This window comes from Carya illinoinensis, chromosome 1 (genome assembly GCF_018687715.1).
Source record: "Carya illinoinensis cultivar Pawnee chromosome 1, C.illinoinensisPawnee_v1, whole genome shotgun sequence".
Lineage (NCBI taxonomy): Eukaryota > Viridiplantae > Streptophyta > Magnoliopsida > Fagales > Juglandaceae > Carya > Carya illinoinensis.
The window spans coordinates 32,891,738-32,963,509 of NC_056752.1; the positions used below are offsets into that span (position 1 = coordinate 32,891,738).

Genomic DNA, 71,772 nt, shown 5'->3' on the forward strand with positions numbered 1-71,772 from the left:
CATATTCTCTGCTTATAAATGGGAGTTTCCACAGCAAGTTTAAACCATCTAGAGGTATTAGATAGGGTGATCCTCCCTCACCCTATCTTTTCATTCTTTCTTTTGAAACTCTTAGTAATTTGCTTAACAAAGATGAAGATGCAAGGCACATTACTGGTATTCCTTTAGCTTAAGGGCAGCTCCACATCAATTACCTCTTTTTTGCAGATGATAACTTGGTCTTCTGTAAAACCAACTCATTGGAGTAGAGCAGATTGCTAAGAATATTGGAGAACTATTAATTGGCCTCTAGCCAGAAATTGAACAAGGAGAAAACCTCCATTTTCTTCAGCAAAAACACCAAGGCAACTACAAAGGATATCATCATTAGTATTATTAGAGTCAAAACTACACAGTCCTATGAAAAATATATTGGGCTTCCACCAATAGTGGGTAGATCTCGAGTTGGCTCTTTCAGTAGCATTTTGGACAGTGTCAAAGCTCGAATAAATAACTGGAAGCTAAAATTCTTTTTCCATTCTAGCAAGGAAGTTTTGCTCAAGTATGTGATCCAAGCCATTCCTAATTATCATATGGGAGTGTTTAAAATTCCCAAATCTATTTTGTTGTAGATAAATAGGCTTATTCAAAGATATTGGTGGGGACAAAAAGAAATGAGGATCCACTAGATTTCATGGGGTCAGATAGGCAAAAGGAAGGAAGTTTGGGGTCTTGCTTTTAGAGACTTTGAGCATTTTAATCTTGCCATGCTTGCCAAACAACTCTAGAGATTGCTACAAAATCCCACATCTATTGTTGCAAAAGTTTTGGCCTTAAAATACTTTGCAGGTGGGGATGCTTTGCACGCAAAGCTAGGCAGGAAACCATTTTATTTATGGAGAAGTTTCTTGGAAGCTAGACCTCTGTTAGAAGAATGACTAATCTGGAGAGTTGGCAATGGAAAGTCTATTAAGCTCTGGTCTGACAAGTGGGTTCCTAAACCTACTTCTTTCAAAATCAAAGTCAAATCTCTACATTGTCAGCAACTGCCAAGGTAGTTGACCTTATAGATCCTAAAAACAGATAGTGGAATATGCAGTTGGTAAATGCTATTTTCTAGAGTGAAGAGGCTGATATTATTTGCAAATTACCAATAAGTCCTTGTGGAAGTGATGACAAACAAATTTGGAGAGGTACAAGGAATGGGTTGTTTACTGTTAAATATGCCTACCATATACAAGTGCAACTAGCAAAAATGGAGAAAGGCCAATTTTTTGATGTGTTTTTGAAAGAGAAGAAATGGGTTGTGTTGTGGGGTCTGGAAGTGCCTAATGTTGAAAAGCTTTTTATCTAGAAAGCTTGTCATGATGGACTACCTACAAAACTTAAGCTATTTAAGAGGAAGGTGATTGAAAACCCAATGTGCCCAATCTGTGAGCAATCAGAAGAGACTATTGAGCATGCATTATGGTCTTGTTTGTCAGTAAGGGATGTATGGTCCTAATGTTCAAAGAGATTACAGAAATGTAGAGTGGTTAACCAGAACCTTAAGGACACAATCATGTTTTTCCTTGACAACTTTGGCAACGATGAATTGATGGAAGTTGTAGTGGTTCTTTGGAGGTTATAGAAGAGGAGAAATGAAGTTATTTTCCAAAATGTATTCACTCTCACTTTCTCTCTGCTTAAATAGATTTCTACAAGACTACAAGATCTTAAATCCCTTCAACTCAAGTCATCAACCCCTACTGCCACTTCTCATGCAGACAGATTTCAGTGGGAGGCTCCCCCTATGGATGTGATCAAAATTAACTGGGATGCTTCTGTCAACAAATAAAGGTGGCATGATTGGCATTGGAGTAATATCAAGGGACTATGAAGGACAAGTGCTAGCTCCCATGAGGATGAACAAACCCCTTTATCCAGACCCCTAGTTAGCAGAATCATACGCTGCTTTCCAAGCAGCTCAATTGGGTCTTGATTTGGATTTCCAGAAGATCATATTGGAAAGAGATACATGAATTGTTGTCAAGGCCATAAGGGATACCAATCATGGATGGGATAGCAAAGGCATGCTCATTTCAGATGTGCACAAAATTCTTCATCATTTTTCTAGTTGGTTTGTTAGGCATGCTAAAAGAGAGATCAATGGTATTGCTCATGCTCTAGGGAAACATGCTTTATCTATTTAAGATGTCCTTGTTGGCATTGAAGAGGTTCCAGATTGTATTAAAACTCTATTATAGAGTTTCTTAATAAGATTATTCTTCCCTTAAAAAAAAAATAGACGGGTAAAAGGATGGATAATCTATGAGTCAACACAAACCTAAATGACAAAACTTGACTAGCATGAGTTTTATTATTCGGGTAAAGTTAGGTTTGACCAATTGATGACTCATACTCAAATAAAGTTTGTGATGGTAGATCCATTAAGTACCCCCATTAAATTTATGATAGTAGATCCATAATGAAAAAGAAGTGTGCAATTATTCTTGAATAAATTAAACATAAAAAAGGTAGAGTGACATAGTTATTGTATAAGATATATACTCAATACTATATGTAGAGACATATAATAAACCAATATGAACATCAGAGCATTGGCAATGGGCTAGCCATTTGTCAATACAAGTCCAAGATAAAACTAAAAATGAGAAAAACCATCCACATTGACCTAGCTAAACCTGTGAAGTTTGAGATTTACGCTATAGTAAATTTTAGCTCCTCTCAATTTGTTTTTACTGTCGTATCTCTGCAAATTTCTTAAACACCTTATAGCAGTTGGTATTTTGGATATTATCTTTTTTCAAAACTTATGCACCCATGTATTGCTTTTTATTCAACTGTGTCTAATTTCAACTTGCCAAATTGAGGTTGGGCTTGACATATCTAAATCATAGGCTGTGTGCACGATACGACACATAGTAATGCGCATATACACTTGTACACATGTGGAAGATTGTATGCACGTACACGATTAGTTTAAATGTTGCAGGATCAGTAATAATTTATTGGTCATAAGTATTTCTTTTGGTTGTCTATAGTTGGGTATGGGGGATGAGTTGTGGTTGGTTTTGATGAAGAAGGAAAGACGAAAAAGGGAGAGGGAATGGCTTGAAATCTAGATGTGGAAGATTTCCTGGTTGAGAAAAAGTTTGGGAGTGATGCATTTAGATAGTATACTTGATGAGTTAATGAATTGCCATAGAAGAAATTGTTGTTATAAGGATGGTTTATGGTAGCAAGGGAAAAGCCGTGCATGTTCTATGACTGTGAGGACTAGATATCAGAATGGGCAGCATAGCTATGGATAGTGTAAGAGTGTGGTACCAGGTAAATAGGAATGAGGAAGTTATTCTTGGTTTGTTATGTTGTTGGTTTGTTAAGAACACAAGGGTTATGAGTGCTCTTGGCTTTGGTTTGTGGATCTGTTCTAATGGTCTAGCATGATTTCGTGAGCTAACTATGAACTTTTATTTGGTTGATTTGACCAAAAACAGCCTAATATTACCAAAAACATTTCTTTAAAATTGAAACAGAGTGTGAGAAACATCCCAAATTGTTTAAATTCAATGTTTTTGGTAGTGCATTTTTCATGGGTGCTCTTGCTACTTGCTTATTATTATGCATATATAATTTAGGTTATCCACTTTGTAGCTCATGATCTGATTATTAAAAATGCCAAAAGCTTGTTTTTTATCACCTTGTAATTTGCTGCTTCTATTGCAAGCAGGGTCTGTGTGAGTTTTCATTCATGTTGTCTTAAATTTTTAAATGCTTTTTTCAATCTAGAAAAGTTATTTCCCTAATGCTTGTTTCAATGTTGATTCCCTAATGATTTGGGTAGTCTTCTGAATGTGGATCACCCTTTTCCTTGCAGGTGAATTGTCGTCCAAAAGGTTGTGCTATTTCTTCAAAGAATTTGCCACAAGAAATCATGATTTGGGTAAATGATTTGGTATTTATTGTTTATAAATTGGTAGAATTGTGGCTGGACTCTCCTGAATGTCTATTTTTGCATTGTTTGTGTGTTTCTATCGAGATGTTTTAGGGTGTGAAACTTTGTGAAATTGTAGAGTCATTTGTGAAATTCCAGTTTTCTAGTTTAAGAAATTGTAGAGTTATATATTTATTGTGAAAACCTGGATATTCCTTGAACTAGAAAGAAATTCAATGTCATAGCTTTGCTTCCATGAAAAAATAGTTGAAAAGTAATAATTTTATTTTTTAATAAAGTTATTAATTAATATATGAAGTGTATTTGTAAAATATTAAAAAAATCAAATATTATTAAAATATATAATACTATATTATTATTTAGAGTTTAAGATAGGTAGTTCAATGTGGACTAATCTAGTTAGAAATCCATATTATTGTCAAAAGACCACATTGGAGTTCCATTTTAGACTTGGCAATGCCATTGCCAATGCTCTCATGAGTTGTCCACTGATAACGTTAATTACAATTCCTTTGTGGGATGATAATGCCGAAGTTTTAAGTTTAAAGGTATGCAATGCCATGTTGACACATCAGACTCCTCATAGAAAACTCCTGCACTACATCACATCATACAAAAGCCAAACTCCCACTTTCCCCTTGTACGTGTTTTCCTCCTTTGAAGAGAGACCCACTTCGACACCTTCACACTTTGCACCCACCCTACTACTGCACGTAGTACGATTGTCACACCGGTGGAAGAGCTCCAAACCAGACCAGCACACCCCTTCAAACCGTCGTGTCAGGACATTCATGATCCATTGAAATTGGTGGATTCGAATAGGGCCTAAGCAGTCATCTCTCTCCCAAACTTCCAAATGTAGTGCAATTTGAAGGCCCTGTGGGAAGATATTCTTAATTAATTATTATCATCATTTTATTCTTGATTTATTCTCTTTCTTGTAAAACCTTAGTTTAGAGAATAAATAGATAAGAGAGCCCATGGAAAATGGAAACGCATAATAAGTCTAACCACAACGATCAATTTGATTTTCTTCATATATATATATATATATATATATATATATATATATACACACTCTAATTGCCTAGTAAAATAAAAATTAAAAAGCATTACAAACGCCTCATTTTGTTTTTATTGTAAGGTTTGGATTATTATATGGTCATGTTTAGATCTATGATAGATGGACAAGTAACAACATCTCTTATCTTAATGACATCAAATGAATATAAATTATAAAATATAAGGAAATAGAGTTTCTTTGCGATTTCATATGAAATGAGGCATGAATATAGTCATTTCGAAACTGTTCTTGGAGTTACTAAGGAAACTTTGAGCTTAAGGTGGGGTTTGTATAGTGAGATGAAATAACATAATTTTAAATGAAAGTTAAATAAAATGTTATTAGAATATTTTTTTAATAATATTATTATTTTGAGATTTGAAAAAATTGAATTGTTTATTATATTTTGTATGAAAATTTATAAAAATTATAATAATAAGATGAGATGAAATGAAATGAGAGAAGATGAGTTGAGATGATTTTGTTATCCAAATTGGTGGTGATTGAAAATATAAATTAAACTCTATGAGCTTTTATCTCCTATTATTGCTTGATACCTTAGTGGTAGAGCGGTAGACTATTTTAGTTAATTGGTTATGGGTTTAAATCAATATTTCAAATTTCGTACCGTATCACCCAGTATTTCTCATACCGGAATAGTGATAAGTACATGAAATGCATTTGTTTTGTGTCGGGTCAAATATCGGTCATATTGGTACATTTCGGTCAATACTAGTTGGTTTTCAGTATACCGACCAAAATTAGTGAATTTTTGTAATTAATGTAAAAATTCTATTTTTTCATAATTTTTACTCAAATTCTCACATTTGAAGCCTACTTTCTTAATTTTTTTAATCTCATTTTCTCGAGGACTAAGAATCAAATCTCTACTCCCATTTTCGTGATGAATATGAGTGATTATTTTTTTAAATAGTTGGATTAAGAACTTAGAAGTATTATTGAGTTTTATAAATATGTGCTTTAATTTTTTAAGACTTGCATTGATATTATTTTGAAATATAATTTATACATATATAATTAATTTATTATATATAGACTATCCCAAAACGATATCAATATCTAAATATTTTATTCTAGTGTTTTAGCCGAAACGACCACTAAAACCGTATTAAAAACTTTGGTTCAAATTCTGTACACTGAGGTTTAGGGGAACATTTCATAATTATGTAAATAGTGATGAAATAATTTGATTGGAAATGTTTTATTAAATTTTGAGAAATGAGAGAGAGAAAATTGAATAGAAATAATATATAAAGTTAAAAAATTATTTGAATATAATTGTTTAATATAATTTTTGTTTTAGAGTTTGTAAAAATTGTATTGATACTTGTGTTTTGTTTTGTAGTTTATAAAAGTTGTATTGATTTTTTTGTATGGATTATAATTGAGTAATGATTATATAAAGAATTTAAATTTGAAATTGAAAAATGTTTTGTATTTGAATTATATTTAAGAATAAAATTTTGAGAATTCTATATCTCATTTCTATATCTAAACATCTCCTTAGCACATGTTTGGACATTATGGAAATTTTTAAAATTCTCATAATTTCATTCACAACCATCACTTAAATACAAAACATTTTCCAATTTCAAACATTTAACTTTTTCATATAATTATTATTTAATCATTATTCAAATACAAAAACTAATACAATTTTTACAAACTTCATGGTAAAACACAAAAATCAACATAGCTTTTATAAACTTTAAAAAAATTATGCTGAAATAATTTTTTTAACTTTATAATATTTTTATTAAACTTTTTATATCTCTTTTCTCAAAATCAAAAAAAAATATTTTTACTTGAACTATTTAACTACTATTTACAAAATTCTAAAATATTTCAAATATTCAAACATGCACTAAATCAATGAGAAACTGTTATGCAATGGCTTAAAACTGGAATGTTTTGCCTTTTTACTTTGAGGTATTGCTAAAGATCTCTATGGCGGGCTATGTTAGTACTCTCTCATTTAAGTTAGGTACCGTTTGGATATAAGAAGCATTTTATCTTATTATTATAATTTTTTTAAATTTTTATATAAAATATAATAAACAATTCAATTTTTTTCAAATCTTAAAACAATAATATTATTAAAAAATAATATTATAATTATATTTTATTCAATTTTCATATCAACTCATTATCCAAACAACACCTTAGTTAGCTTAGCCATATACCAAATTATAAATAAATGTGATTTTATAACATATTATATTACTTATATTATATCTTATAGTTTTGGCTAAATATATTTATATTATTGTATACAAAAATTTTATATGCAGTCATTTTTATATATTTTTTTACAGATTCCATTGATGTGATTGATTGCATATTAAAAAGAAATTGATTAAGTTAATCATATTAATAAAATACGTAAAGAATATATAAAAGTAACTATATATAACATTACTTATTTGTATATTCATACATAAACTTACATCATAATTTTTTAAAGTTGCCAATGTATTGGACCTATTGGGATGTACTTAGCGATGGAGTAAATGAGCAAATGTTTGATTGAGAATCATGTAATGATAGTGTGATTCAACAATTACATTAGAAATATATTCTACCGCGTAACTAATGAAAAATATTTTGTTGAAAACCACCAAAAATAATACCAATTGAAATAAATCCAATAACAAATATTTCTACCAAATCGATTGACAATTCATTCTTTTATGATCAATAGCAAGATCGATATACGAGTTTTCAAGTTTTTGCAATTCATTACCTTAGTTTCCAATTTTTAGAAAATTGATCATGAATTTTAAAATACTCACAATTATGTACATATTTCAAATTTTTATTAAAAAACAAACGTTGTTGCACATGTCAATTTTTAATTGGCTGACATGTGACACCAAATCCAATATCCATATTAGCCAATCAAATGCGATTGTGCCTTGTGCTAATTAGGACTTAGGTTTTGACCTGAGTATCCATTATACCCGAGCCGAAACCTTGGTTTTAAACCTAGTTATTAACTCAGGTGAAACTAGATTTTTTGAAATTCGAACATCTGAATTTCAGGCTGCACCTAATTTTTTTTTTAACAAAAGCCTATATATTATTAATTTCTTTTCATAAAAAAATAATGTTGAAAAGCTTATCTAAAAGCCTATCTTTTATTATAATTTTTTTACAAAAAAAGCATAATTTTTTATTATATAAAAATCTATATTTTATTAAATTTTTAAGAAATCATGTTGAAAACCATTATACCAATCAATTGAACATTGTCCCAAAAAAAAACCCAATAATTATTTTATTTAAGGTTGAAGTTTTGTTTTAATTATTTATAAATAAATAAATCATCACTAGATTTTAAACCTGAAATCTAAGTTTCATATTTGGACTAGATTGGATAGATCAGAATTTTAAAAAGCGAGTTTTCAGTCAAAATTTGATCTGACAAAAAATTATAATCTAGTTTTGGATCGGACCGGGTAAGGAAAAAACCATATAAGTAGTCTTAGTGCTAAACTTGTTATTAATCGTGAACGAGATTTATTTTTAATCAAAAGGGGAGATGATGGTGACTAGCGTAGTTATCATCTTTAGGAGTGACCATAAGAGCTTATCCCCACTGTAGAATATCCGGTTTAAGCCATACCTATTACCCAATAGACGATCCCATCACCACAACACTACTAAGTTATCAACTAGTCCAAAACTCATCCCATAGACTTTGAGAAATGATATTTGTAGTCGTGATTGTGCAAGCGGCATGCAGTTGCTTTGAAAAAAATGAATTAATATGGGACTCACATGAAAAAACTAACTTTTTAATCGTGGACCCCACTCTTTTTTCAAAACGATTGCGCGGCATTTGCAATTTCACGACTGTATGTAGCATTGCTCCATAGACTTTTGGTTAGACACTACTTCTATAAGCAATTTCAACTTACGCCCAACTCGAATTCCAGACCTTGAGACTATAGAATATCAACTTATACCAACTAAATTAATAACCTTGGTGGTGAACAGGAAATTAATAGAGTTACAAAAACACATACTCATTTATTAATTTTATACAATTAAGCCTAATTTTCTTTTAATTATATTAGAGATTAAATAAATAAAATCAGTTAACCCTCCAGTCCCCCACCCACCTACGACTGGTTCTGTTGGCGTTACTGTACAAGAAGAAAGGTAGGAGCTGCTCATCTCTACACGAATGGAAAATACCATTTGCCATCGTCACAACCTCAATTTAGCATTTCCCCGCACAGACTCATAGAATCACAATTTCTCCTTCAAACCCGAGAATTCCCTTACGCCCCCCCTCTCGATCGATTGACTCTCCGTCGTGGCCCCTTTATCTCTCATCTCTCAAGGGGTTGCCTCTCTCCCTAGAGAACACAAAAATCTCGAATCAATTTCGAATCCTATTTCCAATTTCCTCTAGATTCCGCGGAGTTCGAATCCTTTAGAGAAAGAGAGATGTCGGAGATGGCCAACACAGATCCGGAGGGTCTCGATGGAGTGCGGATGAGTTGGAACGTCTGGCCTCGCACCAAGGTGGAGGCAAGCAAGTGCGTGATCCCACTCGCGGCCTCCTTCGCCCCGATCCGCCCGCACCCGGACATCATCACGCTCCCTTACGTGCCCCTCAGATGCAAGACCTGCTCCGCCGTCCTCAATCCCTTTTCGCGCGTGGATTTTGCCGCCAAGATCTGGATCTGCCCCTTCTGCTACCAGCGGAATCACTTCCCTCCTCATTACTCCATGATCTCTGAGACCAACCTCCCTGGCGAGCTCTATGCCCAGTACACCACCGTCCAATACTCCCTATCTCAAAACCCTAACCCTAACCCTAATCTCACTCCTACCCTTCCGCCCGTGTTTTTGTTCATGCTTGATACATGCATGATTGAGGAGGAGATGGGGTTCGTGAAATCGGCGCTAAGGCGCGCCATCGGGTTGTTGCCGGAGAACGCGCTGGTTGGGTTCGTTTCGTTTGGGACCCAGGTTCAGGTGCATGAATTGGGGTTCTCCGACATGTCCAAAGTTTACGTGTTTAGGGGGAACAAGGAGATTTCCAAGGAGCATGTTTTGGAGCAATTGGGGCTCGGCATTTCAGTCAGGCGAACTGGTGGACCGGGGTACCAGAAAGGCTTGCCGAATGGGTTTCCTAATTCAGGTGTCACGAGGTTTTTGTTACCCGCTGGGGATTGCGAGTACACTCTTAACGCGGTGGGTTTTTGGACCGTTTGGTGCGATTTGGTTATGTAGGGATGGTCTTTGATTTTGTTTTTTGAGTTCAGCTGTGAATTTTTTGTGCGTTTCAGCTGTTGGATGAGTTGCAAACGGATCAATGGCCTGTTCCGCCTGGGAGTCGGGCATCGCGGTGCACGGGAGTGGCTTTAAGTGTTGCCACGGGATTGCTTGGAGCTTGTTCCACTGGCACTGGTGCTAGAATTATAGCTTTGGTTGGTGGTCCTTGCACGGAAGGGCCCGGCACGGTAAAAAGGAAACAAAAAAAAAAAAAAAAAAAAAAAGCTATTTTGGACTCCTGTTTATTTTGCTATCTCTACTTTAACATGTGTTTGATATTATTTTGGACTTGAATTGATCTGCAGTTTTTTGACTCTTATAGTTTTTCGTCCTTACCTTATTCTGTCGAAGTTATGCTTGTTCATATATTTTTGTGTAGCACTAGGAATGCATGATATTATGAAACCAAGTCTTTGGTAGCGAGTGGTAACTGGTAAGGACCTGTACATTATTTTGCATATGGCTGAATTCAGCTGATATTATTAGGGTTTTATCTAGGCGATGCCTCACACCATAAGAATGGGACCAAATAGTTCAGGCAAAATAAATATGCGACTTCCTTGCTTGATTGCTAAGTCGTCAGATGAAGTGTTGTTTGTTGGGTCTCGCATTATAATTAATGTTCTTATTTCCAGTCCCATTTCCAATTGTGTTGGTCGCATGTTGACTTTATTTTCTAAGTTCATATATTGACATATATTTTTCCATATTTTCAGTGACCATTGATCTATTTATTGAAGCCTAATACCATGCCAAACCTAGACCCATGCATTTATGTTTGGGTTTGTAATTTTTCTGTTGCCTTTGTGTTTTGTCTCCACATGTCACCACAATCCACGCATCACCACAATCTGCATGAAATCACAATTCAAGTTCACTACCTCTGTGAATAGTGCATAGTCACCTATGCAGCATGATTAATATTAGGGAAGGAAAAAAGTTGGGGGCAAGAAGCTCCTTTTTAGTTATTTCTCTTAAACTGATAAATTTCTAAGGCGTTATTTTCTGTTTAGTTCACGGCGGTAAAGATATTGATTTGAATAAAGTCTTGCAGATTGTATCGAAAGATCTCTCAGATCCAGTACGATCACATAAAGATCTGGACAAGGATGCAGCACCTTATTTTAAGAAAGCTGTTAAATTCTATGAAAATCTCGCAAATCAGCTGGTCAGCCAGGGTCATGTTTTAGACCTTTTTGCTTCTGCACTTGATCAGGTTTGTGTCATTTGGATTTTTTTATTTCTGTTACAAGTTATGAGAAATTTTTATGTGCGCTTTCAAACAAATCAGTGATTGTTTATTTAGTTATTGTCTTTTACAGTTTCCTTTTATTTTTTCCATTTAGTCAAGAAATCTAAAAAACCCTTCCTTTATAAGTTCTTGTTATAAGGTGAAAATTTGGGTCCTTGCTCCTTTTCATTAGTGTAACGCGGTATTAATAGCTTACATGTGGTATTATCAGGGAAGGAAAAAGAGAATTGGGGGGGGGGGGGGGGATTGGGGTTCCTGTTTAAACATTGTAATAGGCCTGTTCTGGCTTCAAAGAAGTCATTTGATGCTTGTAGGAAAAAATATTTATTATTAATTTGAAATAATTGATGTCTTATGAAAACCTAATTCTAGTACTCATAAAAAATGAAAGCCTAATGGTAGAGATTTTTATAGTTCATTTTTCTGGTGCAAAGCGTTTTTGCATATTTTTTAATATACTCTTTATTTTTTTCTCATGTTTGAAGTAAAACATAATGTATTGTATGAGAATTCCATGTGTTCGTGCTGCCTTTGATTATTTTTTTGGGTGTTTTTGCGGTGACTATGGCATATTTATGGCCTCTATCAAGAATGCTTATGGTGACAACCAACTAGTACATTAGAGTCATGAATATTTACTTGATAAATGAAAATTTCTTTCTTTCTTTTTTTGCTTGATTGGCACTGAATGTCCGAGAAGAAAGTCCCAACTAATCCCAAGAGTGCACAGGCCCTTAGAAAATCAAAAATTTCCTTCTTTGATACATAACTTATCAATCACAATTTCCATGCACTGTAGATGTACTTATGCTTTGACTCTTGGCATTTTAAATATATAGGTTGGGGTTGCAGAAATGAAAGTTGCAGTCGAAAAAACTGGTGGCCTTGTTGTTCTAGCTGAGAGTTTTGGTCATTCTGTGTTTAAAGATTCTTTCAAGCGAGTCTTTGAAGAAGGGGAACAGTCTCTCGGCCTTTGTTTTAAGTGAGTTCATCATTGTGGAACACTTGAGGTTTCCTCTTCTTCTACAATGTCTTGTGACCTAATTATTTTCTTAAATTTGCGCTTTGAATATCCTTTTATTTAAAAGTGAAATTGTTCCCGCGATTTTGAATTTCTGTTTTCTTGTAACTTGTTACTTTCTCTAGTACCACTTGAACTTGGTTATAAATACATTTCATACTGTTGATGTTGCAGCACCAGGAACACTGTCCTTCGAATTTTTTTTGATCAGTAAATAAGAGCTTTATTAAAAATATGCATAGCCAAGTACATGGGACATACAAGAGCAACACCTATGCATTAGTGTCTAATGATACAATACGGTTCTTTGATTTTGACTTCACTGGTTGTAGATGTAGCTGTTTTCTTGCGTAGGCCTCTCTTGTACTTGGGCTTTGCCTTTTTCATTTTAAAAGTAAAATCTTCAATTACTTATTGGAAAAAAAATGGAGCCATTTTCTGGCTTGGAACTAGTGGCTTTTTTTTTTTTTTTTTAATAGGAAACTGTTAAGATAACTAAACGAGGAAAAACTCAATTGGAAGAATGAAGCGTCTCATAAGAGAGAACTTAAAAAAGGAGATGCAAAACATGAGAGAAATTACTTCTATGCAACAGAGAAAGGAATGCAAAGAAAACATTTGTGCCAAAGCTTGTAATAGTGCATTTACTATAAAAAAGAAGCTTCTCACCGTGCGTCTCCTCATGGAGAAATGGCTATTAAACTGCTCCCAGAAAAGGAGTGAACTCTTTCATTTTCTAATTTAGATGTATGTTGATATTGGTCTGATCCATCTATTTGTGGATTTTCTAAATCGAGTGGATATCCGTGTTGGTTTATCTGGAACGCAATGTTTGGAGAGATAGTGGTAAGAGTCAAAGAGAATTGTGTTTGCGAGAGTAGGAGCTAACTTTCGCATCTCTGAAAGAGGTTGGAAGGAAAAATATGAGGTGGTTGTGTGCCGTAACACGGTGCTATGGCTCGTCCATGTTCTGGAGGAATGTCTGCGAGGGGGGAGAAAGGAGGTGTATTCCGTGGTAAGGGAGGGTTTTAGGAGTTTCATTGCACAACGCTGCACAAATCACCGTGGGCGTTATCTCTCGGTTGCAGAGTACGGACGTGAGGGAAGAGTTTCCCTTCTCTGTTTTCAAGAAGGTTCAGGTGGACGGGGTTGGAGGAGTCTAAAGGAACTAGCTCAGGAGATGACCAGGTTGAAGGAACAGGTAGTGAAGGTTGCTGGGGCTCAGGCGTATAGAACGAATGTGAGACAATCCAACCTGACGTATGCAGAAGCTCTCACGGTGGCGAGACCAGTGCACGGCGAGAAGAAACCAGGTGACTACGGGCGGGATGGGGTTGAGTCTCGAGCCATCCAAGCTGTACGGGGTGCAGGTTATGGTAGGCCTAAGGTTGGGCAGGAGACGTGGGTGAGTAGTAGGCGACTGTTAGACCTGCAGGGGCAGTTGAGAAAAATGCAGCGGGAATTGCAGGAGGTACGTGAATATGTCGGGATGAGAAAGGATGTTAAAGGGAAGGGGAAGATGCAGTTTGCTGAGGGTGTAGTGGACTCGGGGCCGTTTCTAGGGCCAGACGGGCCCAGGTGTGGGCCTCAGCCTCTCTCGGCTAAGGAAGGGGACCTAGGGCCTGGGCTTGGGCTGACCCAGCCCACTCACATCCCGAGCCCTGAGACCGGCTCACCCTTTATTTCGCGTGACCCAGGGCCTGGGCTTGGGCTGGCCCAGCCCACTCGCATCCAGAGCCCTGACCCGTTGTCCCTTTCGCGTGACCCGGAGCATCTTTCACTTGACCCGTTAGCCATCAACGTAGTCTCGGCTACGCCCGAGCTCGTGTTGTGCTCGCCGGCGAATGACTTGCCAACGGCGACTCCACAGAACGTGCCGACGGGAGCAAGGGGAAATTCCGGCAAGGTGCCGGCAGCGAGGGGTGTACAATACCCTAGGCAAATCCTTAGCGTTTCAATTCCGGCAACGGCAGAAATTTTTTCCCCACTCCGAGATGGCCAGACGATGCCGATTTATGCAGGGGATCAAGAGGGAGGTGGATTGGAACTCTCAATCCTTTCAGAAAGTGATTCGGAGATGGAAGTTTTGGAGGGGGAGGGGCCCGACAACTGTAACCTTTCGGTGGAGGGGGTTTTTGAGGTTCCTTTTGATGGTGAACAGATGGGGCTGGAAAACATAACTCTAGATGGAGTTTTTCAAGGAAACCAGTTAAATAGAATGGAGGAACCCACTCCATTGAATTTCTGTTTTCCAGCTCAACCAAACGTATCGGATTGGGTATTTCACAAGGTGAAAGAAATACAGAAAATAGTGGGGCTTGAATGTGAGGGGTACGAGGAGCAGTTCATGGCCTTGTTTACAGCAATTGAGGCAGGGCATAAACAAAAAAATAAGGGTGAATCAAAGAAGCACCGGGAGCTCAAAAGACTGTCTTGGTCTATGAACGTGGAGGGCAGCTCTAGTAGGAGTAGAGTAAAGGGGAAGGGGCAGACTGTTCTTCCATGAAACCAAAAATAGTGTCCTGGAACGTCCGTGGGCTTAATGATGCAGATAAGCGCTTGCGGATAAGGAATATGATTAGGGAATGGAAAGTGGACATTGTCTGTCTGCAAGAAACTAAGTTGAATTATATTGATAGGGGAATTGTGCGAAGTTTATGGAGCGGGGTTCATGTAGATTGGGCTTACTTGGCATCAAATGGGGCGTCAGGAGGAATTGTGGTATTGTGGGATAGACGTGTTGTAGAAAGGGTGGAGGAGTTTGTTGGAGATTATACGGTGGCTTGCTCTTTTAAGAGTGTAGCAGATAATTATCTTTGGGCTTTTGCAGGTGTTTACGGCGCCAATTTAGACAAAGACAGAAGCTTGTTATGGGATGAACTTGTTGGGATTCACAACTGGTGGGATCTCCCTTGGTGTATAGGGGGAGATTTCAACGTTGTGAGATTCCCAAGCGAAGCATCGGGAAGTAGAAGATTACGGCCAGCAATGGAAGCTTTCTCGGAATGCATTTTCGATCTGAACTTGGTAGACCTGCCGTTAGCTGGCGGTACCGCTACATGGTCTAATAATCAGTCATGGTCACGACTGGATCGGTTTTTAATTTCACCGGAATGGGAATGTCATTATCCGGAGGTTTGGCAGAAGCGGTTGCCCCGTATTTGCTCGGATCATTGGCCGATTTTGCTCGATTGTGGAGGAATCCGTAAGGGTCGTCGGCCGTTTAAATTTGAGAATATGTGGCTGAAATCGGAAGGGTTTGTGGATAGGGTAAAACAGTGGTGGTCTTCCTACCAGTTCCAAGGTACTCCCAGTTTCATTTTTGTGGCAAAAATGAAAGCTCTCAAAAAAGATTTACAAGTATGGAACATGGAATCCTTTGGCAACGTAGGGGAAATGAAAAAAGCGAAGTTGTTAGAAATCCAGGAGATTGAGAGACTGCAAGAGGTACAACACCTCACTCAGGCGGAACAAGAGAGGAAGGGTGAGCTGGTTGCAGAAGTTGAAAGGTTGATTCTTTTAGAAGAGATGTCTTGGCGCCAAAAATCAAGGGCTCTATGGTTGAAGGAAGGGGATCGGAGTACGGGTTTCTTCCACAGAATTGCAAACTCACACAGGAGAAATAATAATATTGAGATGTTGAAGGTGGATGGAGAAGAGTGCAGAGATGTACAGGTAATCCAAAATCATGTTGTGGAATTCTATGAGAATCTACTCAAGGAGCAGGTGGGATGGCGGCCTCCACTGAATGGGCTGGATTTTAACACCATAGGCTTGAGTGATGCATTACGCCTCGAAAGGGACTTTGAAGAGAGGGAGGTTTTTGAAGTAGTGAGGAAAATGGCAAAGGACAAGGCACCAGGACCTGATGGCTTCTCTATGGGTTTCTTTCAGGGTTGTTGGGAAGTTATTAAGGAAGACCTGCTGAAGGTCTTTCATGAGTTTTTCAGCAATGGAAGATTTGAAAAAAGCCTTAATACAACGTTCCTTGCTTTGATACCTAAGAAGGTGGGGGCGTCGGAAATTAAGGATTTCAGGCCTATTAGTCTAGTGAGTGGGGTGTATAAGATAATCTCCAAGGTACTTGCGAATAGACTGAGCGAGGTGATGGGGAAGATTGTTTGTCAACCTCAAAATGCTTTTGTAAAAGGAAGACAGATCCTGGATGCGGGGTTAATAGCTAATGAATGTCTTGATAGTCGAATGAAAGCCCAGAAAATAGGGATAATGTGCAAACTTGATATGGAAAAGGCATATGATCATGTTAACTGGGATTTCCTCCTTCATTTATTAAGGAGGTGTGGTTTTGGAGAGCGATGGAGAACATGGATCCATTGGTGCATTTCATCGGCAAAATTCTCTATCTTATTGAATGGAGTCTCAGTGGGTTTTTTCCATAGCTCACGTGGATTGAGACAAGGGGACCCACTATCACCCTTGCTATTTGTCATAGTCATGGAGGCGTTAAGCAGGATGCTATCGGCTTTGGTCGCGAATGGTGATATATCAGGCTTCCCGATCGGAACCCCGAGTAGGGGTATTATCAATATCTCCCACTTATTATTTGCAGATGATACTTTGATTATGTGCGAAGCAGACCAAAGGCAGGTTCAAGCGTTAAAGGCCCTACTTTTTTGTTTTGAGGCAGTCTCAGGATTGAAGGTAAATCTGGACAAATCAGAATTGGTGCCAATCGGGCCTGTTCCTAACACTCGCCTCTTGGCAAGAACGTTGGGTTGCAAGATAGCCTCTTTCCCTCTTACTTACTTGGGGCTTCCGTTGGGGAGTGTCTCGAGGGCTTTTTCAATATGGGATACAGTGATTGAGAAAATAGAGCGGCGGTTGGCGGGGTGGAAAAGAATGTACTTGTCCAAAGGTGGGAGAATCACTTTGATAAAAAGTACATTATCTAACTTACCTACATATTTCTTATCTCTATTCCCGATACCAGCAAGTGTGGCAACCCGTATCGAGAAGCTCCAACGAGATTTTCTGTGGGGGGGTTTGGGGGATGAATTCAAGTTTCATTTGGTTAAATGGAAACAGGTATGCCGCTCTATCCCGGGGGGAGGTCTGGGAGTTAGGAACCTAAGGGTTTTTAACCGGGCACTATTAGGCAAATGGCTATGGAGATTTGCCATGGAACCAGATTCTCTATGGAAATTGGTCATTGAAAAGAAATATGGAGGCTTATGGGGAGAGTGGTGTACTAGGGAAGTTAGTGGGGCTCATGGAGTTGGATTGTGGAAACACATCAGAAGAGGCTGGGAGGTGTTCAACCGCTTTGTTAAGCTTCAGGTGGGTACAGGAACCAGGATTAAATTCTGGAATGACATATGGTGTGATAGTAGGGCTTTAAAAGACTTGTACCCCTCTCTTTTTCAAATGGCAAGTGTAAAGGATTTATCAGTGGCAGATGCTATGGAGGTGTCGGGGGGACAGATTTCTTGGAGCATTAATTTCGATAGAGCAGTTCAGGATTGGGAGATGAGTAGCATTGTTGATTTTTACAGTTTTATTTATGCTATAAGAGTTAACAGCCAGCAAGAGGATATCATGTGGTGGATTCCAGCAAGAAAAGGAACTTTCTCGGTCAAGTCTTTCTATAAGGCTCTCACCCCAGAGTCCAACTCTCATTTCCCTTGGAGAAAGATCTGGAGTCACAAGGCACCTCCAAAAGCCTCTTTCTTTGTATGGACAGCCTATTTGGGCAAGATTCTTACCACTGATAATCTAAGGAAAAGAAGGATCATTATCGCAGACTGGTGTTGCATGTGCAAAGGAGAGGGAGAATCGGTAAATCATCTTCTGTTACATTGCGAGGTAGCAAGGACTCTATGGAATGAAGTGTTCGTTCGTTTGGAAATGGTTTGGGTGATGCCAAAAACGGTGGAGGCAACGTTGGCTAGTTGGCCTAGCATAAGAGGCAGACAACCGATCAGAGCTATGTGGAAGATGATCCCTATTTGCATCTTGTGGAGTTTGTGGAGGGAGCGCAACGAGCGGACTTTCGAGGACAAGGAAAGATCTATAGAGGAGCTTAAATTCCTATTTTTTAGAACTCTTTGTAGTTGGGCCATTGCTGTAGATTTTAATGGCATGGCCCTTCGAGATTTTCTTGCCTCTAATGTATCCACTTAGGTGGGGTATCAGAGTTGTAATTCAGGCTTTTTGCCATTCTTTGATCAATATAATTATTTATTTATCAAAAAAAGTATCCTCTTTCTTTAAGAGCAGGAAGGTGTATGATCTATTAAGGAAAATGGTGCATTTTTTCTAGAATGCATGTGTATATCTTTAGTGCCTCCAGACAAGGGCTTCACACTGGGGACGGGTGGGAGAAGAAATAAATACTTTTGAAGCACATTTCTCTAGAAAGAAGGAGAATAATAAGAGGGAAGAAAGAGGAATGGAAGGGAAGATGAAGCGGTTTTTGGGGGGGGGGGGGGAAGAGGATTTTGCAGGTTCTAGTATTTGTGCCTTGCACAATTGCTTCACTGATGCAGAATCTTTTAAACTTTTTTATTCTTTTACTTTGGCCTTATGCTGCTGTTTGCACCATTCATGGTCTATATTTTTGCTGTACTTAATTGTCAAGCTCATTTGTGACTACTTTGTTTCAGTGGTACACTTGAGATCAATTGTTCAAAGGACATCAAAATTCAGGGGATAGTTGGACCTTGTACATCATTGGAAAAGGTTGGACCATTTAGTACTAAAAGCCATATTTTATTCAGAGGCCTCATATTTGGGGTTTGTTTAAGGTCCATTGAAATAAGACTGAACCAAACTTTTGAATGGTGGTCTTGGCACTGGTATGTTGCAGAAAGGACCTGCTGTTGCTGATACGGTCATTGGGGAAGGTGGTACAACAGCATGGAAAATGTGTGGTCTTGATAATAGTACTTGCTTGACAGTGTTTTTTGATCTTTCCTCAAGTGATCGGTCAAATGCTCCGGGAACTGTAAATCCAATGTTGTACTTGCAGTTTCTCACAAGGTACGTCTGTGGATTGCATCAATGTGGGACTACCATATGTTCATGTGTTTTCATGAACTTACAGGCCTTTTTTTCCCTTCATATGGAATATAATCAAATTTTGATGGTCTTATATGTAATTGCAGTTATCAAAACCCTGAAGGTCAATTAATGCTTCGAGTGACAACTATTAGTAGAGCATGGATAGATAGTGCAGTTAGCTCAGAGGTTTGCTACTTCAATTTCTGTGTCTTCTTTTTTATTATGTGAAGGTCATTTGTCTGCTACTGTTCAAAAGATGACCTAACCCTTTGTCCCCTTTTTGCATGTACACACATGTTTATTTGTTTATTTTAAGTCCCGATTCTTCTAAAACTATAAATTTATGTGGGATTCAGTGGGTTCAGTTTACTGGCTAAGATCAACCACCAATGTCAATTCATGTGAGACTCACTGTGTCAAAATTGAATGCTGGGTATGTCGTTCGGTTAAATGATTGCTGGCACCCCCCCCCCCCCCCCCCCCCCCTTTTACATTTTTCCAGTTGTCATATAATAGTTTATTTAATTGTGGCTGGAGGATGCACTTTTTGATATCTCATGTGGACTCTGATAAAACAAACTAATTTTTGGCAAGGAAGATTGGTTGATGGTGGAGTTCCTTCTGGATATCTATTGGGCATGTATATACAGATAAGCATGGTGTAAAGCTTGTAACAAAGAGTGTCTGTTGTTGCTGAACTTTTTTTTTTTCCTTTTTTTCTCAAGTAGAGCATAACTTAAAAGAAAGTCTTGTAGTTGGAATGAAACTATGAACAAGCTTTATACCTCCTATGGCATTTCTGTTTTTGTCCTAATAAGGTGAGTTAAGGTTTTATTTATGGCTGTGATTGCCACTTTGGACACACCTCCTGTGCATGGGCATGCACACACGCTAGCACCCTACACATGCATTTTGTACACGTGTGGACATGTTTGTGCAATCTTATAGTTACTTTTAACCGTTGTTTTAAATAAAATGTTTTTTTTTGGGGGGGGGGGGGGGGGGGGGGTGTTGGAATGTGCACTGCCATAGCCAGGTTGAATATTTCTAAAGCATGCGCATATTAGATGTGTTTGACATGTGTGTTCCATGGTGCCGCCATTTTGGTTGGAATTTTATTTTGAAGCCTTGTGTTTTCAATAACAATGTGGAAGCTTGAGCAGAATGGATGCTTCTAAACATGGCTATGTCTTATTAGATTTCAGGTTGCACATTTTAAGTTTAGATTCATGGCTGTCATGTGCTTGGTATGAGCTAGTGACATAATGGTCATATTGGGATTTTTTTAGATAGAAATTAATATGAAGTGAAAAGTATGTTAGGGGCTAATGTAAACATTTATAGACTTGTATAATGGAGTAGGGCTCAATATCTCATCTTTTGTTTATAGATGATACTTCAGTATTTTGTGAGGCAATTGAAGATCACCTCTGTTACTTGAGCTGCTTATAAGCCTTCTCTGGTTTAGAATTTAATTTGGCTAAGTTGGAATTGCTTCCAGTTAGTAGGGTTAAAAACATACATATGGTGCAATTCAAGTATCTCAAATTATGTATAGAAAAGTTTGAAATATGAATTTGTTGACCACCTTCAATAAGAATGTGATATGAATCTAAATAGTTTCGATAGGCCTGCAATTCATGTATTTGACCTCAAATGTTCTGTGTTAGTAATGGTGGATAATTTTCAGAATCTGTTTTAGTTTTCTGGTGTTAGTTTTCTTTTTGTTTCTGGAAGTTGTTGGTATTTCCTTTGTATACGTCCTGTGTACTTGGGCTTATGCCTATTTCTTTGAATAAATTATTACTTATAAAAAAACAATGTTCTCATTTTTTTATAAGTAAAATTTTCTCAATTTTTTTTTTTTTTTACCTCAAATATTCTCGTCTATGAAAAAGATAAATACCCTCAAGTTATAAGGTCATGACAGTGGTGGTGTTTTGTGCAGAGTCGCAATTTTTTTTTTTTTTATAAGTAACAGAGTCACAAATTTAATACAAAATACTCGTTGCTCTCTTATTTATTTCCATTCAACTGAATAAAGTAAAGAACTCATATGTTTATCTTTCAACTTTTGTATTCTTCTTACAGAGCACAAAGATGAGAAAGTCAATATATGATTAGATTTATCATATTTTGAGACGAAAAAAAGGACTCTTTTATCTAACAACCCAAAAAAGAAATATAATTTTGAATAAGTTGGAAACGACACAAATCGGTTAGAATCGGTTTGATGGGCTGATTGAATTGGTTCTGTGAACTATTCAAAAAATGCACTAAAATCAGTATGTTTTCAAGAAAAAAAGGACTCTTTTTCGAGCCATGTTTGAGGTTATTTATCCATTATTACTGTATAATTAAAGAATATGTTTGAAATCCATGAAGTGGAGGTTAATGTTGACGAAAAATTATTGCCTTTATAGGAACTGGTACAAGGATTCGATCAGGAGACTGCTGCTGTTGTAATGGCAAGATTGACTTCCTTGAAAATGGAGACAGAGGTATTTTACAGGATTTTTCATCAGCTGTTGATTTTTCATATGTTCTTTTTGTAACAACGCAAGGAAAAGCTAAAGCTGCATTTGAGTATATACTTCCAAATAACTAGTCAATGTACTAATTGGAACCCATTATAATCATTATAAACCACAAAGACTCCTCCCAAGCAATGAGATCCCCCCATTCACTGATCTCTTACAAAACTTGGGGTACAATGGATTAACCACGAGAGGGTTGTGAATGAGATCTCATATTGCATGGTAAGGAAAAGTTATTGCAGTATATAATGATTTCATGTGGTTTGTAACATTGACTAGTTATAAATACAGAAGTGGTTTGGACTATCCTTCGGTTGTTACACTTATTAGTCAAGTATATTTCGCTATCTGTTGTATGCCTAATTTTTTGCTGGTGTTTATTTCAAGGTTCATATATTTCATTTGACACAGTTTCATTCGTGTTGGAATAGATGATAGTGGGGAGTTTAATGAGAAAAGAGAGAACAACAGATATTTGAAACTTGATTTTTCGTTGTAGAATAATGCTGCATCTGACCATTTAGTTCATAGGAGTTATAATGATCTAATTCCATTTTAATCAATTCATTTTCTTATTATCTTTTACAAGATGTTGGGCCTGAAGTTTTTGGGTAAGAACACACATTTGGATTTCTAAATTCTTGTCTCTTAAAGTATCACACCTGATGATGGATCTTGTTCTAATCAGGAAGGGTTTGATGCTACACGGTGGTTGGATCGGTCTCTTATTCGTCTTTGTTCTAAATTTGGTGACTACCGGAAGGATGATCCTGCATCTTTTACATTAAATCCTTCTTTTTCATTGTTCCCCCAGTTTATGTTTAATCTGCGACGATCACAATTTGTACAGGTTCTCTCTCTCCCTCCCTCTCTCTTGATACACGTGCATGCATGCGTGGCGCGCACACACACATGTATATTGTTCTGAGTGATCTCCCTGATATAGTAATTGATGTGTACATTTGCATCTAACATACTTTTTGGGGGTTTTGGTGGGGATGTGGCAGGTTTTTAACAACAGTCCAGATGAGACTGCCTATTTCCACATGGTGTTAAACCGGGAAAATATCACAAATGCTGCTGTTATGATTCAACCATCTTTGATATCATATTCATTCAATTCGCTGCCTGCTCCAGCATTGTTGGATGTGGCTTCCATTGCAGCTGACCGTATTCTCTTGCTGGATTCCTATTTCAGTGTTGTAATTTTCCATGGAATGCAAATAGCTCAGTGGCGTAATGCAGGATACCATAACCAGCCAGAACATCGGGTATCTATGCATAATTTGTCTAGAGGAACTGTTGCAATTTTAGAAGTTGGCTTGGAATTTATTGTCATAAGTATATGTTCTGCAGATATTTGTGTTACCAAGCTTCTTAAAATGTTCTGAGCATTTCTTTTGGATTGTTTGATCAAATCCATTATGGAAGTCTTTACAAGTTGTAAGCTTAATTTCCCTCTTTGTGAGGGTGGGATTAGCATGGGTGATGCCTAGAAAGTTTACTTCCTAGCAAATTGGAGGGGCCTACATGGCAATCCACAAATTGCAGCAATATGGAAGGTTGCTCGATTTGCCTTTTGTGGTGCCTTTGGAGGGAAAGGATCAATAGACAATAGATTAGCTTTGAGTCTCTTTCTTTAATACTTTATTTCAATGGTCAATTGCAATAGATTTTAATGGACTAAGTGTCCACAATATTCTTGTATTGGTTGTCGATCAGGCTTAGGTTGTCTCTTATATGTGTATATATATATATATATCCTGTGTATGTGGGCTATGCCTATTGTTCTCTTTAATAAAATCATTATTACTTATCAAAAAGTTGTAAGATTAATTTCAGCGATTACTTACCTGGGTTGTGCATTTGTGAAATAAGCTTTCTCCATCTAACTGAATATTTGTATATATGTGCATTTATCTTTCAGGCATTTGCACAGCTATTGCAAGCTCCTAATGATGATGTCCAGATGATCATTCGGGAACGTTTCCCTGTCCCCAGATTGGTGGTATGTGATCAGCATGGCTCCCAGGTTAGTACATTTATTCAAATCTCAGTTTTTTGAAGTTCCGCTGTTAGTGATTCTTCTTCCAGAATGAATTTCATCTAACAGTCACTGATGCTCAACATTCCTAAATCGTCTCTAGTCAATGAATGTTACTAAAAGCTAGATATGCAATTGTTTACATGATTGAAAACTGATTCTGTAGTCTGTAGAAGCTAGGTATGCACTTTTTTTTTTTTTTTAAATAAATTACAATTCCATTTAAATTGTAATTTGTTTACATGTTTGATCAAATTACAATTTAAATGGAAATGAGAGCTAACCATTGACTTCTGCCACTCTCTTCCTGAAAGGCTGGTGATTTCATTGCAGTTAATTCTGCTCCACTGTAGATTTAGGAACTCATTATTACATGTAACATATGTTGGGTCCATGGTTATTCAGTTGATGATTAACTTTTATCTTCTACAATTTTAATAATGAAGATCTTTACCTTATTTTTTCCATGATAGTACAATTTGGGATAGTTGAGGTTTTTTTTTTGGGGGAGGGGGGGTTAATTACTGGTCTATCTCAAATATTCAGTTCTAGTAATTGCTCTATTGTCGTAACTTCATTTATGCCCTCTTTCTGGCACATTTGACGTTACCCTTTTAAGGAGTCTCATGCTATTTATGCCTTTTGGCTTGGCCAAGTAAAGCTTCTGTATCCTTGGCCTCTGCTTTACATTCTACATTGTAGTTGTTTTGTCCTTTAATTACACTCAACAAATTGAACCTTGATTTAGTAATTGTAATCGAGGAATCAAACGATCTATAATATGCACATTAAGTTGGGGCTTGAATTTTGTCCATCTGTTAATAATATTTAGTTGACTAAGGTGAAATACTCCCTCCTAGCCATAATCTGTGAGTTCTATCTTGGGCTACCCAACAAATACACGGGGCTTTTAAACAATGAGTATTTATTACATTTAACTTCTTATATTGTTCCTAAAGTCGAACCTTATTCCTACATGACCTGACTGATTCAATCAGGCACACGCTATATGTTTTCATTTATGCTCTTCTGGTGGATGCTTGTCAAAACAAGACTCTGAGATTGGTTTTGGCAGTACAAGAAATCCCCTTCAGACTTGACAAACATGCAGAAACAATTGCTCTCATGCTCTTTCTCAATTCATACCAATAATAGTGCATTTTTTTTTTTCATTCCTCTTCCTTCTAAAATAAATTCCTTTTTTGAACTTCAAACTAAAAAAAGAAAAAGCTAATTTTCCGTGTTCTTTTCACTTCGTAAGTCTTCCGTCTTCCATGACTTAAAATGTCTCTTGCAATGTCCATGGGACTTCCATCATGAAAATAATTACGGTTATGAGTGCAAGTATACAAACTGTCCATATCAATCAACTCATTTTCTAGATGCACTCACTGTTGTTACCTGGACCCTTTTGCTTTACTATGGGGTACTGTGCCCTAACAAAAACCAGTAATTTTAGCATATCACTTGAAGTAGCCTGGTCTTGGCTTAGGTGGTAAAGGGGATTGAGGTGGGGGTAGGACTAGGTCTTATGTTTAGATCTCGCAGAAAGTAAAATATCAGTTTCTGATGTATGCATACTGCAGTCTTCAAATCCACGGCATGTCCAATACACTCAACTGGTCTTGTTGATGGTTGATCTTCGTCCCCAAAATTTTTCATGTGTAGTTGAAGCAGTGTGGTTGATATGATGCCTTAGCTTTTGTCTTATGTGAAGCGTGATATGGTTTGTTATCCCATGATGAACAGGCTAGATTCTTATTGGCAAAATTGAATCCATCAGCCACATACAATAATGCTCATGAGATGGCTGCTGGGTCAGATGTGATCTTCACAGATGATGTGAGCCTTCAAGTCTTCTTCGAGCATCTTCAAAGGCTGGCTGTGCAATCTTGACAGCAGAAAAGGGTTGAGAGTTATACACTTGCTCTATGGGTTTTGTTTTGAGTAGATTCCCATTCCTATATCCTTCTGTTCATTCTGTTTTTCCCCTTTCTTTCCATTGTTTTTTTAAAGATGAGAGATCAGACCCCAGATTATTTGAAAAATAAAGAAATCATGTGTTATTCTTTGGGGGGGCTTTATGGGGGAGGTGCTGCTGCTTCCTTGGAAGAATAAGGGGAGGGAGACAGATGTCGGTTGAATTTTGAGTTATAGGGAAAGAAAGGTGTGATGGTAGTGTAATTTAGGGGCTTCAATAGCGGAGTCAATCAGGAAGATATAGTCTAAAGATTTTATTTTCCATCTTCACCTTTTTGTATTAAACCAAGATCTGAGAAAGTATGCCTTGTGTATCTGAATTTTTTAAGTTATATACTTAAGAGATGGGATTGATGCTCTTAGGTTGGAAAGTTTGGAAACTCTGGTCACTCTTTGTTCATTTTCATCTCTCTTTCTCTGCAGCACCTTGCGGCGACTCAATAATTTTAATTGACACATTAATATCTGATGTGGGAATTTGTAAGTGATTTCGCGCAGTCTTATGGCTCTGAAGTTATTTTTTTCTCATAGGGCTGTAATCCTAGCTGCTTAACCCTTTTTCATGTTCACTTAATGCTGTCTTCCTTGGCATCATCATTTTGAGTAAAATCGTGTCTACGGAGGTTGGAATAATGACTTCTTTATGAGACCTTTTGATGTCTCTCGGGATTCCAGTTCCCTACCATTTTAATGGAGTTTGAGCCTCTATCTTGACCCGATCCAAAAACAGAAAAAGAAAAGAAGTATCGTATGGTAAATATTATTTGATATCTTATTTAAATAAATATAACATTTTTGAGCTTTGTAAATAAATACATATAATTAGTAGTTATATATTAATATGTGCGATTTATAATATGTTTAATACATATACATGGTGATGCCATCTAAAGTCATTCTATCTCTTTAGACACATTAAATTCGAGTTGTACAATATTAATATATAGTAGTGATAGAAAAAGTACGTGGAAGCGTAGCCTAGCCTAGGTTTTAAGGGAGAAAAAGGCCGAAGCGTGCACGGGGTACGTATTTTGGCAATGATTTTCTTTCCAAAATATAAATGAGAGAGTTGATATTGCTGGAGATCAGATTCTAGCGAGGATTTTTTTTTTATTTATGTTAATTACGTACGTCAGAATACACATAAAGTAGGGATATTGATACTTCCTTTAAGAGTTTAAAGGTTATTATATTAACTTACAATATTATAGGAAAGAAATTACATATTTGGGATTTTAAAAGTGAGTATAATCTGGGACTACATATACATACTTTTGGGTAATTGTTGCTGTTGTATATAATATCAAAAATTCTATATGTAATCACTTTTACATATTTTTTTGTATAGTAAATCATGTTACGTATGGAGCTCATGGAAGGGCTAACAAGCCATAGGCGTTAACTTTGAAGGAAATTCTACGCGTCATTGTATCATTTGCCAACAGCTAATTAAGGAATTCCAATCCCGCCATTATATATATCTCGCTCTGGCGGCCTCCTTGCTTAATTCCCCTAATGCCTGGAGTCTGGCGTCATATATGTAAGAATACAAACAGTTTGATTTGATCTTTTCTTTTTCTTTTTTCTTTTTTTTTTTCATTTTTCATGGGAAGCAGAAGATCGAATACTTCGACACGGCCTATGGGATGAGGATTCTATAGAACATATATAGGTATATATGTGCATACAGTACTCTAGTTTGTATATTTTTAGGTGATCCTTTGTTTCGTTTTTCTTTTCTTTTCTTTTTGAGTTCTCTAGGGTTGTTTGCTTTAGTAAATATATGGGATTGCGAGTTGTCTTTATTATTATTATTATTATTATTATTATTTACTTAATTTGTTTCTAAGTACAATCGAACTGGTCGTTAATTTGTTATGAGAACAAGTTGTTTGCATAAGCGTGGTACATGTAAACTTTACTATTAAAGAAGAAAAGGAACGTGACATTACATGATTGAAAACTATTTATTATATTTTACTGGTGAACTTATCATCTAATGCTACATCATAGAATATATAATCGGAAAATGATGAGAAAATGGGCGATGAATAGATTTTTGGAGATATATAAGAGAACAAAAATATCAGTACTACTTAGTTATTCTATTTTCTCTTTTGAAATCATGGGATTGTATAAAATCGCCTTTTTTATTACTTACAAATTGATTTAACTTTAGGTGATTCGTTAATTAGTTTATTTTATTATAGAAGTAATTTTACATTTTTTATATATCTTATTAAGTCACGTTTTTTTATGGGTTTGTTATTATATAATTTCTTAAATTTGTAGCTATAATATTTCTTAGAATTTGGTTACCAGTTTGATTCTATTATGGAATTTAGTTTTCGTGCGTATATGATATATGGCGAAAAGTAGCAAATTCGATTCCTTGCTCGTCAAAAAACTCAGCAACATACTGCAGTACTTCTGCTTAAATATATATATATATTAAGAACAGTGGAATATCTAAGGCTTTGATTAATTTCTTGCTGATCGATCATCTTGTAGGGGTTGAGTATCGTGAAGAATACACGTATAATTTGTATCAAATGCGGTTGGCCTTTTCCTCGTCCAAGTGCAAAACAAAGACGATCGAGCACACGTACAGAAAGGTTTGTGGAACAATTGGATTTAGGGTTCGTACGTAGGAGCTAATCATGAACTTAAATGGAAAGACGTCCAACGTGCAGATTTCTTCCACCGACTGTCGTGAAGTTTACTCTCCTCATGCAGAGACTGAGGCATATGAACCTTATGATTCTCGAAATGCTGTATCGCAAAACTTCATGCTAGAAAACTGTGTCACAAGTGATGATCATAGTTTTGCAGATCCTGAGGATGCCAAGCAGCGGGTTGTTCAAAATATGGAGATGATTGGGGGTGACAATGCTGGTGACCATGAAGATCAGGATAAAACTTCATGTGATGATGCTAGAGGCAAAATTAAGAAAGAAGCTGCTATACCACCAAACATACTGCTAGAAAATGCTACAATATTAGTCGGATATTCTGATTTTGCTCCAGCTGATCATGTTGAAGTTAATCAAACAACTGAATTGAATGCTGGTAATGATGAAAAAGACAAGATTGAAAAATGTGATATGGCTGGAAATGAATGCAAGGAAGTAGCTGATCTAGAGGCACACAAAAATCATCTATCTGAATCGGTGGCTGTTGTAGAGAATGGAACAGATAATGAATCTGCAAGAAACTTGGGAGACAGTACTCAACCAAAACATTACACAAGGTCCGTTTCTGAGATTGAGGTTGTTGTGGAAGACAGCACGAATGATTCGATTAGAAACTTGGGACAAAATGAACACAATCATCGTTGTAATTTTCCTTCCGAGATTGAGGTTGTTGCAGGGGAGGATGGAAGGGAAGAATTTATAGGAAACTTAGGAGAAACTGAACTAATACATTACGAGGCCGAGAAAGAACCGATACATTATAAAAATACTACGTGCGAAATTGGGGTTGTTGTGGTGGATCATGGAATGAATGGATCTCCGAGGAAATTGAGACAAATTGAGTCAAACCAGTACCAAAGTTCTGCTGCTGAAATTGAAGTTGCTGTGGAGGATGGAACAGATAATTCTGAGAGGATCCAGCCTGCAAAGATCGGATCAAAACCTTTGGAAAACGTAGTAGGAACTAATTCTACCAAAAACCTTCCCCAGAACAAAAATTTTCAGGAAGGAATAAAGGAAGTTGATTTCGACAACTGTGAGATACAGGAAGAGTGCTCATGTGCTGATGAAAGCGGTGTGGTGGCTCAATTAAGCCGTAGTGGTGATGTTGAGTTATCACAAAATCTCTCTCCAAAACCGACTTTGGAAGAGCTTTTGAGATTTGCAGCGGAAGAGGAATCTTCAGCTCAAAATACTGCAGTGGTCATGAATACGAGAGACTTCGATTCATGGGATCTTTGGGGCAATAGTTACAAGTCTTCAGGATATGAAGGTGAGAATAATCTCTTTAAACAGAAAATTGCTATTTACACATCGCCACATCCATAGCCCGAAAGACAACTATCTTCCCTTTTTTTATAGGCAGAGGCAACTGTCTGTTTAATACATGATTTACACCTAAATATGTTGCCTGTTGGAATGTTTGTGCAGTGTAAGCCTTTTCATATAATATCAATTGTGCAAGCTCTACAGATCAGCTACTCTGATAGTTAATTGTACGTCAATTGAGGATTAACAATGCATGCTTGTTCTTTATTTATTGAACAGGTCTCTACTCCCAAAAAAAAGGCACAGCAGTTGAGCAATATCATGGGGACATGTTGGATGATTATGAGCGTAGAACTTGTACACCGTTATTTCAAGTCAAAGACAGGAGCAACAACATAGTTAACAAGCCACAATGGAGAAAGGCTATTGATGGTATTTTGGGCAAGTTTAGAAGCTTGCGTAAGAGGCAACCAAATCCTTTGGGAGGAATTCTGGATGAGGTTGATCTCAAAAGCTTACTGAAAGCTGCAAACTCAAAGAGGTGTAAGAGAGAGAACATCAGCTCAATCATCATGCGGAAAACATTCTGGGGACGATTAGCATGTTGCTCTTCTGCCAGTACCGGATCAGCAATTAGAAGCCATAAAAGAAAAAAGCCAAAGGAATGGCAATTACAGTTGCAAAGATATGTTTCAGAATACTCCCCTGCTTGGTAATAATTAACACAAGAGACTTGGGCCCTTTTCTTTTATTCTTTTCTCTTCGGTTTAATTACTAATGTTAAGACAATTGCATCTGCTACCTCAGAAGGAAGACGTGCACCTGAGAAGAATTCCAGCAACGCCTAGAAGGCTTTAGAAAGGGAATATTCTGAATGACGTGTACCAATCATTTGTTTTTGGTTGTTATGAAAAAGTCTATAAATATAGACTCTGATTGTACTAAGGATACATGGGAAATGGAAAGAATTCTAAAGCCAGAGGGATTTCTTCATTTTGTCGAGTGCTTGTTGTGCTTTACTTTCTCTGTTTTATTATGGCATCCACAGCTTGGCAAAGGCTCACGCCTGCAACTCATCTTCCTCCTTTTTTTTCCTTCTTCTTCTTATCTTATGTTCTCATGGAGTCTACCGACCCTCCTTCTGTCAACACAGAACCTCCTCCTGTCAACACACAGTCCATTACACCATCACCTCCTCACCACCCCTCCATTGTCACTGCGGCCCCTCATTCCGTCACTATCAAGCTTTCCTTAGATAATTTCTTGCTATGGAAAGCCCAGATAGTACCTTTTCTCAAGGGACATCAGCTCATTGGCTATGTCGACGGATCTATTCCCTCTCCCGCTCCCACTCTAAATAACGCTCCCAACCCCGAATATCAGCGCTGGGTTCTTCAAGATCAGTTTCTAATTTCGATCCTCAATTCCTCTTTAACAGATACGGTCTTAGCATAGGTTCTTGAGTGCACCACATCATTTGAAATATGGTCTGCTCTTCACAATCTATACGCAGCTCGATCTTCTGAACATATAATGCAAACTCAGCTTGACCTGGCTACCTTAAAAAAAGGCCCAGAATCAATAACTGAATATTTCAACAAGGCAAAAAATCTCTCAGCCTCGTTGAGTGCAGCTGGTCATCCCCTTTCTCCATCTCAGTTCTCTGTTTTTTTGCTTGTTGGTTTGGGCTCCGAATATGAGTAAGTGGTTACCTCCATTGCTACTCGTCCGGATTAGGGGTGTGCATCCGGACCGGATTTTTTTCCGGTCCGGTCCAGAAATCCGGAATCCGGGCAGTTATCCGCCCGGATTACACCCGGGCGGTTGAAGAAAACCCGGATCCGTAACCGGATTCGGTTTTATAACCCGGTTATCCGTATAACCGGGTTATACACTTTTTTTTTTCTCTCTCTTCCGAAAGCGACACCGTACTTGCTAGGTTTAGTAACTTTAGTTCATTTTTCTCTACAGTCGCTGTCTCTGAGTCACTCTCGGTCTCTCTTGAATCCTTTTCTTCTTCTCTGTTCTTCAGACTCTCTCAAGTTCTCAACTGTGTCCATCTCTCGTTGCTCATCTCTCAAATCTCAAGTCTCTCGAATCCTCTTCTCTCAACACTCGTCTCTCGTCTCTCGCTTCTTCGCTTGGGTCTGTTTGAATTTGTGTTTGATATTCACTTGGGTTTGTGTTTGATGTTCTAGGTTTGGTATTTTATGGTTTATATTATGCTTTTTTCTACTGCTGAAGGTCATCTGCTCATTTAATTTATATTATGAATGGTATCATATTGTATAAAGGTTTAAGACTGATCCCGAGATGTTTGGATTTGTGTTTGATTTTCGCTTGGGTTTGTGTTTGATATTCTGGGTTTAGTATTTTGTGGTTTGAACCTTAGACTTGCTGAAAAGAAATTAAGGTGCAAGCACTGCTTATGGAATGATCAGTAAAACAATGTAAGAAGACAAACAGATTAGAGAGATACAAATTCTTACATAATCTAAAAAGTCCAAATTCTAACAAAACTATATAAACAACTGTATCCATTTATGTTACCAATAAATATAAACAAATAGATTGGAATACTTTTAATGATTTGCAAAGAGAGTGAGATTATTGATGTCCCCATAAAGATAACCAAAATTCATGGTGGGATAGAATGTACTTCTTTAGAGGAACCCCACAAGGTGGCTGTGAGTGGGGTCCCTCTGATGATTTCAAAGCAGCCCTGCTAAACATGCCAGTCGGTTTGCTGTTGTCTTTGGTTCTTTTTGGCTGTCAAGCAATCACTTAGGCCTCAAGAGTCACCCACAAGCTAATATTGGCAATGTCAATCTATCAAATCCGCATTGAGATTTCAAAATATAAAGTATGTATTTAATAAGAGAAGAAAGACTTGACAGATTATCCTACAATAGCCATTCTGTTGTGGTTTGCTCTCCTATAGTTTTTCAATTTAAACCCAAATGAGGAAAATGAATATTTGGGAAAGATTTGGTGTGCTAGCTGACTGTGGAAGACTGGGTCTCTGTTGTTGAAAGCCTCAAGAAGTTCGAGTAGGCCGGGCTAGACCATGGAGACAGGCCTAACTGCAACCAGAACATAGAAAACATAGAAAACATCCCTGTAGGGTGTCTTTCAACCAATTTTAAAAAACTCAGGTGTTTAAGATAGTGATTCAGCCTTACCACACAAGAATTATATATATATATATATATATATATATATATATATATATATTATGTAATTGCTCGTAGTCCAAAGTGTTGAACCCAAGGTTTCAAATTTTGTATAATTATATATCTACACATGGATTTTGATGATAACAAATGAATTCAAAGAACAAAGAAGTCTCAACTTCAAGTTGTCTACACAATGGAGTCAAGCACATCAAGGAAACAAGCATGAGCAAGAAGGGAACAAATTCACATTAAAGTGATAGAGTAATGTTGTAAATCTTTTAAAAATTTGAAATTAAGATTAAGGCTCAAAATTAATATTTTATTATAAAGCATTAAAATACATTTTTTACATGTTCATGAATATTTTGAAAATTAAATTTGAAAATTTTGAAAGATGATTAAATGTCATTTTTCACATGTGCATACCTTGACTAAAGGGTTGGACTTTGAAAATATTAAATATGATTGATTCATCTTTCACATGTGCATGTTTTATTTGAATATTTTCAAAAGTGATTGATAATTTTGTTTGAAAAATTTGAAAAATAAAGTGTGCTCCTTTTGTCATATGCAAAAAGTAAAAGATTAGGTTTGAATTTTTTGAAAAGTAAAGTGTGCTCATTTTGTCATATGCAAAAAGTAAAAAATTAGATTTGAATTTTTTGAAAAGTAAAATGTACTCCTTTTGTCATATGCAAAAAGTAAAAGATTAGGTTTGAAGTTTTTGAAAAATAAATGATGTTGTCTTTGACAATTGAAAAAGAAGAATCTTTTATTTGATTTTTTTGAAAAAGTGAATGATGTTGTCTTTGACATGTGAATCTTTTTAAATTTGAATATGAAGTCTCATATGCCTATAAATAGATCATTTGAGAGTTTCACATTAACAACATCCAAAGCATACAACATTCATTCAAAACTTTCATTCTCTCTTCTCTAAGCATTGAACCTTAATCCTTATTCATTTTGAGAGAGATATAGTTTGCGCTGTATTGTTCTTATTTCACTCATTGAGGAGTGTTTTCTGATAACCTACCCACTATCAGCTCTTGTATCAGTAAAAGGATGTGTATAACCCTTGTGCGTGTAGAAAGTGTTCTACCCAGGGAATAGTTGAATCACCACGTGTAAGGTGATTGCAAGTGTAGAGGGTGTTCTACACGAATCCTTTGTAGCGGTGTTATTCAATTGTGTAATAGGTTTCTATCTCCACCTGAAAGAGGTTAAATAGTGAATTTGGGAATCCTCAAGGGGTAGCTTGAGGCGAGAACGTAGGCAGTGGGGCCAAACCTCGTTAACATACTGAGTTTGCTTCTTTTTTACCCTTACTCTTTATATTTATTGCTATTTCGTATTTTGTTTATATTTTATATTGTATATTTGATTTATAATTATTATTTTTTTTAATACAACTCAATTCACCCCCCTCTTATGTTAGTCATTTGGGCAACAATTGATATCAGAGTTAAGAGTTCTGTTATAAGATTAATTATCTTTTGAGTTAAGATCTTATGGCTAACATTGCAGCTTCATTTGGTGAAGGTCAATCTAGCAGTCGACCTCCACTCTTTTGTGGAAACAATTATTCATTCTAGAAAGTTAGAATGAGAATATTTCTTCAGGCTCAAGGTCGAGAAATCTGGAAATGCATTGTAAATGGACCTTATATTCTAACAAAAATGGTTGATGGAGTAAAGGTCAAAAAGGAAGAAGAAGAGTTTGATCGTGAAGACGATAGACTTTATACTTTGAATTTAACTGCTATGAATTTATTATTTAATGCTCTCAATGGAAATGAGTTTAATAGAATAATGACTTGCGCTGCGGCAAAAGAAATTTAGGATAACTTAGAAGTTACTTAGGAAGGAACTTCACAAGTTAAGGAATCAAAAATTTATATTCTTACTCATGAATATGAAATGTTTAAGATAAATGATGATGAATCTATTTCTAGTATGCACACTCGTTTTACTAACATCATAAACAGCTTGACAGCTCTTGACAAAATTTATTCTAAAGTGGAAATAGTAAGAAAAATTCTCAACTCTCTACCAAAACGTTGGGAATCAAAAGTGACAGCGATTCTTGAAACTAGAGACCTCAAGAAGCTCGGAGTGAATGAACTCATCGGGTCACTTATCACCCATGAGTACACATTGAAAAGAGGAGAAGAAAAAAGAAAGCCAAAGAAGAGCTTGACACTTAAAGCTGTTCCTCATGAAAGTGAAAGTGATGAAGATGGGGAAAATGAAGACAAAGATGAAGAAGTTGCGATGATAACAAGAAGAATTCAAAGGTTCTTAAAGAAAAATAAAACTCCTCCAAGGAAATCCTTCAAAAAGTTTTCCAAGAAAGATTCAGGTAAACATTATACTTTAATTTGTTATAAATGCAATAAGCCTGGTTATATCAAGTCAGATTGTCTTCTGCTAAACAAAGATCGAAACAAGGGCAAGAAAGCAATGAAAGCTACATTGGATGATGATTCAAGTAGCTCAGATAATGAAGCAAGCAATGGAAAATCAGCAAATCTTTGTCTTATAGCTAAAGATGACATTGAGGTAACAAATCTTGATAATATTGAAGATCCTTCATATAAAGAATTACAAACTGTTTTAGAAGAGGTATATAAGGAATTTGAAAAATTGGGTATCAAGTATACTGCTTTGAAAAAGAAAAATTCTTCTTTAACAAACGAAATTGATATTTTAAGAAAAGAAAGTATCATTTTGAAAGATGAAAATCTTGAGTTGAATAAGAAGAAAACTGATTTAGAAAATATTGTTGAAAACTTTACGAATGGAAAAAGAAATTTTGAAAAACTTCTTGGTAATCAAAAATGTGTTTTTGACAAGACAGACTTGGGATATATGCCAAAACAAAAATACAAACCTTATAAAAATTTCTTTGATAATCCTTCTACATCAAAAACCAATATTCAAAATTCTTTTCATAAAAATAATTTTGTCAAAAAGAGATATTATTATAATCATTCAAGTTCTTCATATATGTCACATGCTATTTGTAATTTCTGTAATAGAAATGGCCATAATTATCATGCTCGTCCTATTAGAAGAAATCATACAATGACTATTAGGACTATATGGGTACCTAAAAATCTTGTTTCTTCTAATACTAATAAATAAAGGACCCAAAGAACTTGGGTACCAAGAAAAATCATTTTAATTATTTTTATAGGTATGCATGAAGTCATCCACAAGCAAAAATAAATGGTTTTTAGATAGTGGATGTTCAAGACACATGACGGGAGACAAGACTAAGTTCTTTGATCTTAAATCTAAAGAAGAAGGACACGTGACATTTGGAGACAACTCGAAAGGGAAGATCGTGGGAATAGGTAAAATTGGTAATGAATCTTCTCTCATAATTGAAGATGTTCCACTTGTTGAAGGTCTAAAACATAATCTTTTGAGCATAAGTCAATTATGTGATAAACGATTTATAATTACTTTCAAAATAGATAAATGCATTATTTTGAATGATTATGATTGTAATATTTGTTTTATTGCTTTTAGAAGTAACAATGTTTATACAATCGATTTTGAAGAAATTACCTCACAAGATGCTATTTGTTTTTCAGCTCAAAATGAAATTAGTTGGCTATGGCATAAAAGATTAGGTCATGCCAACATGGAACTTATTTTCAAACTTTCAAAAAATGATCTTGTAAGAGGTTTACCAAAAACAAATTTTCTTAGAGACAAAATTTGTGATGCATGCCAATTTGGTAAACAAACAAAAACTTCTTTTAAAACCAAAAAACATATTTTCACTACTAGACCATTGCAACTGATACACATGGATCTTTTTTGACCAAATAGAGTTGCAAGTCTAGGAGGAAAATATTATGCATTTGTTATTGTTGATGATTTCTCTAGATATACTTGGGTCATCTTTCTTGCTCATAAAGATGAGGCACATAATACTTTTACCAAGTTATGCAAGAGAATTCAAAATGAAAAGGGCTATACTATTTCAAGTATCCGAAGTGATAGAGGAAAAGAGTTTGTTAATAAAAATATTGAAACATTTTGTGATGAAAATAGTTTTGTGCATAATTTTTCTGATCCTCGAACTCCTCAACAAAATGGGGTAGTGGAGAGGAAAAATAGATCTCTTCAAGAGATGGCAAGAATAATGCTCAATGAGAACAACTTGCCTAGATATTTTTAGGCCAAAGTGGTAAGTAGTGCATGTTATGTTATAAATAGAGTTATGTTAAGGTCTAAGTTAGATAAAACCCCTTATGAGTTTTGGAATGAGAAAAAGCCCAACATTGGTTACTTTCATATATTTGAATGTAAATGTTTTATTTTGAATGACAGGGATAATTTAGGCAAGTTTGATGCAAAATCTGATGAAGGTATCTTTCTCGGGTATTCTACTAATAGTAAAGCTTATAGAGTATTCAATAAAAAGACTTTGACTGTACAAGAATCTATGCATGTAGTATTTGATGAATCTAATTGGAGAACCTTCACGAGGTGTAAGTATTTGATTATCTCTTAGAAATATTTGCAATCATACTGATTTTCTATCTCAGATTGAATCCAAAAATATTGATGAATCACTTCTTGATGAATCTTGGATTCTACCTATGCAAAAAGAGTTGAATCAATTTGAAAGAAATGATGTTTGAACACTTATTCCTAGACTCAAAAATCATACTATTATTGGAACAAAATGGGTTTTTAGAAACAAGAAAGATGAGTCCAGAATCATTACTAGAAATAAGGCTCGACTTGTAGCCCAAGGTTTTAATCAAGAGGAAGGAATCGATTATGATGAGACATATGCACCAGTCGCAAGATTAGAAATTATTCGAATGCTACTTGCATATGCTTGTTATAAAGATTTCAAACTTTTTCAAATGGATGTTAAAAGTGCTTTCTTAAATGGTTTTATAAATGAAGAGGTATATGTTAAGCAACCTCCAGGTTTTGAAAATCATATTTCCTCAAATCATGTTTTCAAACTCACAAAAGCACTATATGAACTCAAACAAGCTTCTAGAGTTTGGTATGTGAGACTTAGTGGTTTCTTGATTGAAAAAGGTTTTTCAAGAGGAAAAATCGACACAACTCTTTTCATTAAATATGAAAATGATGATATTCTTTTGATTCAGATTTATGTTGATGATATAATATTCGGTGCTACTAATGAAAATATGTGTCAAGTTTTTACTAAGACTATGCAGGAAGAATTTGAGATGAGCATGACAGAAGAACTTACATTCTTTCTCGGATTGCAAATTAAGCAAGTAAAAAGTAGGACATTCATCAATCCATCAAAATATATTAAGGAATTACTGAAAAAGTTTGGGATGGAAGGTGCTAAGGAAATTGGAACACTAATGAGCCCATCAACTAAACTTGATAAAGATGAATCCGGTAAGTCAGTTGACTCGAAAATATATCAAGGTATGATTGGTAGCTTATTATATTTAACAGCCAGTAGACCAGATATTATGTTTAGTGTGTGCTTATGTGCACGCTTTCAGTCATTTTCAAAAGAATCACATTTAATTGCAGTTAAGCGCATTCTTAGATATCTTAGTGGTACAATTAATCTAGAGTTATAGTACCCTAACCACATATCTTTCGATCTAATCAGCTACACAGATGCAGATTATGTTGGCTGTAAAATAGATCGAAAAAGCACTAGTGGAGCATGCCATTTCTTAGGTCATGCACTAGTTTTCTGGTTTAGTAAAAAACAAAATTCTGTTGCACTATCTACTGCTGAGGCAGAATATGTTGCTGCGGGTAGTTGTTGTGCTCAAGTTCTCTACATGAAGCAACAATTTCAAGATTTTAAACTCATGTATAATTACATTCCAATCAAATATGATAATACAAGTGCTATAAATCTTTCAAAGAACCCAGTACAACATTATAGAACTAAGCATATTGAAATAAGATATCATTTTCTTCGAGATCATATGCAGAAAGACGATATAGTACTAGAGTTCACAAACACACACGATCAGTTAGTAGATATTTTCACAAAACCTTTACCAGAAGATAGATTATGTATGATCAGAAGAGAAATATGTATGATGCATGCTATGAATATCTCTTAAAAGATAAACCAGAGTCAATAAAAATAAAGAAAGATTTTTTAAATACTTTTACATAAACTTGAGATTCTTAACCTCATGTTTGAGACGCTTATTCTCTTCATACAATATTATATCATTCTTATTCATGAGAACTGGCAAGCGGAATGAATAATCTAATAAAGATTTCAACTGTTTATTCTTCTTCCAAATGATTCATTCCCTTGTGTGAGACTCTTGAACAATTTGTTGAAGTACAACAATTTATTCTTTAAACTTTTCAACTTCATGATTTCTGACTTGTAGCCGCTGAGAAAAAACAACAATAGAGGAAGAGTAGCGAGTCCTAAGACTCACCAAGTCATAGATAGCATCAGAATCTGACTTATTAGCCAAATTATTATTTTCTTGCTGCAACATGGCACCAATAGCAGCTGTAGAAAGGACAGGAGGTTGAGGTGTAGAATGCCTCATGGATGGATTTAGAAAAATGTTAGAAGAATGAGCCATTGAGAAAAGAATGGAAGGCTTAAAACGAGAATATTGAAAGAATATAGATGAGTTATAGAGATGAGAAAAAAACTTGATGCGGATTGGATGAACTTTAAGACTGATTTTATAGAGATAGCATGAAGAACCAGACGAGCTATCATCCAAGTCAAAGAGCAATGTGATTTTTTTTCCCGATCGGTGAAAATGACATTTTTTTAGAAACTCGGAGCCTTCAATCTCGTTTGTCAACAACATCAGGCGATTTTTTTTCAAATCTCCAGCCACACTTGTCGGGTCATGGACGGATTCAATTTTTTTTCAACTATCTACAGTGTCTACTAACGCACCGTTTTCTTCAGTCCATTTACTTGTTACGGATCCTTTATAATCATGTCAAAAGGGGGAGAAGTGTTAGACTAGAACATTAACATTGTTTGAATTGCTAAACTTGTTATATATGCTTGGAATTATATTTATACTTTTGCTTGAAAATTAAATTTGAAAATTTTGAAAGATGATTGATTGTCATTTTTCACATGTGCATACCTTGATTAAAGGGTTGAACTTTGAAAATATTAAAGATGATTGATTATCATCTTTCACATGTGCATGTTTTATTTGAATATTTTCAAAAGTGATTGATATTTTTTTGACTTATGCAAAAGGTAGATGATTTTGTTTGAAAAAATTGAAAAGTAAAGTGTGCTCCTTTTGTCATATGCAAAAAGTAAAAGATTGGGTTTGAATTTTTTGAAAAGTAAAGTGTGCTCCTTTTGTCATATGCCAAAAGTAAAAGATTAGGTTTGAAGTTTTTGAAAAATAAATGATGTTGTCTTTGACAATTGAAAAAGAAGAACATTTTATTTGATTTTTTTGAAAAAGTGAATGATGTTGTCTTTGACATGTGAATATTTTTAAATTTGAATATAAAGTCTCATATGCCTATAAATAGATCATTTGAGAGCTTCACATTAACAACATCCAGAGCATACAACATTCATTCAAAACTTTCATTCTCTCTTTTTTAAGTATTGAGCTTTAATCCTTATTCATTTTGAGAGAGATATAGTTTGCGCTGTATTGTTCTTATTTCACTCATTAAGAAATGTTTTCTGATAACTTACCCACTATCAGCTCTTGTATCAGTAAAAGGGTGTGTATAACCCTTGTGCGTGTAGAAAGTGTTCTACACAGGGAATAGTTGAATCACCACGTGTAAGGTGATTACAAGTGTAGAGGGTGTTCGACACGAATCCTTTGTAGCGGTATTGTTCAAAGGGTGTAATAGGTTTCTATCTCCACCTGAAAGAGGTTGAATAGTGAATTTGAGAATCCTCAAGGGATAGCTTGAGGCGAGGACATAGGCAGTGGGGCTGAACCTCGTTAACATACTGAGTTGCTTCTCTCTTATCCTTACTCTTTATATTTATTGCTATTTCGTATTTTGTTTATATTTTATATTGTATATTTGATTTATAATTATTATTTTTTTTAAAACAACTCAATTCACCCCCCCTCTTGTGTTAGTCATCTGGGCAACACAAAGATACCCATGCTTAACCCTCTTTTTTTGTAATGAAACATAAAGTACTTCCCTGCGTCAAGTTTACATGGAAATTGGGCATGGTTTTCTCTTAGGTAGTTGCTATGAGAATGTAGGAACAGCCTGGCAGAAAGTCACCACACGTTTCAAGGCCTGGGTTTTAGCTTCTGCCTGCTAAAATATTTACATGGATGATTACTTTGCATGATGATCTATGAGGGTAATAGGTAAACAATCAAACACTTATAATATCCATGTTCATCAATGAAACACAAATTTAAGCAATTAGGAAAATATTTGCAATAAAATCTCAATAAAATCTCGGGTGCCCTCAGGACTTTGAACCAATTGATCACCAAGCCTCACCAGCTGGATCAAATTCATAATGTTACAACCTTTACACACGCCTTCTTATTCTTCCCTATGGTTGTCGTGTCATTCAGGTAATCTGCTCACTGATTGTTTGGTGGAAAGGCTCTACTAATACTTTGTTGTGGCTTGGTATTGAATTTTTTATGTTTTGATTTGTGATATAGAATTCTGGAGCATTGGACTCTGCTTAGGTTCTTGCTCAAGATCAGTATGGCAATTATATCACGCAGGTTGGTTTTGTTTACTTTCCAAAACATTCAGTAGTAGCATTATCTGGAAATATTATTGATATGGCATGTTTGAAGGTGTGTTGTAAAGAGAGGCTTTAGAAGCTGAAATTATAGAAAAAGAGCAAAGATAAGAACTTTTGATTGGTGCATTAAAATGGGTTAGTCATACTCAAATTTTAGATGCTTTCAGGTTAAACTGATTTGTTGGTCTCTAATTAAATATTAAGATGGATATAATGTCTTGCAGCATGTTTTGAATATGTGAAACCCCCTTGTGCTGGTCAATGACTCATTGTCCCTTGTGCAGCTTCCTCAATTCCAGATTCAACTTTCAAGATGTGAAGAGTAGTAGCATTGTATTTTTTTTTTTTTTGAAATAGTAGTAGCATTGTATTAGTTTAATTAGTTGTGATGTATTATTATTTATTTTGTTCTTTGTAAATTTATGTTTTGAATTGAGATGTAAACAAAAATATTATCTATTTTGCATTTTTATTTATTTTGTTCTTTAATTTACTTTTTTTTTTAAACTAATAAAAAGTGTTTAAATTATTTTTTAAAACAAATTGGGCAATTGAAACAAGATATCAGATTTTTTTTTCTTTTTAAAGTGCTATATATTTTGTTTTGGAGTTTTAAAGTCTTTAAAAAAAAAAACCCGGATTAAACCCGGTTATAACCCGGATTTCCGGGTTTTAAGGCAAAATTTGTAAAAAATCTAGATATCCGGATAGAATCCGGTTATCCGCCCGGATTGAAATCCAGATTAATCCGGGCGGATAACCGCCTGGTTTTTAAAACCCGGATCCAGATCCGGTTATGGCCGGATATCCGGATCCGGTTGAACACCCCTAGTACAAACTGTAATATAAATAATATTGAAATGTTGGTTATTGCTGGCTTAAGCTCGTTTGGATGATAAAAATGTTTTCTTTTATCTAATTTCATTATTACAGTTTTTTTAAATTTTAAAATAATAATAATATTAAAAAATAATATTTAATAATATTTTATTTAACTTTCATTTAAAATTATTTCATCTCATCTTACTATCCAAACCAAACCTAAGAATTTTTTTGCATTCCCAAACTTTTGGTCTATATTATGAAAGTTGGAGAAAATTCTACAACAAACTGCAATATTAAATACAATCTATGTACTCTTAAATCGATCATTTAGAGCTTGTTTGAGATTGAATTTAAAAGTTTAAAAAATGTTTTTAATTGTTTAAAAGTTCTTTTAAAGAAAAAATATATGTTTGGTAAATTTATAACAAGTGTTTTAGTCACTTAAAAAAGTTAAAAGTCTACTCTTTAAAAAACATTCATCGAAAAACTCATATAGATAACTGTATATTTGTAACATCCGTCCTTATGGTGGGTTCTTTAGAAATGATTTTTAGAAAACAGACGGGAATCACGGTTCCTTTTGAAATTTTCTTTCCTTTCATACCAGGATACAAAAGACTCCATATTTATAAATAAAACTTGTTTTCTTAATTTAAAAGGATACAATGGAAAACATTAAAATTTCATAGTTAAAATCTCTCGTACAAAATAAAATGTCTAGACTTTCATGCTCTTCCCCTTAAGCTGTGCTCGTCCTAACGCGTTATGTTCATTTTGTCCCTGGGAGGGCACACATTAAAACTAAAATGAATCGATGACTCGTAAGTATTACTTCATACAATTAAAATATAAGAATATAGGTTTTCAATCATGCATTCATCACTCCATACATATCATGCATAGACATTCGGTTCGTTTTAAAACGTTGCGAGGTGGAGTTTTTCTTTAAACATGCTTTCTTTTCGTAAAACAGTTCCCCACACTTTGCTGCCTTCATTTCTTAGTCTTTTCATGTATACATCTTTTCATACATACATGCATTCTTTCTTAATATGCATACATTCTTTCTTATTGCTTTCATTGACCATTGCACACTGTTGAGCCTCGTGTGCTAGGGTTAGCGGTCTTTTGGACCTGATTCCTCCCGTGGCCATGGGTTGGAAATCCATTCTGTCAGGGTGCAGCACTGGGTGCACTACCGGTACTACTTACCCAGCATTACAATTTGACCAGTCTAGTCCTTCGGTACCTTTTCCTTTCCACTCATGTGGTCGTTACGTATTTTCATACATTAAGCATTCAGTCCATTCATTCCTTTCAATCATTTAATTCCTTTACAATCCGTTCAGTCATTTACAGTTCTTTTATTCATTTCATTCAGTTCTTAATAGTTCTTACAATTCTTTTAGTCTTTTCATTCGTAAAAGTCATTTTAAAAACATTGGACATTTTAAAAATAGTTTTCTTTCATGGCATCATTTAAAATGTCGGTTCATGCATCATTTAAAGCATCAGTTCGTTTCGTTTCGTGAACATATATACAATACGTACCACATATAGCATCCATCCACATGCATACACTTACTTACTTGGGGTGCATGAAAAGGGGCTGCCAAGGAGGGTCATTACTTACGTATACTTGAAAACTTATACTTAACTTTCTTTTCCGTAAAACGTGTTTTGTGGAGAAAAGTGTCAGTTCGTAAAGCATATTAAGGAAAAGCCATTTTGTTTTCGTCTTCTTTTATTTAGAAAACTCTAGAAGAGTATGAATGCAATACTTATCTGGACTCCATGCCATACTCATTCCATGTAGTCCATTCGTGTGCTTGTCAGATGGCAACCTATATGCATACACATAACCTTACGCCATTTTCTATCTAATGCATAAGTAACTATACTAGAAATAGAACTATGTTTCATTTGGAACACTCTTCAACCATTTACTATACTAAAACCTTTGGGGTCTTATTCCTTAAAGTGAACATTCGTGATTCACCTTAAGGTTAAGACACTAAGACCTTTGTCTTATTATTCTATTAACCACATGTCGACGCCTGACTCAGACTAACTAAGTCACGCATCCCAATTCTAGACAATGTACCCAATACTACCTTCATGTGTCCTAGACCATACTCAATCCTCATTCCCATCTACGCATGCCACATGACTTTAAACCAACTCTGAGGCTTAAAACATCGTGCAACCATGCTGAGGACAGATTACCCATTACATATAGTAAACCCGTCTGGCACATGTGTCTTGCTAGAGGCACATGTACCTTATCCATATTTCACCTAAGATTAACTTATAGTTCAACGAACGCCCGCTTGTATAAACAATCTCCATACTCCAATACCAACTTGTTCAGACTCGGTCGATAGGACTCTTCCTACTTTCTAGCCCTGTACAAGTTCATCCCGACACTTAACAAGAGAACTGCACCCACAAATGCACCTTTGTCACTACGGTGCACGTCACTACGGTGCACGTCACACGGTGCTTCGCTGCACTACATAGAGTACACTTCACGTGTACTCTCTTCACACACTACGTTGCATCACAACTACAGCATACACCTCACGCCCATACTCACAGCACCATCCACAATACTACACAGTTATGTCCAACACTTCGTTACATAGCCACACTTCGCTTCACAACTATGCAGCGAACTCCACAATTACTAACAACACAATCAATAGTCCAACCAACCAACTAACATTAATATAAATAATAAGAGATAGAGAGTTATACCATCGACTGGATAACCCATGCATCACTCACTGTCCGTCACGATCAAGACATCGGAGGAGTCATATGTGGCGATTAACACCGTGTACGGTGGTTGTTTAGGCTACTAGGGGTGGCTACGGGTGTGGATTTGAGTAGGGAAATGTTTGGTCCTGGTCCTAGAGTGTGTGTGTGCATGTGACCCATTGGAGAAAGAGAGAGATATGGGGAAAAGAGACCATGGAAATGAAGCCCATGGAGTGGGGATGCCATTGGTGGTGGTCGAAGGCCAAGTTGGTTGTGTATGATGGCGCTACGGTGGAGGAATGGGTTTGAAACCCATTTTAGCTAAGTTGCCGTGGAAGGAGGAGGAGACTGTCTTGGAGTTCACCAGTGGGAGGAGGGAGTTGTCGGCGGGGAGGGAGGTGGGCTGGAGGAGAAGCCGCATGGTGAAGAAGGAGAAGCCGTGCATCGGGCTGGGAGAGAGGGAGAGGAGAGAGAGAGGGAAAAGAGAAAAGTGAGGGAAGAAAGAGAGGGGATTGAGTTTTTAATCCAGGTATTCTTTCATCATTAATTAAAATGATGAAGTCTCGTTAATCACTCGAAGAAAATAAAACTGTTTAAATTAATTTAGAGTTTTCAACATAAATTTAAATCTCTTAATATTTTTAAATGACTAAAATATTTAATTTAAATAATTTTTCACAATTATAATATTTTTAGAACTCATCAAAATATTATAATTGTTTTATTTTAAAAATAATTATAGTCCAATAACACTAAAAAAATTACATATAAATATTTTTAGAATATTTAAAATATTTGTAAGTTTTAAAATAATAGAATTGCTTTAAAAATCTGTTTGGTATATTTTAAAACACGCCATCGAGGTATCTTTTAAAATAGCTTATTATTTAAATTATAAACTATAAGCTTTAGAATTATAAGTTATATTTCTTAGTGTAGTTCTAAACATGCCATTAATAAATTTAGGAGTGTGCATCCGGACTGGATTTTTATCTGGTCCGGTCCGAAAATCCGGATCCGGGTGAATCCGGGTGGTTATAATAAATCCAGATCCGGTTACGGATCTGGTTTTATAATCCGGTAATCCGTAACCGGGTATAGGTTATACACCCACTATTTTTTTTTTTTTTGCCGAAAACGTCACTCTCTTGGAGTTGGATCTCCACCTGCGATTCCAGGCTACCCTCTCGGACCGAGAGTCTCGATTGGATCTCCACGCTCGGGCACTAATTTTCGGAGCCCAATATGTGATTTCACAGCACGACCAAGTTCTGAATTGACTAGTTGGAGCTGTTTGAGAAGAGGACTTCAGGTGAGTGGCTAGATGAGACACCACGGACGTCGTTCCTGTGTGGGCTATGCAGTGAAGTGTTCGGTGGCTTGGCGTCCTTAATTATCGCTGGTGGAGATGATGGCGGTTGAGGTCGGATGGAGGTGGTGTCCACGAATCTGGGAAGACGAATCGGTTGAGATCTGAGTATTTGGGAAGACGAATCGGTTGAGGTCGGATGGAGTAGGACTCTTCTGAGTATCTGGGAAGACGAATCGGTTAAGGTCGGACGGAGGACCACAAGCGACGCTAAGTCGACTAGGTCAGGTGGCAAAAGGATCGGAACTATCCGTTGAATCCCCATCGCCCATTAAGCTGTCCATCCACTCGTCGGAGTCGAACTCACCACCTGCACCACCTCCAAAATCTGCAAACCTAAACCAGGTCGATTGATGCTCCAAGTTGAGAAACTGAAACCCTGGCCGACAAAATCTGGTCGGGAAACTAGTTGGTGAGCATCCATGGATTAAGGGAGAGGGGATTGACAAAAAAAAAAAAAAATCCGGATATCTGGTTACAATCCAGATATCCGAATTCAATCCGGTTATCTGCCCGAATTGAATCCGGATCAGGAACCGGTTTTGGGCGGATATTCAAATCTGGATCCGGATCCGGATGCACACCCCTAAATAAATTTATTCTGGCCATTCAAGTTTGATCGAATGGTCTCATCTTACACTCGTTAGAATAGTCATGTCAATACCTATGATTATATGAGGCATGTCCTTCCATAGACAGCCTATGCGTCATGTATTAAAAAATAAAAACAAAAAAACAAAAATTCATTTGAAAAACTAATAGGCGTGTGGGAGAAAACATCTTAAAAATAAAAAGAAAAGGCAAACAATAAAATAAATCAGCTTTTCTTTCATATTTTATTTTACACTTACTAATGTTTTTATTGTTGCATTATTTTTTTTTTTCATACTAAGCATGATTGAATTAATCGGTCGAAGTATTCTATTCTTAAGTTGATACATAAAGTACACTATCTATATTATTTAAATAATTAGATTTTATTTATTAAATTTAATTTTTAAATAAATTATGTCAAATATATATAAAAATTTAATAATTGCAATCGTGTAATTAATTTAAAAAAATAAATAAATATAAGAACTACATAAAAAAGATTAATTTTTAATAATAAATTTTATTTTATTTTATTTATTTATTTATTTTAACGACTGTACAATACTTTGCAAACTTTACTACTATATTTCGGATTACTCTATATGGAAAGACTTGGCGAACCACGTGACATCACAGTCACCAATCCCCCTCGCGCCAAAACTTCAAAACCGAAGGCGAAGACCACCCCCGTCCCCCTTCTCTCCCTCCGCGAGAGGTTAGCTGACAAGTGAGCTCCGGGCATAATGTTCTTCAACGATTCACGGGAACCGGACCTCGATCTCGAAGAAGAAGATGAATCCTACTTTGATCCATCACAATCATGCCCCCAAGGCCATCGATCTACACTCATCCTCCGAACCCAGCAGGGCGGCTCCATCTGCCTCCTCTGCTTCTCCAACCTCGTTTCCAACCCCCTCTCTCCCACTCTCCATGTCTCCTATGCCCTCTCCCAGCTCTCTCATGCCCTCTCTCAGCCCCAATTTCTCCACTCCATTCGCTCCTTCCACTCTCACATCCTCGTCTCCCCTCTCGTCAAAGCTCTCTCCTCCTTCGACGACGAACCCATTGCCCGACAGGTCATCGATCTCATCGTCAATATCTGTGGTTCAGATGATGGATCGGTGTGCTGTGAGTTTGTGGCCCGGGTTTCGGATTCGCTCGCTTCCGGCGCGTTGGCGTGGAGTCGGCGCCAGGTTTTTATGGTAATGCGTTCTCATTTTTTTTTGCCTAAATGTTAGGTTCCTGTCTTTATTTTGGCTTTTATTAGAAGTTATTGTGATAGTGGATGATATTTCTCCTGCTTTTCTGTCTTGTCGCTGGGAGATTGAAAGAAAAAGAAAAGAAAAGCGAATTTGCAATTGATAAATAATAACCGTTGCTGGCAAAGACCGTCGTTTCCAGTGACCATCATTTTTATTTGACATAAGCGACAGCCTGACTTGGTCTTATATGGCGTTACCGAACCCAGTTGTTTTGGGACACGCTTACCTTTTACGGTTAAGCTGTGATGATTTTCGGACTCAGCCTGCACGAGCTTGATAACATGTTAAATATTGGTCGATCTTGCGATAGGGGCTCAAAGATGTATCTACCTTTGTTTTTCTTCTACGCAGAACCAGACTCGGTGGCTGAGATTGGAAGCTATTTGTCTGCATGTTTGAACCAATGTGGTTGCATTTGGATTTTCCTTCTCCGAGCCATTTCATTTTTGTTAAAATTGAAGCGCATTTTGATTTTGGTTTTCTTTGCTGACTTCTTAGCGGGTGGAATAGAAATAGTTCAAAGAAGCAGGTTCCTTAAACATTTGCAATAGAAATTTAAGTCATTATTTGATGGCTTATAGTAAAAATTTGGCCGAAATATCATAGTTGTGTTTATAGTTATAACTCAGTCAAATCAAACAGAGAGGGATTTACCTTCCATCATGTGGCAGCATATAAAACAAGATAATGATCATAATAGTGATGATTCAAGGAATGAGATCCTGTTGGCCAAAATGATCACCTAAAAAGTTCTTCTCATATCTTTTGGATTAGTAGGTTCTCTGCCCCACGCAAACTCCCAGTGGACTTTCCAATAAAAATGAAGTTTGAGTTAGCCTGAGATAGCTGGTAGCCGGCCTTTACTACTGAAGTTAGCCTATGTAATTGAGGAATCTGAGTCACCAGCCTACATGGGGTTGGTTTCAAATTCACTGCTGTAAGGCAAACTGTGTATAGGTGAGATGACCTGAAATCTTAGTTCCATACTGAGGTCTCCCAAATAAATACATTTAAAACAACCTCATCCTTGAATCAGTTATTCTTTTATACCGACACCTGCTTATTTGATTGATTTATTTTCCTTTCACCATTATAAAATATTTTGCATGATGTACTGGAAACAAAGTAGACAGAAATTAAACAAAACTGACGCATCAACCAGACCATGAGGGTCTTTGCATTAATGGAAGGGTTAAAACATCTGACTGACCTTCATTTTTGAATTCTTAAGTGCAGCTTCATTGCTTAGGGGTTCTCTTAAACTGTCAGACAAATAACCTCTATGCACACATCAAGGACAAATACAGCCTTGTGTCCAACCTTGTTGTGGGTCTTCAATTGCCCAGGTAACAAGCAAAGTAACCTGGGTTGTATTTTTTTTTGTCTTGACACATTTGTCACATTATACTGCATCACCAAGATTATTTTTATGTCCTCAATTCCTTTGACCCAGTGAGGAGATCCGAGGAGAGATCATGTTTGTTCTGTACAAAATATCTATTCTTCAGTATACATCAGAGGATGGTGATGGATCTGATGTTTTATTGGCCTTTGGTACTAAGATTTTGCATCTGGTAGTGGATGCCCTCATGAAGACCCAGATTGATGATGTCCGCTTGAATTGCCTAGGTTTGTCATCCAGTCATTTCTTTCTCATTCCTTGGAAACTCAAGTATGGTGTCTAGGCATTTCCTTTGGGAAGTCAAGTTGGAGATGCCAGACGATGTGAGTTGTGACCAACGTCTTGGTCAGATGCCAAGAGCATTTTCCCTTCTAGGCTCCGCTTTTTAATCTGTTTGTACAAATGAATTTCCAGAGCAATTTGAGAAGGAACCACACAGACTATGGGCTTGTTTGGACACTTAGATATTCAAAAAAATCCTCATAATTTCTTTCTCAAATATCACTCAAACACAAAACACTTTTCAATTTCAAATCTTTAACTTTTTCATGTAATCATTACCTATTTTTTATCCAAACACAAAACATAATACAACTTTCCCAAACTTTCAAACAAAACACAAAAAACAATACAACTTTTTCAAATTTCAAAACAAAAATAATATTAAAAAATTATATTCAAACTATTTTTTAACTTTATAATTTTTTTATTCAACTTTTTCTCTCATTTCCCAAAATTTATAAAACATCTTAACTCCAACCATTTCACTACTATTCACAGAACTCTGAGATATTCTAAATGTCCAAACAAGCCCTAAATCATCATTTACAGAACACCTTACCACACATACTGAGATATTGTCTGGGAAGGTAAAGCCCCTTGTTACTAACATCAATATTTAAAGCAGTTATGAAGCAATTTGAGTCAACTGACTCGTGAGCAAGTATTGAGGTTTATCACTGAGATCACTTAATTGAGGTCACAATATGGCAGTAATTCTAAAAATGTTCCTTTTATAATACCAAAAGATATCGTACTGGCTCTAAAAAACTATTGTGAAGTAGAAACCTACTGCCTATATCATGGACTTAACTATAAGGCGAGACTTCAAATAATGTATGGCTCTATATGTAGCAGGGATCATGCTACTGGGCATAACAAATGACTACCCATTTGACGAATTTGCCAATTGTATTCTTTTTTAGTTTTTTTTTTTTTTTTTGTAATTTCTAAATTTTCAAGAGGTAAAGTTAGTATAGATGTATTTTTATATATTCATAAATTTCAAAAATTGGAAAAAGAAAATGAAAAAAAAAATCAAAATTAACTAACTTTACTTCTGAAAAAATGTTATAAATTGTTATGTTAAGTTAACTAGCACTTTTCCTGTAGCAGTCACTCTGACACAGCATGGAAAACTCATCCATCCGGATCACATGATCATTGTTGAGTCATCGTCTTCATCATCATCTTCATCAGTGTCGCTGTCCTTTTCTGTCAACTAACAATTTTCAATTATACTTGCCTAGCACTTTTGATGGTGTTGACTCAGAGAGGGTTTTTTGCTAGTGCGAATGCAAATGACACAAGCAGCATGAATTTTTATGAAGCCGATAACTTCATTCAAGCAGCTGAAGTTAAGAGAGATGGGCCTCGTTTGAATATCAGTTTTGCTGAGGCCATTAAAGGCCCATTGCTTTCATCAGACAGCCAAGTCCAACTGAGCACATTAGATTTACTATTTCATTATATGTCTTGTGATGGTGCTTCAGGAAAGCAGATCCAAGTCCTGGTAGAAGAAAATGTCGCGGATTATGTGTTTGAAGTACTTCGATTGTCAGGTGAAGTGTATTAATAGAAGAAAAAAGGTACACTCTGCATTATTCAACATGAACATTAGAGTAGCCTCTGGAATCAGAGATGCTACCTATGATGTAAGGTCCACAATCCTTTCGAATAAATTCAATGGAGTCCATTCTAGTTTGCCTCAATTTTTGTCCTCATAAAGTTGTTCTTGGAAAGTTTGATATTGATTGTGTTATTTGCTGAAGGTCTTGCAGATAAAGGCCTTATGCATGTAGGCCTTAACACCACTATATGCATTAAGCGTTCAGATATATTTTTTGAACTTTGAAAAATAAAGTTTTTGTATTGCAAACTCTAGTTTTGTGCTAATGAATTTTGTCTATTGGTGAACAGAATGCAAGGATCCGGTTGTTAGCTCTTGCATTCGGGTACTTGATCTTTTATCAACAGCTGAGCAAGCCTTCAAACAAAGGCTTGCCATTGGGTTTGGAACTCTGATTTCAGTAGTACGTTACGTATCTGAAGTTCCCTTTCATCCTGCCCAAAGTCAGACTCTAAAGCTCATATGGAATTATATTTCTGATTGCCCGGGGATGCTATCCACTTCTCAAATAGAGGAGTTAGTTCTTATTCTCACAAGGATGCTTAAAATGCATACAGTGGCGGAGGTGGGCATGCTTCCTGAGGCATTTATAACGGTTTGCTCAGTCTTTGTAGCTCTTCTCAAGTATTCATCTTCTCATGGGACTTTAAATCTGGTGACATCAGTTCAAGAAGCATCAAAACATGCCATTTTAGCCTGTCTAGATCTCTCTGAAAAACATCCTGGACAAATTTTGCATTCATTGTACCTACTTAAAGAGACATATCTGTATGGTAATGGAGAAAACTTCAATGAATCCGGTAACATTGAACTACGAAGTTATGTGGTGGAAGTATGCATAAAACAATTATTACCTTGGATTGTAACAACCATCAATGAACTGGAGGAGGAAATTGTCCTTGGGGTGCTGGAAACTTTTCATTCATTGCTGCTTCAGGATTGTGATATCCAAGCCATGAGACTTGCAAAGACCTTGGTTTCATCATCTTGGTTTTGTTTCTCGTTTGGATGTCTAGGCTTATATCCTACAGAAAAAATGAAATGCAGAGTATATCTGATGCTTAGTTCACTTGTGGATGTTCTTTTGGGAAATGGCTCTGGGAAACCCATCAGAGATTCTGCTCTATATCTGCCAGCTGACCCTGTGGATTTATTGTTTTTACTTGGGCAAAAGAGCTCTCATAATTTGGAATTGTCTTCTTGTCAATCTGCCATTTTGCTGGTATTATACACCAGCTCTTTGTATGATGAAAGGTAATTGACTCATCATTCTTCATCTCCCTCCTATAATTCTGTTGGTAGTATGCATGTCATGTTCCTTTCCTTACATCTTTAGTATCTTCTCAAGACTTGCAGATGAGAAGTTGGTTTTAGCTTCTCTGGATCAGTATCTTCTAGTCAATAGTAGAGATTTACAATATGGGGCTGCTGATTCCCTTGCAGTGATGCGACTAGTGAACCTTTATGCTCTTTTTAGGGGTCTTGCCAAAATGAACTACCAAATCCCCTACAGTTCAAAAGCAGAGAGCATACTTTTTCAGCTGATGACTGAAAATGAATGGGATTTGCCTTCTTCAGGAATTCACTCGGTGTCATTGAAATGGTTGTTTCAACAAGAGAAAATCAGCAAGCTATTGTCTTATCAGATTCTCAGATTCAGCAGAAGCACTAGTTCAAATGGGACTGACATCATAGTCCAGGGAAGAAATGATCGAATTTTAAGCAAAGAAGCAATTGCAAAGCTAGTAGCAGCAGGAGATAACTATGGAGCAACAATTTTTGTATGCTTGTTGACAGATCTTGCCAAGGATAATGGCCAAGAGCATGACATAATCTCAGTGGTTACTCTGATGGAAACTATTATTACCATCTTTCCAGCTGCTTCAAACCAATTATGTTTGTGTGGCATAGGGAAGGCGATCTACACTCTTTGTTATGACACAAGCCACACATTTTCCCCACAGATAGTGAAGGCCATCTCAGTTTTGAGTTTTAAGATTTTAAGGTTGGTGGAGCCTGAAATTCTTTCTAGTGATGAAAATTGGCTCGCAGTGACTATGAAGGTGATTTTTTCAACTTTAGCCTACTTTAATTTGCTTGATGTTGTAGGAATTTAATCGAAAGTTTATTTTCTTTTTGTAGTTGATGGAGAATTTAGACACCTCGGAGGCTGCAGATAGGTGGAATCAGGGAAGTCTTGTTGTGATTGGGGTTCTTTCCCTGGTTTTGCACCACTCCACCAATGAAGTACTGTTAGAAGCTTCAAAAGCTATTCTTTTTAATACTTCTCTTGTATCTGCAATCAACAGCATAATCGACGCTGCCCACTTAAAGGGGCCTGCTTTGGTCGATCATGATGAGGGGACTGGCATTGGAGAAAGTTTGATATACGTGCTTTTACTAAATTATTTCTCTTTAAGAAGGTCAGTGCCTCTCATTAAAAACTAGTATGATCTCAAGTTGTTGGCGCTGACTTTTCTTTTGTTGCTTCAGTTTGCCTGCTGTCCTACCTGAGTTTGTGGATTGGAAAAATTTCTTTGATCTACCAAATAGGATGCAGCCGTTGTCCTTCATTGGAATTCATTGTCATGACCTTTGCAGACTGATGCATTTTGGGTCCTCTCTGGTGAAGCTTGTTGCTTCCTACAGTCTGTTACAGTTGCTTACCAGATTATCAGACCAGAGAGATAAAAATCACTTTGAACTGAAATGCACCGTGGGGTATCTAATGTCTGTAATTGGTGTATTAGAAGGCTTGATTTTTTACAGTGATCTCAGAGTGGCTATGAACTGTGGCCTGTGTCTTTCCATAATTTTGGGGTGGGAAATGCTGGACATGCAGAAGACAACGTTGATTGAAAAGAACAGTTGGTGTAGGTTGATTGTAGAAGAGCTAGCAATGTCCTTGGCGGCTCCTTGTTTAGCGACAAAATCTTTCATTAATCATCACAAGCCTGCAATTCATGTAGCTGTAGCACTTCTAAGACTCCAGAAGGTTCCTGGGTGGATGAGATCTGTGTTCAATGATACATGCATATCTTGCATAATTGAAAACCTTTCGGCGACTAATGTGAATACGGAGATGGTGTTTTTGTTTCGAGAGCTACTAAATTCTGAGTACCTGAAGACTGCACATATTGCTAACCTGAATCAGATGCTCCAGGTGACAATTCCCTGTTCTATCGTGTTCTTTCTATTTCTTTGCTGTCTTCTGGTTGCCTTGTTGGTCCAAAGTGCACTAATAAATATAGCATTAAAGCGGAAGGATTAGTTTTTCTTAATGCGTTGCATGCACAAACAATGGTTTCATTATATAATCATTTTGTGCGTTTTAATGCCATTATTTTCTCACCGGTATCCATTTTTAACTTCATTGTAAGGCTTGTTACCGAAGGCAGTGTAATAAGATAAAAGATAACAAACAACCATTAAATTCCCCATTTATGCTTTGCCACTGCAGGCTTGCAGACAATATTTGTATGCTGACATTACTCAAGATGATCAATCAGATGAGCATGTGAAGAAGACGGGTACCACCTCAAACGATGTGGAAGAAGTTTGTGAGTTTCTCATTTACTTGATGTCATCCGAGTCATCTCCAGATATGGATTCTAGGGGATCACATATTGCCATTGGGAATAAGCAACTGTTAGAAGAGATAGAGTTGTTTTGTAGGACCTTAACAGTGGAAGATGACAGCTAATGGAATCAATCCATTTTGTGGCAATGCCACCCATCGTGTAACTAAGGTGGTTAATTTTCTATATGAAAGTAAATAGCGAAGAGGATGAGATATTGTCCGTATGGAGTCTATGGACAGATACTAATAACGACATACATATACGAATATAGCCATTTAAACATGTGTGTGTGTACATACATCAACATTCAACATATACACATCCATATATACACATACGCTTGTATATGATGGAACATTTGAAGAAAAAAAAAATTGTTAGAATATTTGAAATGACGTCATAATTTAGTAGGTAAGGAGCACGGCGTCTTCATATGATCCCGGAAGAACACCAATAAAATGTAGCACCGTCCTATGATACTTGATGTCTTCGTTGGAATCCAGTTTATGGTGCAGAAATCTCTGTGACACGTGGTATTATTAGGTTAGCAATAATACATTTATTACGTGTTGATAGTTGATACGCCCCTTCCTAAAATGCTAGTGACTCAAAGAAAGTTTTAGACAGGGACTTGATGAGTTGAGTTTATATAAAAGTTGAAAGTTAAATAAAATGTTGTTAAAATATTATTTTTTAATATTATTATTATTTTGATATTTAAAAAAGTTAAATTTTTTTATTATATTTTGTATAGAAATTTAAGAAAATCATAATGATTAAATGAGATGAGTTGGAAGATTTTTGTATCTATATCGGACCTTAAAAGCTGAGTAAGCAACTCTAATAAAAAGAGATCGAATTACACGACACAATCAAAATAGTAAAAGAGAATGTATTTCTATCCGACTCCAACTCTGACTTTGACTTCTAACTTTGATTCTAATTTCGCATTCATTCCGATTATGATATTGTGCATATGTTAAAAAATATATGTATTTTTCTATATATTGATCATAGATATATATTATATTATATAACTATATCTTATATAGTTTTTTTTTTGTTGGGTTATGTAGTTAGTTAAATTCAATAATATATTAGTATGAACTAATTATTATAAAATAATATATATACATACTATAATATAAATTAATTAAATTGACTAATAATAGTTTAGTATATGTAAATATCATACTATTACTATCTTCTAAGAACACTAGTAGTGGGCTCAATAAAGTTTGGTCAAAATTTGATTAGAAAATTCACTTTTACAAATTTAGCTAGTCACTTTTTAACAACAGCAAATAACAGACTCAACAAATCTATCACTATTATATTAAAATATTAATTTTAACATTTTCATTTATTATAATTCTAGTTGTAATTTAAATATTTATTCATTATTAAAAAATTACACAGTTCATATTATTCTAAAGGATAAAATTTTCTAACGGTTTTTTTTTTTTTAATAACGGTCATATTTTTTCAAGTATAGTATATATGTAAATTAAAGTAAAAAACTATGCAAATGATTAAATATATTTAAGAAACAGAAATTAGGAAATGTAGCAGGTAAGAATCGAAAAACAAGAGGAAGAGAGTTTTTCATGCCAAAATAATATTTGGCCAACAGCTAGGGCTCAATAAATTTGGCTAGTGGAATTGATGAAACCTAAAATTATTGTAGCTTTGTTGAGTCCACTATAGCCCATTTTTATGTTTCCTAGTCAAATGTTGGCCAAATTTTGACTTTGTTGTGTCTAATCCATAATAATATATAATACTAATGTATAAACACTAATGTATAATAATCAATGTATAACAACATGTAATAATGATGTATAATAACTAATATATAATAACACTAGTTTGTCTAGTAGAATAACATATAATATTAAATCTAGTATATAATTAAGTTAGAAATCAATATAATGACATGTAATACTTTAGTATAATAACATGTAATTAAACACTATGATACAAATCTATAATAGGAATAGGTTAGAAATTAGTATAAAATATTATAATGACCTAATAACATGTATAATAACATGTAATTAGACACTAGTTAAATAGTAATTGTTAATAATATAATAAATACTAACAATGAAATTTAATGATAAAAAGTTATAACAATCATAAATAAAAAAGAAAAATTATACTCATCATCTCCCACACCACATTCTATACATAATTTTTTATTTTTTTCTTTTAATAAATATGTGGTATATAAATGATGAGTAGAAGAACTCAATTAGTTTAGGAAAAATAAAACCAATTTTTAAAAAATAAAATAAAATAAAAAATGTAATGTATGAAAATGATGAATAATAAAGCTCTAAAATAAATAAACATGTTAGAAGGGTGTGCGGAAGGAACAGTGGGTTGATGAGTAAAACTTCTTAAGATTAAAACAAAAATTAAAATTGATTTAGAGTTTTGTCAAGGGTTAAAAAAAAAAAAAAAAAAAAAAAAAAAAGCCTAAAGCCCAGCCCGAAAGGCCCAAAACGGCAGCCCAACCAGCACTCCAGGTAAAACTGCGCCGTTTTACCTGGTTTTGACTTGAGGGTTTCGGCCTCCCACTCCGGGAGTCGCCTCCATCTCAGAATCCCACTCCCTTCGTCTTTTCTAACCCTAGCCGCACGGCCTCCCCCCCACCGGTAAGCCTCTCTCTCTCTTCTCCCGTCGCCTCTCTCTATCTCTCTATTCTCCTGTCGTCTTCTCTCTCTCTATCTTTCTTCTCTTTTTATTTTTGATTTTCTCTGAAATTTTTCCAGGGTCTCGAGGCTAACGAAGCAAAAATCAGTTAGCCCGCCTCATCACGGAATCAGAGTGAGTTTTTTTGAACTTTTGAATTTTTTGCTGATTTGATTTCGAAGTGAAAATGGAAAATGATTGATCTATTTCGAAGTGCAGTGGATGGGTCTGTTTGAATTTTTTGCCTCTTCCTATTAGTTAGGTTAATGGAAACTATTTTCTTATTGTAGATCTGTGTAATTGGTTGTGAATCTGTGTAATTCTGGTAGATGCCTTTCATATGGTTGTGAATCTGTGTAATTCTGGGTAGAAGCCTTTCATATGATTTTAAGTTCTATGTAATCTGGTTGTGAATCAAAATTGTGCTTATGGGATATATCTTGATCAACATTAGAAAGTTTGAAAATCAATAAATTCACAACCCTCAGGCTTCCCAGCAAAATATACAAACCCCCCTCTCCCTGATAATAAAAAAAAAAAAACAAAGCAAAGAATGTCAACAACATGAAAGGCAACCTATTCATGAGTGGTGCTTGGCAGCAGCTTATCTACATGCTGAAACTAGTTTGCTCTTATCTTCCTCATCAAACAAGATTCAGTTCAGCTTTCTTTAAAAACAACTCAAGCACCATATTTATGCACAATGTATCCCAAAATACTAAGTACCATTATCACAATCAACAAGGGGAAGTTATGAACGACATATGATACCGGCATCTCTAACAACAAGGAAACTGCGTAAGAGTTTCTCATTAAAGCATCCGATACGCAATCTAAAATTTCCATGGACTAGCAAACACCTCAATATCTAACTAACATAATCTTTAGTCAGATCCTAATGATTCTTGACTTGCGTTAACTACTTCATAAAACACCCAGGCCCAGAAATGAATTGACTTAACCTCTTCCACATACATTATGAAGCACTAACTGACAATTTTCCTGGATTTTTGGAGAACATCCAAACTCAAACCTGATTTCTCATTTTTCGAAACCATAAATTCTAGATATTTAGTCTCAATTGCAGTTTAGTCCAAGTACAGATTCAGTTACCGCCAAGAATTCTGCCATTTGGTCCATCTAATAAACATTTTAGAAAACTTTGAAGTCTTTTAGAATGAATCACTCAATGATAGCCCAATCAGTCCTCTAAGAGAAAGACAAAACAACGAAAGAAAAATGGGGGATTACCTTCCACAAGGCTAGTGGATAATGGAAATGCCGCTTACCATGGCATCTAACATTGAAATGTGACAAAAAGACTCTTGATTTGCTGTAGAAGTTGGACCAAGGAGATCTGATTTGGGGCTTGGTTGTCTTAACGCAACACATTTATGAGAAAATTGGGCCCCGATTAGAAAGAAAGGCAGGGCCTTAACCATCCACCCCTGCCCGGGCGGCAGCCGCCTCACGAGAGAGTCATTTGCTTGGTTCAAACTTCAGTCCATGCAATTAGGGGACAAATACCACTCCAATCTGACTGCTATGTTAGATAGGAGCTAGATAGGTATTCGTAACCTGATAGCTACAAATACTACTTATTGAATATTTAACTCATTTTTTTCTATATGTTTTAAACACCTAAAGCGAGAACATTTAGGAGGATGAGGTACATGTAGGGGTGCTGTTTGGTCCGGTTTTGGACATTTTTTAGAACCGAACTAACATATATTAGTTTTGAAAATTTAAGAACCGATACTGGACCAGTTCACCATCGAAACTGGTTTTTTTTTTTTGGGTTTCGGTCCGATCTAGTTTTTCTGGTTTTACGGATAAAAAAATTGTCTCCAGACTCCAACAAAACTTTAGCAAGTGATTGACCCAGAGTAAGTTTATATTAATAACTTAATATTAATGTTCATGTTTAAGATTAAAATTTTATGTTATATTAATTTATGTTATAAAATTAAAATTTATATGTTATATCAAAATTCAAATGTTATAATAAAAATTATAAGATTAATTTATGTTATATCATAACCAAATGTTATATGAATTTTATGTTATAAGATTAATAGACATGAATAATAATATTAAAAAATTATATGTTATATCAATTAGCAATTTAGCATATAATATATATAATATAATATAAAAAATTATATATAATATAAATAAATCATATAAAAAATATTTTATATATAATACAAAAATCAAAATAATAATATATATATGTACTGGTCTGGTTTGGTTCAGTTCGAACCAGTATTCTAAAATTCACGTAACCAAACTGGTTTTCAACCGGTTTTGCTAAATAGAAATTGGTACTGGACCAGACTGAACACATTGGTTTGGTTCAGTTCACTAGTTTCCCGGTTTTTTTACAGCCCTAGCTACAGGATGAGACTTGGCCCAAGGAGGCGAGGCAGAGGCCTAGATTATGTGCAAAGCTTTTAAGTTATGATTTTTGTAGTACAAAGTTTGAGAGATTCTAATAAGTGCTTGCACATACTTTCTTTTATATCTGAAGTATTTTAATAAAGAATGACTCTATTTATTATAAGGAATCTTTTGTACCAGTTTTCTTTGTAAAGGTTAGTAGCACTCCGGTTCCCCTAGATTTCTAAAATTGACGTTATTCATAAGACCAGGGGGACGTGGTGTATTTTTTTTTTTTTTTTGAGAAAAGTAAGAAAGTATATTAATTAAAGAATAGGCAAAATGCCACGTTCAGTACAAAGAATGTCCTAAACTACATAGGATCAACAGAAATAAGAAAATCATGTAGATTTTGGCCATTAAAACTAACAGCAATAGCCCAAGTACAAAGGGTTCTAAAAAAGAAGACTTTCAGCTCCTCCATTGATCTCTCTGTGTCCTCGAATGTCCGTTCATTGTGTTCCTGCCACACGCACCACATAATGCATATCGGAACCATCTTCCAAATCGCCTTAATCTGGTTGTTGCCTCTTAGACCTGTCCAGCTAGCAAGAGCCGCCACTACTGTTTCCGGCATAACCCAACCCAAGTCTAGTCTACAAAAAACTTCATTTCATAACCCTCAAGCTACCTCACAATGTAATAATAGATGGTCCACGGATTCACCTCCCTTTCTGCACATACAACACCAATCTACGATGATCACCCTTCGTTTTCTCAAATTGTCCGTTGTGAGGATCTTGCCCAGGGAAGTGGTCCACACAACGAAAGCCACTTTGAGAGGCACCTTGTGTTTCCAAAGATTTTTCCAAGGAAATTGAGAGGGTTGCTCTTGTGTTAGGGCATTGTAGAAAACACTGACCGAAAACAAGCCTTTTCCCGAAGATACCCACCACAACGAATCTAGAAGCTGGTTACTTGGTTTGGTTGAATACAAAAGACTGAAAAAGGCTTCAAAAGTGTCCATTTCTCAATCTTATGCCGCTCTACTAAAATTGATGCTCCACTGGATTTGCTCCCCCACTACCACCATGACTTCCTCCACTGATTTATCTTTGTCACTTGCAATCGAGAATAATGTTGGGAATAAATCCTTAAGTGCACAATTACCATACCAGGTGTCGTACCAAAATTTGACCATGTTCCCCTCTCCTAAACGAAGCCTAGTGTAATGAGAAAAGACCCCCCATCTTTGTCTGATATATTTCCAAAATCCCACACCATACGCCCCTCGCACTTCCTTAGTACACCAACCACCCCATAATCCCCCATACTTATTTTCAATCACCAACTTCCAAAGAGCTTCTGGTTCTCTATGATATCTCCATAGCCACTTTCCAAGTAGTGCCTGATTAAAGATTTTCAGCTTTCTAATGCCCAAACCCCCCTTCGAGATAGGCCTACAAACCTGTTCCCACCTGACTAGATGAAATTTGAACTCCTCTCCTATTCCGCCCCACAAAAAGTCCCGTTGTAATTTCTCAATGCAAAGTGCCACCCTTGCTGGGATAGGAAACATGAATAGGAAATATGTTGGGAGGTTAGAAAGAGTACTCTTTATTAGTGTAATCCGGCTCCCTTTTGATAGTTACATTCTCTTCCAACCTGCTAAGCGTCGCTCTACTTTCTCAATCACTGTATCCCAGAGCGCAACTGCTCTTGAGGGGCCCCCAACGGAAGGCCTAGGTACGTCATGAGGAGTGTAGCAGTCTTACATCCCAGAGTATTAGCCAACTGTCTTAAGCGCTGAACACCACCAATAGGCACCATCTTTGATTTGTCTAGATTCACTTTCAAACCTGAAGCTACCTCGAAGCAAAGTAGAAGTGCCTTCAATACTCGAACCTGGAGTTGATTCGCCTTGCAGAAAATTAGGATGTCATCTGCAAACAACAAATGAGAAATGTTAATACTACCCCCTCCTAGGGTTCCAATCGAGTAACCGGTCATATGCCCATTTGCAACTAGTACAGAGATCATTCTGCTCAGAGCCTCCATCACAATGACAAAGAGTAACGGGGACAATGGATCTCCTTGTCTTAGGCCTCGAGTGCTATTGAAGAATCCAATAGGGCTTCCGTTTATTAGGACTGAGAATTTCACCGTAGATATACACCAGCAGATCCATGATCGCCATCTCTCCCCAAAACCACACTTTCCCAAAATGTCAATAAGAAAGTCCCAGTTAACATGATCATGCGGCTTCTCCATGTCTAGCTTGCATATAATCCTTGGATAGCCTGCTTTGAATCTAGTGTCCAGACATTCATTAGCATTGAGCACTGCATCTAAAATCTGTCTATCCTTTACAAAAGCATTTTGGGGCTTTGAAATTATCTTACCTATGGCCTCACTAAGACGGTTTGCAAGTACCTTGGAAAGAATCTTGTAGACCCCATTGACTAGGCTAATGGGTCTGTACTCCTTAATATCCTCTCTGGAGAGGCCGTTTGAAGAGGCAGCGGTACTGGAAGTGGTAAGGAAAATGTCTAAAGACAAGGCTCCGGGTCTTGATGGTTTCTCTATGGGATTCTTCCAAACTTGTTGGGAGAGCTTAAAGGATGATCTTATGAAGGTGTTCCAAGAGTTTTATTCATTTGGAAAGTTTGAGAAATGCTTAAACGCCACTTTTCTAGCCTTGGTACCAAAAAGGGTGGGTTACAATATCACAATGAGAGAGAGAGAAAACGATATGGAAGTATAGTTATAGAAAGAAAAACTAAACCAAAAACGAGAGAGGATATTTTAATGGCAAAAATGCACTTAAATTTGAATCTTAGTTACTTCGGAGTTTGGACCGAGTCTTTACTGCTCGAATTTTTCAAAAATCAAACCAGAAAAAGAAAGCAAGGAAAAAGTAAAATAAAAAGCAAGGAGCAGATATTGCTTCTTCCTTTTAACTCTTATAGAGATGTTTTATTTGTTTACACCAGTGTCCCTGTATATGTTATATTGTGTTTATCTTTGCTGGGAGAGTTAATTAATTACCTTAAAAGGGGTCTTTGGATGAACCTCATGCAGTTTCTCAGATGTTAATAAAAGATTAAAAAAATCTTTCCTTTTTGTTCAGATACTGTCCATTGTATGTTGCTTATTCAGTTCTGTGCATGTAATGTACTAATGCAACTTTAAAAAGAAGGGGGGCGATTGAAGTTTTTTCCTATCCACACATAATGCATCACATTTAGTTAGCATTGTAGGGTACGACCAACATGGGCTGTTTTTGTTGGGAGTGGCTCAACACTTGTTTGTGATATTCTCTAAGTAAAGACAAGACCATCTTGGAAACATTAAAAACAAGTGCATAAGACAAGACCAACCCAACCCAGAAAACTATAACAAACAAAACTCTGAAATGTTAAAAAAAAAAAATAATATGGGACCATTTTGGCATTTGCAGTGAAGATGAAATCAACTTTGGACAATTTAAGGCATTGATTTGCTGTTTGAGACAAAACTATGTTTTCTGTAACCTAATATATCAAAACTAACAATATTTTGCTTTGCACATATTCATTTTGAACTCTACTGCTAGTGTATTATCCAGCATATTCAAGCCCAACTTAATAGATTTGGAAAGGAAAATGCTAGTATGACTCCCAAATGTGCCCACTCATATATTTTATTTTTTTAAATTTTTTTCGTAATGGTTAAGGAAATGATTATTAGTGAATTTGTATTTTTTTTAATTTTTTCTTAACGGTTAAGGATGTTTAAAAACTACTTAGAAGAAAAGGGAAAAAGAAAAAAGAAAAAAGCCATTTGCACAGGTGTGCACCCCAAGTGCATATTTGGGGTGCACACCTAGCATTGTCCATTTGGATAACCTCATGGTTTATCTTTTGTCTCCTCTCTTTCCAGGCAACCAAACAGACCCAAATCAGAATAAGATGCAAAGAACAAAACAAGATGGAATAAAAAACGACATAGAACATCTACCAATCCGACAGACTCTCCGAACACAAGCTAAGATAGATACAAGAATCCATCAGTTATAAAAGTTCCAACACAGAGAGAGAGTGAAACAAAAAAGCTAACCTTGGGTTCTTGACATCGACGACGGAGAGGCTGTCCTTACAACTGGCAGAGCGCCACAGAGTGATTAAGACGAGGGCCACGAGTCAACGAAGCTTTGATCGGCAGAGGAAGAGTGGCTAGGAGCCTAGGGTTTCTGCGTGAGAGAGGGAGAGAGATCGCCGGGAGGGGGGTTAACTGATTTTAACTCTCGCACTGAAACGAAATTGTTTTGGTCAACTAAAATGTCGTCGTTTAGTACTCAAATGAATTTTTAAATAGAAACCAGGACCGGGTATTGGGCTTTAATGTTTAAAATATCTTATATATCAGCTATTAAAATAGTAAAACTTTTAAAAGCAGAAATTTGAAATTAATTAAAAGAACACTGATAAAATGGGGCTACCATTCAACATATATAAAATTGTACATACATGTAGCATTACTCTTTCAAAAATGGAAAAAACCTACTTAAAACCCTTTTTTTAAAAAGAAAAAAAAAAGACGTCAACAATCGAAAATAAATTTATGAATTTTCACAGTAGTTGGTGTATATAATTATTTCTCTTTTAGAGGATGACTGGGTGGTGAATCTGTCTCTCCATGTGACTTATCAAATAAAGAATCTGTCTCTCCATGTGTGTTTATTGCTGCTATTGCCAACACTTCAGTTGCGACTCCATACGTCTCCATTGCTTGTCTCTGATCAATTCACCACACATGGAGAGACAGATTCTTCTTCTACTTTCACTAGGCAAGTTGGTCCCCTTTCATTCTAAGTAGTTAATCTACTGGTTCAAATCAAAATTTATGTTTTTGTGCAAACTGTTTGATAATTAGTATTTGTGAAACCAGGGTGTGTTGTAAGTTTGTAACAAAACTTTTTTATTCGTTTTACCTTGATTTGATATATCTTATTGATTGGTAACGATAAAATAGAAAGCATATTGTAAAAGATTTTTGAAAACATCGTTCCCAGTTTTATGTGGTTTGAAGCCAATGGTGACGGCTGTGATTGCCTTTGTTTCAGTTATAGCAATTCGAAATAAATTGGGAAAACATGCCATCTCTTCAAACTGCACTGCCTCCTGAACTTGCCAACAATGCGATTAGAGTTAGTATCAAGTTCTTCTTTGTATCTATTTGTTCTGCCATTTCTCTGTGTACTTCAACAATTTTGATTGGAACTTGTTGCGCCTGTCTAACAATTACAATGTACACATTATACTGTTATAGAATCTGTTGTGCATGTTTTCTAATTGATGCTTCTTGTTGTAGCTTTACCGTGAATGCCTTCGAAGAGCTAAATATATTGGTCATCGGGTATGCAAAGTTCTTCTTTCTTTGTCAGATTATGCATGTGCGAGTGGTTAAGCCCCACGTTGATTCATAATGATAGTTTGGTTTCCGTGGATGCCCTACACGATATAATATATTATATATTTTATTGTCTCCTGATGCAGTCTCCTCTCAATAAAGGTGCCCAAATATTAGCCACGTTTAATTTCAGATTAAATATTATATATATCTGCCAATTCAGTTCTCTATCAGCTATGTAGCCTGATGCTAGAATTTTTGCAACCACTGAATCTGTTCTTTTATCAGTACAACCACTGAGTCGGTTGGAATATTAAGTGCAATATACATGCTTCTGGCATGTCTAACCTAATAGGTTATTGGGGAATGAGTGTTCACCATGTTAATGTATTTTTTTATTGATGAACTTTTTCCGATAGTATGGAGAACATACAAGAAACTCACCTTGGGCCATTGTAATTTGTCTCTTCTACCACGCAGCAACATAATACAGAGCTCCTCGTTGCTATGGTGAGGCAGCAGTTCAAAAGAAACATGCAAGAGACAGATCCAGAAAGGATTCAAAAGTTGAAGGATGAGTGAGTTTCTTGAATGAATTTGTGCTTCTTTTACAGTTGGTTATGTGGGGAATATGTTGGCAATGATGTCTATGGCTATCTTATATATCCACGGTGCATTATACTGGTCTTTCTTGATCCTCCAATGCATACTTCTTCCTTGTTTGTTTTTTCTGCTCTATTTTGTGGGTTTAATCCAAAAAGTTAGATTTGGCCTCGGATGTTTCAAATAGTTGCACAGACACATTTCTTATTCTGCTTCTTTTAATCGTTCAAGTGTTAGCAAAGTTTTATAATCGTTGTTTCTTTTGTTTTGCCAGTGCGGCTAGGGGACTTATAAATCACATACTATATGAGTCTGAGAAGATGTCTGGTCGTAAATTCAGCAAGAGCTTTTAATGTTCAGAAGATCACTGGTAGGCTTCTTGAAGCTGTGAAAACTGCTAATGCAGACCTTTCAAGTTTAGAAACCTGTAGAACAGTGTTTTACATACCTGGGTTGCTCTGCATCTTTAGTTCTTTGGTGTTTATACTTTTTTCAACCAGGGGAGATAATTTTTGATTGAGTTTTCTTTGTTTCTTGCAAAGGTCAGATCCGGTTGTCGAGATCCATTTTATAAAGAATAATTCAATTTATCATCTTCACATTATATACTACACTTATTTTTTTTTTTTTTTCTATAATAAGTATGTGGTGTATGGATGATAAGTACAATAACTCAATTAGTTTAACAAGAATAAAATAAAATAAAAATAATAAAAATAATTTTTTAATATGTAAAGTGGTGGTGTGGGATGATAAGTAGCATCCGTTTTTTATAAATATTTGCTGACGAGCTTGTTCAGCATGCCATTCTCTATCCAAGGAGCCAAGGAGGTTATATGATGCAGCAGCCAACGAAAGAATTTAAAGGGGAGCTTAGCTGTAGGATGGATACTTCGGGATGTTTGGAAAAATTATATTATAATAATATTTTAATTTTATAATATTTTTTATTCAAATATTTGATTCTTTCATTTTTCAAAACTCAATAAATACTCAATTCAAATTATCTCATTATTATTAATAAACTATCTTATTACTATTTACAAATTTCTTATCTTATCTCCTTTCCCAAGCATTCCTAATTGATCATATATTCTTTGATGTGCCAGTGCAAAGAATCTGCAACTCATGTACTTGTTATATTCAATCATGACGCCATAATCGAGCAGGTTCTCATCTGGCTCAAGAAGCAATGTATCTTTGTGAAAAGTTAAGTTGCAACCGACTGATTTTCTAAGAAAATAAAAGGCTCCAGCAATAGAGCTGCTGACCTGCACAACTGGATGATATGAGGATTTGTTGCTAATTTCTATTGCCTACAACCATTGCACAGCATGTTGAACAGTGTATGTTGCCGACCACTCAGAATTAGAAACTTTAGACTTTAGTTGTGGCCTTGGAAACTTTTCCTCTCATCGCCGCCCTGTTCACCGACAAAGATATAGGCATGTAAAGGCTAGAACCAAAACAAGTAAACCTTTCAACCACGATAGCACAAATAATAAACGAACATAATTCCATACCGCACATACCATATTTAATTTTTATTTTTTAAATTTTCTTTCTCATTATTTCTACACCACAATCAGAGAAAAAAATAAAAAAATAAAAGTTTGTGTGGTATAGAGATTAAGAAATACCTCAAACTGTCCTGTCCAACAGCGACTTCATCAAGCCATCTATTTTGCCCTCACAGACCAACGAATAGGTACTGGCATTATCCTCAATCATTTCTGTGCTGAATTCACTTTCATTCTCAATTATCATCTCAGATTCTGGCCATAGAGTGTTGCTTTCAACTGTTTGTAAAAGCAGTACTTTTCAGATGTGGGCTTATTTAGACATTGACTATACCTCTAATAATAGAGTGCATTTTAATGCATAAATGCATATAATTCTTAGACTACATAGGAAAATATCATGTGAACACCTCTAGAGGCCAAGAGGCAGGATGTGAGTAATGTTCTCTAACCCATTAACGTCTTTTACTTCATTACTGTTCAAGATCAAGAAATCGCCATGCCTGGTTCGGATTTAGAGATGAGATGAGATGGTTTTAGATGAAAGATAAAAGTTAAATAAAATATTATTATTATTATTATTATTTTGAAATTTGAAAAAGTTGAATTGAGATTTGAAAATGTTGAATTGTTTATTATATATATTATATGTGAATTTGAGAAAATTATAATGATGAGATAAGATAATATGATATGAGTTGAGATAAAGGGAGATCACATTCCAATCCAAACCAGGCCTCGTAACTGATTTTTTTTTTTTTAAATATTCCAATAGAAAATATATCCCTCCCCACACACAATATCATATATTTAGATTGTGTTTGGATAGTGGACTGCACTGTTATTAAATATTTTATCATTACTTTTCACATATTTTTTATTACTATTCAGTATTATTTAATATTTTATCATTACTTTTTATCATTTTTTCACTACTATTCATAGATCATCTAGGATCACCTCACTATCCCAATGTAGCTTAGGTCTATATTTCCAGTCACAATCAACCATATGCTTAACTGGCCTTTTTGAAAATTTACTGAAGTAGTTTCATTTTTATTAGGGGCATCAAATGATAAAGAAGAATTGTTAATCTCTGTACAATCAGTCTTATGAATAGAGCGCCAATCCATACCTGCAAAAAAAGGATTGCTCAGAAAAATTACAATCAGTCTTAGATAAGCAATGTCAAGGTATTAGACTACGTCACATTTATCACAAGAAATCGACATGTCCATGTCATCTAAGGCATCTAATTTTTATAATATTCCAATAGAAAATAAACCACACAACATACACACACACACAATCTCATATATTTAACTCTATACTTCCAGTCAAACAATCGTAGAAACCATATACTTTACTGGCCTTTTTGAAAATTTGCTGAAGTAGTTTCATTTTTATTAGGGGCATCAAATGATTGAGAAGAACTGTTAATCCGTGTACAATCAGTTTTATGACCAGAGAGCCAATGCATATTCCACGTAATCAATAGCTAAAGAAAAAATAAAAATACAATAACCGTTTTTCCCATCCCTCCTCTCTCACCCACCCCACTTCTAATTCCGCCTCCGGTCTCCCCTCCACCTCCTCCCTATGGTTCTTGCTCCCTCAAAAACTTAGGCATTAGAGTCCATCTTGGAACCCTAGCACCCCTTTTCTAAGGAGAGATGATTAGTGAGAGAGCTGGAGGGTATTGAGCTCTAGGACTACACCCTCCAATTGTTAGAAAGAAGGCACTTTGAGTTAGAGGTTGTAGGTACTTGGGAAACAAAAGAAAATGAGAGCTGCTAGAGATACAAAAGGATCCCACATACTGATGTAGCACACTGCCAGTATCCACGTCTCTCTCTCTCTACAGTGGTTCCCAACCACCACAACCAATGGACGGCGGCCGTTGACCACGCAAATCATGCATGAAAGGTGCACAACAAGCTTACGGCACTGCTGTGAGCTCTTGTCCCCTACAACAGTTGCTTATTGGACTATTGAAAACTTATGCTGGCTCAAGGGTGGTTCCCAACTACCCCAGCCAACTGACGTGCAGCTGTCGACCATGCACACAGTGCATGAAACGTGCACAGTACTGTCGTGAGCTCCATGTCCCAGTCAGCGGTGCTGCTTGGACCATCGGTGTCGTCTGCCAAGTAGAGGTGTAAATTTAAACCAGAAAACTGGTCCAGACCGGACCAGTTGGACTGGTTTTGAACCGATCCGGTCCGGGACCGGTTCTTTTATTGTCCAAACCGATCGGAACCAGTCCGGTTCAGGTTTTGCTATTTCAAGGACCAGACCAGACCAATTGATAAAAAAAATATATATATATTAAATTTAATATTTTATATAAAAGTTTTATACAAAATTAATATTATACAAAATATTATATATAAGTTTTATATATAATATATAATTATATGTGAAATTTTTACATATAATATATATAATTATATATCATATATGAAATAATTTCATATTATAATTTATAAATTATAACATAAAATGTTAATCTTAAATATGAACATTTGTAATTTGTTTGATCATATGTTGTTATTGATATAATTATATATAAGATAATATTATTATAATTTATAAAATAAAAGTTTAATCTTAAAAATAAAAATTTAATTAATCATATGCTTTAAACATAAAATATATATATTAAGTTATATTATTGATAGTCTAGTATATTATATAGCTTTACTAATATATAGTTTATAACTAATACTAATATATAACTATACTAATAGTCTAATATATTATAAATCTATACTAATATATAAGTTTATAACTAATAATGAAAGTCTAATATAGACTATAGTTATACTTATAATTAATATAGTTATATTAAATCACTGTAAGTTTATAACTAATACAAATAGTCTAATATTAATACTATTATATGGTCTAATATATAAGTTTATAACTAATACTGAAAGTCTAATATAGACTATAGTTATACTAAATCACTATAAGTTTATAACTAATATTAATATATAGTTTATAACTAATACTAATAGTCTAATATTTTTTTTGAAAGAATACTAATAGTCTAATATAGCACTTCTGCTGGGAACAGTCGTCGGCTATAGTCGCCATGCAGTCTGCTGCGAGCTGGTATTAAAAAACAAAAAAACAAAAAAAATAAAAAAATAAAACGGAGTGCATTTTCGATTCCCACTTCTCTTGCATTGGTGCTCTGGTAGTCTTCAAGCTCGTCTTCGAAAACTCATTTTAGAACTGGTGTGGTCTTTGGCAACTTGAGCTCGTCTGTTTTTAAGTGGATCTGTGCTCTCTCTTCAAGTGGTTGAGTTCGTAAGTAGCCACTAATTTTGAAGGCAGATATTTGGCGTAATTTCTACTTGGTCATCTTCATGTGGGTGATTTTTAAATAATATTAATGATAATGATAGCAATGAAGCCTTAGGCAGGAAGTTCC

The 71,772-nt window shown here is 35.8% G+C and overlaps 4 protein-coding genes across 14 annotated transcripts; all 4 read left to right on the plus strand.

Annotated features, from left to right (window-relative positions):
* Positions 1-9,130: 9,130 nt before the first annotated feature.
* On the plus strand, positions 9,131-26,535 carry LOC122315508 (protein transport protein SEC23-like). Its single transcript, XM_043131451.1, has 12 exons — positions 9,131-10,229; positions 10,325-10,498; positions 11,365-11,526; positions 12,402-12,544; positions 19,207-19,282; positions 19,410-19,582; positions 19,708-19,789; positions 22,027-22,104; positions 22,829-22,990; positions 23,148-23,411; positions 24,068-24,172; positions 25,934-26,535. Exons 1-12 carry the CDS (start codon positions 9,477-9,479, stop codon positions 26,078-26,080), a joined length of 2,319 nt encoding a protein of 772 aa, XP_042987385.1. The 5' UTR covers positions 9,131-9,476; the 3' UTR covers positions 26,081-26,535.
* A 136-nt stretch (positions 26,536-26,671) lies between these two features.
* On the plus strand, positions 26,672-31,514 carry LOC122315516. Of its 3 annotated transcripts, XM_043131469.1 has the most exons (6): positions 26,672-26,917; positions 27,513-27,704; positions 28,676-28,779; positions 28,858-30,130; positions 30,406-30,838; positions 30,934-31,514. In XM_043131469.1, coding segments are annotated over exons 2-6 (1,836 nt in total). In that variant the 5' UTR covers positions 26,672-26,917; positions 27,513-27,679; the 3' UTR covers positions 30,935-31,514. The 3 variants fall into 3 exon arrangements, with proteins under 3 accessions (XP_042987403.1, XP_042987393.1, XP_042987409.1); XM_043131459.1 differs by having other exon boundaries at positions 30,406-31,514; XM_043131475.1 differs by having other exon boundaries at positions 27,513-27,836; positions 30,406-31,513.
* Positions 31,515-48,212: 16,698 nt separating this feature from the next.
* On the plus strand, positions 48,213-55,966 carry LOC122315531 (protein PUTATIVE RECOMBINATION INITIATION DEFECT 1). Of its 8 annotated transcripts, none has more exons than XM_043131485.1 (9): positions 48,213-48,791; positions 50,088-50,197; positions 50,305-50,480; positions 51,783-52,094; positions 52,453-53,416; positions 53,511-54,225; positions 54,305-54,585; positions 54,656-55,325; positions 55,623-55,966. In XM_043131485.1, the coding sequence occupies exons 1-9, from the start codon at positions 48,333-48,335 to the stop codon at positions 55,863-55,865; spliced, it is 3,930 nt and encodes a 1,309-aa protein (XP_042987419.1). In that variant the 5' UTR covers positions 48,213-48,332; the 3' UTR covers positions 55,866-55,966. The 8 variants fall into 8 exon arrangements, with proteins under 8 accessions (XP_042987419.1, XP_042987425.1, XP_042987435.1 ...); XM_043131491.1 differs by having other exon boundaries at positions 55,672-55,828; XM_043131501.1 differs by lacking the exon at positions 50,305-50,480 and having other exon boundaries at positions 48,651-48,791.
* A 2,291-nt stretch (positions 55,967-58,257) lies between these two features.
* On the plus strand, positions 58,258-67,434 carry LOC122315564. 2 transcript variants are annotated; one of them, XM_043131554.1, is made up of 7 exons: positions 58,258-58,403; positions 58,521-58,575; positions 65,565-65,647; positions 65,924-66,007; positions 66,172-66,216; positions 66,691-66,788; positions 67,088-67,434. In XM_043131554.1, the coding sequence occupies exons 4-7, from the start codon at positions 65,954-65,956 to the stop codon at positions 67,164-67,166; spliced, it is 276 nt and encodes a 91-aa protein (XP_042987488.1). In that variant the 5' UTR covers positions 58,258-58,403; positions 58,521-58,575; positions 65,565-65,647; positions 65,924-65,953; the 3' UTR covers positions 67,167-67,434. The 2 variants fall into 2 exon arrangements, with proteins under 2 accessions (XP_042987488.1, XP_042987480.1); XM_043131546.1 differs by lacking the exon at positions 65,565-65,647.
* Positions 67,435-71,772: the final 4,338 nt, after the last annotated feature.

What these genes read in the sequence shown, in the direction of transcription:
- LOC122315508 (XM_043131451.1), top strand. Translation starts at nt 9,477, where the DNA reads ATGTCGGAGATGGCCAACACAGATCCGGAGGGTCTCGATGGAGTGCGG. An exon ending in GCACGGAAGGGCCCGGCACG is followed by an intron (nt 10,499 to 11,364) that starts GTAAAAAGGAAA and finishes AAAGTCTTGCAG; the next exon opens with ATTGTATCGAAAGATCTCTC. An exon ending in TACTTGCAGTTTCTCACAAG is followed by an intron (nt 19,583 to 19,707) that starts GTACGTCTGTGG and finishes ATGTAATTGCAG; the next exon opens with TTATCAAAACCCTGAAGGTC.
- LOC122315516 (XM_043131459.1), top strand. Translation starts at nt 27,680, where the DNA reads ATGCCTGGAGTCTGGCGTCATATAT. An exon ending in TCGAGCACACGTACAGAAAG is followed by an intron (nt 28,780 to 28,857) that starts GTTTGTGGAACA and finishes TCCAACGTGCAG; the next exon opens with ATTTCTTCCACCGACTGTCG. An exon ending in CAAGTCTTCAGGATATGAAG is followed by an intron (nt 30,131 to 30,405) that starts GTGAGAATAATC and finishes TTTATTGAACAG; the next exon opens with GTCTCTACTCCCAAAAAAAA.
- LOC122315531 (XM_043131485.1), top strand. Translation starts at nt 48,333, where the DNA reads ATGTTCTTCAACGATTCACGGGAACCGGACCTCGATCTCGAAGAAGAA. An exon ending in GGCTCGCAGTGACTATGAAG is followed by an intron (nt 54,226 to 54,304) that starts GTGATTTTTTCA and finishes TTCTTTTTGTAG; the next exon opens with TTGATGGAGAATTTAGACAC. An exon ending in ACCTGAATCAGATGCTCCAG is followed by an intron (nt 55,326 to 55,622) that starts GTGACAATTCCC and finishes TTGCCACTGCAG; the next exon opens with GCTTGCAGACAATATTTGTA.
- LOC122315564 (XM_043131554.1), top strand. Translation starts at nt 65,954, where the DNA reads ATGCCATCTCTTCAAACTGCACTGCCTCCTGAACTTGCCAACAATGCG. An exon ending in TTGCCAACAATGCGATTAGA is followed by an intron (nt 66,008 to 66,171) that starts GTTAGTATCAAG and finishes TTCTTGTTGTAG; the next exon opens with CTTTACCGTGAATGCCTTCG. An exon ending in ATTCAAAAGTTGAAGGATGA is followed by an intron (nt 66,789 to 67,087) that starts GTGAGTTTCTTG and finishes TTGTTTTGCCAG; the next exon opens with TGCGGCTAGGGGACTTATAA.